Raw genomic sequence first — 72,089 nt, 5'->3', positions numbered from 1 at the left:
CATTTCACTTTTGTAAGAGTAACATTAATCTACTGGCATGGAAGAAAGGAAAATAAAATAAAGGATGAGCGATAATTTAGAACAGTTAAATATATCAAGAAACATGGGATGAGAAATGAAATGAAGGAATCCGATAACTGTGAAGCCAACCACCTTAGTTAAAAATGGTGGGAGAAGGTGTAGTCATCCTTTTACACCTTAGTCAAAAATGATGGGAAAAGGTATAGCCATCTTAGTCAAAAATTGTATGCACCAAATTGGTGTTATTTGCCTAACCCCTTGTCTTTTGCATGGATGCTTGCCTATAAATAGGCAATGCATCCAAGCATTATAAACACACCACAAGAGAGAAAGAAGAGAGGGTGAGAAGAGAGTAATCCCACAAAATTATGAGGTATTTGTGAGATAGTAAGTGAGGTGTTTTCTCCTAATAATAGAGAGATTTTTGTTGTTCTCCTATTATTAGAGAGAAGTTGTATTCCCACATTACTTAGTAAAATCCTTCTATACTTGCCCGTGGACGTAGCCCAATTGGGTGAACCACGTAAATTCTTGTGTGTCATTTCTCATTTTATTTTGTCCCTTACCTTTGTCTTGTCGGGTTTGCATGTCAGCATCCTAACAAGAACAATATCAAGTTCACATTGGTATGGCATGGGATGCATGCATCATAACATGTCTTAACTAAGTTTAATATCCGAAGAAGAGCTGATTTAATAGATATTTATTGAAAATAGATTGCTGAAATTGGACATGTATTGATTTATCATGAATAATGATTTTCAAACAATTGTGACAATTAATTTTGCATATTAAATCATGTAGAGTCGATCGTCGATGGGAGCAATGGAGATGTAGCAATTGATTTTATTAAATTCTATAAGGTAATTAAGGTATTGTTCATGCTCTTATGCTTCTCATAAATTACGCTCCCAGCTGCTATATGACCAACATATGCCCCGATAATAAGGCAGGAAGACGTTGCAAGAATGAAGCATATGGATGTGGATGCTTACAGATTTTCCGTATACTGGCCTAGATTGGTACCACGTATGTTCTTCTATTCAAAGTCCCATCGTATATATGCATTTGCAAAATTTAACTCGATTTGTTATCAATCTGCTAAAACATAGATGGAAAAGTACGAGCTGGAGTGAACCAAGAAGGAATCAAATATTACAATGATCTCATTAATCAAATTAAAGCAGGAGGTTAGTGTTATTTCCTTTCTCTAACTTGATTCAAAATGTAATGGTCAGGTCTCAAATTGCTCAATAAAAAGTTTAGTGATTCAAACCTCTCCTTTCAATCAATGTGGTTATGATTTTTCTTCAATTCCTATCGATTTTATTGCACCTTCACCTGCATGTCCTACCTACTGGGCCTAAGACAATAAAACAAAGGCAAATGCCTCTCTTGCTCAACATTCTAGTTGTCTGTAATCTTTGTTTCTACTACTACAAAGGACTCTCGGCTGCAGGCTTCTTCTATTTTTGAACCGAAAACTTTCAAGGAGGCTAATAGATTCTATTGTTAGAGATCAATCCAGATGGATACAAGATATTCTTGTTGCAAGTCAACAATATCATTAAATCGCACCAGCAGCCTTGGCCTCAACTTTGTCAACTTCATCATGCTAACTTTATCTTCACGACCTATTTTAGTTGGATTTGAAGCTGAGCACTAAATTTCAACTAATTTAGTCTTGATTTGTTATTTCATGATTTAGCAAGCTTTTAGACATTTGAAGTATGTATATGCTATGAAAGTATTGTTGATGGTTCAATAAAGATATACCATTATGGATGCATAGAGAGATGCAACGAGAATTATGATATAATTGTTGATGATACAGAGAACGCAAACATTTATTTTATAAAGCTAGATGTTTTATGAAACTCAGGAGGATACATGGGCAAGATTTTTGTTTTTTGAGAAGCTGTTAGCTACTACTACAATCCTTAAGGATACTACCAAAGTGATTTTTCTTGCATTGAAGAGACAATGGCATGGTTTTGGTTTTGGTTTTGGTTTTTTCAGCCTTCTTGTGTTTATTGGTTATAAGTCAGCTAGTTCTCTATCTTCTGCAGATCCTTGATCTCTGCATATTTATTATGGTTCTCTTGCATGGCTATTATTGAGTGTTTTCATCCATTTTACTGTCTATAAAAAAATTACACAGACGATTAAAATATCTGGTCTTTTAAAATTAATTTCTAATATTATACAAGTATGAATTTGTTTTCTTGTTTTAACATATAGGTTTGTAACCCTTTGTGACTCTATTTCATGGGGATATTTATAAGTACAAAATATATTTTTTTTTTTTTTCATTATATTTTTTATATATTTTTGAGCTTATTGGAAGTTATTTTTATGAGTTTGACATATTTCAAAAACTTTGTTAATTGATTGCTAAAAGATAAGAATTTTTGTATTTTATATTTCAAACCTTACTTCTTATGACAAGTTTTTCACCAAGTTATAATTTCAGAATGTGAATGTGGGCTAAATAAAAATTAAAGTATACATATCAAACTTTTAAAAATCAAAGTTAGACCTGTAAAACCAAGCTAAAATTTTACTTACAACAGGATTCATTGCTTTTAAACTATAAATTCAAATGAACATATCTTGATCCTCAAATATTAAAATCATGTGATTCAAAAGCCCAAAATCATTGACACATACAAGATTATAACTTTTATAAAAATGTCAAGTCAGATAAAATCATTTTTTAAGATAAAAGGTTGGATGTAAAATGAAGGACGAGATTAGTCTCTTGATTTAATGAGAAAATTAACAATGTCGAGCATCCCACTACAACTAAGAGTTTGACATATAAATGGTGAATCTTAGAACCCAAGAAAGATGCAAATCAAGCCTAAACATTCCATGAATGAAACAATACAGCTGGAATGACTAGATATTATAGAAAACCAAGTCAGAAACAAAGTCTAAGTTACAACAAGTTGTAACAACAACAACATCAGTTTTCAACATAAATTTTAAGGGATTTAACCAACCTTAATGACTAAATAATGAAGAAAGAATTAAGTAACATAAGGAATTTTAATTAAGAGAAGAATCATAATAAAAAACAGCAGCCGAGAGAGGAAATAAAGGAAGCAAATCATAACAAAAACAACTCTATTCTTCTTTTCTACAACATTTTTTTCTATCTATTTTTGTTAGTTTTCCAGCATTTATGAACTAAACTTTGACTTTTGGTTAAAGGACAATAGACACCATCTCCATTATTAAGTTGTGAGAAATAATATTATCATTGTAGTTCTTTCATATTCAAATACTTATTTATTCTTATTTCAGAATTATGCTATTAATTTCTATTCATACTTATTGAATTGTTTTAAGATAATATAAATGTGCTTTCTTTGTTTTTTCAATCTGTAATTATTGTTAGAGACTATAATAAGAAGTAAAGAAATTAACTTGATTATTACAACTATCATTTTAATTTATTATGGAGGAATAAGCTAAGATAAATTGCTCAAGCTTTTAAATGGTTACTTAAAATAAATTCTACATACTTTGCTTCTAAAGCCATTGTCGAGTGAATTAAAATTGATTTTCAATATTAAATTCACTTGATGGTAAAAAATTAATCAGATAATTTAATCTAATTAATTTACTCATAATATTCTCGATTTCTTTTAGGTTTAAGGAACATTGAATTTATTTGTTTGAATTGAAATGATATTTATTTTACTTTAATAATCAACATATTTATTGAAATGGATATGTAGACCTTTAAATTGAGACAATGACATCTGAATTTATTATTTTTATTTTTAAAATTTTATTTTTTTAGTTTTGTTATTTAAATCTCCCGTTCTTTTTTAGTTCAATATATTATAGGAAGATTAAATAAATTTTCCACTAGGTTCAATCTTGTTTTTATTATCATACTATGAATTTATTTTGTTTATAATAATAAAGTCAGAATTATATTTTAAAAGTTTCGACAACGGACCAAATTTTAGTGTTGTTGCCAAAAAAGTTTTTATCTAATTTTCCTTCAATAGTAAACTTATTTATGTAAGATCTTCCCATACAGGTGCATTAGTATTTAATCCTGAGATTGACAGAACAACTAAGGCAAATAAGAAGACCAAAAGACAATAAAATAACCCGCTAAGCTCATCCAATCTGAGTGTGAATTTCAAAAATAAAAAACTAGAAAAGAAAATGCTAAAAACAAAAAAACATGGCAAACAAAGAACATTAAGGGAGCTATCAACTTCCAATATGAACTAGCAGTCTTTATGCATTAAATCTTTAAATATTGATAGAGCTTTTAAGTTAAAATCTGATTTGATTTATATACTATATGTTTTTTATGGTCTTGCACGTGAGAATCCGCACAAGCACTTTAAAGAATTTCATGTGGTATGCTCAATCATAATGCTACAAAGATACAAAAAGTAACAAATGAACAAATTACACTAAGGATTTTTCCTTCTTTTTTTTTACAGACAAGGCAAAGAATTAATTTTATTATCTTTCATCTGGAGTTATTATCAAATGGAATGACCTAAAAAAAAAGTTTATAAATCTAATGACTCAAATTTGGTAGATTAACTAGAATTTTATTTTTTTTTAACTATGTAAAGATGAGCGTTTGCTCCACCAGCAGCATAACCTGGATCACTTAACAAGCACTTAAAATCTAAAGACAATGAAACCGCATCACCACGTTAATGGTCCTTTTCATAAAAGAAAACGCCTAACTACACAAATGGTCCCTTTTTTTTTTAGCCCACAATTGATGGAATCAGGCCGCGAAAGCTATATCTCTCCCTATCTACTGGGCATTTTGGAAAATTTCAGAAACTTTGATAAGGAGTGGGCTTACCTCTAAGAGTTTCTTTATCTCTTCAATGGTTTGAACTTTAAATCAAGAAAGAAAGGACTTTGAATATTATATTAGGCCCATGGTTGAGCCTGAGGAAATCCTGGAGTTGTTGCGTGAGGTTTGTGTTTCTTTATCTCTTGAAGTTCTTGTCTTGGAAGCCAACGGGTGGGTTAATAATTGTTTGTTAAAGTATTTTTTATTATTTTTTTAAATTTATTTGTAACATTAATGTTTCATAATAATCTAAAATTTAATTTAAAATAAAAAAATATTTTAAAAAAAAAACATGATTCATCCGAATTAATAAACAGTATCGTAGCAGAGTTTAACCAGTTTAATTTTTATTTTAAATTATTTTTGTAAAGTGAAATAGATTGTTTTGGTTTTTTAATAAAAAAAGCATGCACTAAATTGATTCATTGTACCTAATAATCAATCCAATCAACTCATAAACCTGGTTTTAAATCAAGTTGGGTTATATATCTAAGATGCTAATGACTGAGGAAAAAGAACAGTAGCTATAGTTAGGATATCTTGTTTGTTTTTATATTTTAAAAATATTTTATTTTTTTATTTTAAATTAATATGTTTTTTTTATATTTTTAGATTTTTTTAATTTCTTGATGTTAAAAACAATTTTTAAAAAATAAAAAAATATTATTTTAATATATTTATAAATAAAAAATACTTTAAAAAAATCTCGAACCCCGCTTCAAAACAGTCTATTAAAATTGAGAATCTGTATGGTAGATTAATCAGTTCATTATGGCCGTCAGTTAGGGTATGGCTATTCCCTTAAGTTACTTTCAAAATGAATGCTTAAGGCCCAAAGGTTCAGCAGCTTGATCTTATTTTCACTATCATCATGCTATAATACCCGAAGACGCTTTTATTTAGTGCACTCGGAATGAAGATGATTTTGATGTGAAAATAACAAAACCATGTTTTTATCCTAACTGGTATCTTCTTTTTTAGCTTTTTTTCCCGTTAATTTATCCCCTATGCCTTTGTAAGACTGGCCTTATCCGCTTGTCTATCGGCGTTTTTTTGCAGTTAATCAATCAGAAAAACTGAACCGAATGTTTCGAGCCTCTCGTCTATCTTTTATCGAAGATAGGAATCCTCCACCTCTCTGTATGATCAACACATTACACTACTGCTCTCTAGCTTTCTTTCTAATTTCAACCATCTCTGACGATGTTTATTAGGGATTTATTGAACTAGGAGCTGATGGTATATTGTACTGGGAACGAGGCGGCTGGGACTTTTAATTAGGTAAGAAACCTAGGAACCTCAGTTTTATATGCTGGAACAACTCATAAACCTAAAAGCTGCAAATGATCTTTGAGGTGCAAATGGGATTTGTGAATTATGAAAATCTTTGCTAACAGAGATCAGAGCTAGTGATTTTCTATTTAGGGAGCTGGCGAATGACCAAAATTTAATTTTTTTTAGAATAAATATGGCCATAATTTAGTGGTCCTAAAGAAATATATCCCGAAGACCAGTAAAAGAACCCAGGACGAGAACAAGAGAAGCTGATTTATGACATGGGAGAGACAACACTCACATGAAAGTAAATAGGCCTTCATTTTCATTGCCTCCGCAGTTCATAACAATCTCTGTTGCTTCCTTATTTTCTAGTCATCTTAATCTACCCTACCTATCCACTTGGTCAGAATATTCATCACAATGTGAATACAATAAAAACAAGTTGCCAAAAAGTTCATGTGGGCTATTAAATGAGGGCCTCCGATGTGTTTGCGAGAATACAAGATGACTTGGTTCGAAAAAGAAAAAGAAAACAGAAAGAATAAACCTCAAGAATACTGCCCGCCTATTGAATTGGTAAAAATTTTGTGTCCAGACAAGTTTTTGTACCAATTTCACCCATAAACAATTGTTATTTTCAATTAGGACCCTTTGTTAGAATCCCTTAATCATAAAAAAAAAATGATAGAAGGTTCCCTTGCCAAAAAGGATGCGATTTGGATGAAACCCATGATCAAATTTCGAAACTTAGTTAAGAATTCTTAAGACTTTGAGGGATAAAATTGATATAGAAATTTCTTTAGGGACATTGTTGAGACTGTCTATCTAGGGTTCATTTTCTAGGTTTGCCAAAAACTTGAATACAAGATGACAAACTTCATTACTGGTCAAAATTGCCCTAATGATGCATTATTTAGGTCTTTTCCTGTGCATGGTGGCGCCTTACGCGCTCAAAAGTGCCAAACAAATGACCCACAGTATGTTTTCTTCTTTATCCAATCAGAAAAATGGTGTCCGCTCGATGATTGGCATTAATCAGAGACAAGCATGCATCTCGAAAATTCATGCTACAACTTGTGGTTCATTGCATGCCCACAGGAGGACTCAAGTGGGGTTTAATTACTAATTTCTATTGAATTATTTACTATTACAATCAACGTGGATAAATTATATAGTTTTTGCATCATTTGACTAAGCTTAAATTATTACTATGGCATAGTTTTCCCTAAAGATTTATATATCATTGAGTTAATTTATCTTATGGAGATCTTCAAATCTGTGGATGGACTCTTGATTTCCCTTTATCACATGGTTAACGACTCCAATTAACACTTTAGCATTGATTGTGAAAGAAGCCAACTGAAATTCTGAACTCCAGTGAAATTATTGATACTTAATAATTATTATTTTTTGGGTAAAACAATGATGAGATAAATCTTGCATTTTAAGTCTAGCCGTTGTCATCTCAGAAATTAGAAAAAATAAAAGGACAATTGTGCTTTGGTTGACATTAATTGTTGTTGTTCAGGAGAATGCCAAAACAGAATACATGAAAATTGTTTATGATCTCACTTATTAAATATTTTAAAAGGTTTTATTTATAATTTTAAACTTATTTTGAGAGTTTTTTTTTGTTTTTTTAAATAATTTTTATTGTTAAAATATATATTAATAATATTTTTTATTTTTTAAAAATTGTTTTTTATATCAACACATTAAAATAATTTAAAATCATTAAAACTATATTAATTTGAAATAAAAAAAAATTACTCTTTTTTAAAATATTTTTAAAACATATAAAGAAACAGTAATTTACACAATGCTGTACCTGGCGGCTCTACGACAAAATTAAGGTAGCTCCATGCTGTTTGTCTTTCTTCATTTGTTCTCTTCCCCGCATTTACTCTCACAACATACTCTACGAACACAAACTGGTTTCCTCACGTATACTCAAAATTGAGATGATGCTGTGTTCCCCAAGAAAATATCATCATCATCATCGTGGTGCTGGTGGCTCTTGGATAATTGTCCTCTCTCTTTAATTAGCAATGAGTTTTTTTTAAGGAACAAACACACATGCACTTCTGAAGACAAGGACACGAAAGATTTACTATGACGAGTGAGACGTTTGTATTTTTTTTTAACTTGTGCTATCTTCATTCTTCAAAGAAATTAATTAAAGTAGTTTTAAAATTTTTAACAAGCAAGATGTTTACGAAATGGCTGAAAATCGAAAACAATTCTTCATGACTAAAGCACCCTCCAAAAACTGCAGATTCCACCTCGATTCTTGGGAGACCTTGTCCTGGATCAGCACATGTTACTGGAAAGGGTTTTAGGAAGAATAATGGCGGACTGCATAATTGATTTCCTTCACTAATTCCAACATGAAACGATGACATAGAAAGAATAGCAGTGGTGATTTTTCTTCTTCGTCCAATAATATTGTCTTCATCATCTCTCTGTTCATGTATATGACTTGCGTGCCGGGCAAGATAGTATTGAGGCATCACATTATTATCCAGGTGGGGACCTAGATTATGTGGTGCCATTGTTTACTGTTAAAACAAGCATCCAAAGCTGTAAACACAAATCATTTTCTTCTTATGTACGTCAGGAGAAAAACTCGTATAACTTTATACTATTCGTTTCAATTATACCGTTGGATATTGAAGGTAAGTGGGATGCTAGGCCGCACTTGAAAATAAATGTATTTGGTTCGTTAACCAAAGATACCGTCACAAAGGTTATAGAAATTTAGATCCAAACTACCATTCCCCGCCTTTATAACTCAAATTACCCAAAAGGCAAGATTATAAAATTTAGTGTAAGCTAGCTAATATGGTATGATTCAGTTGTGGCAAAAAATAATATCTTAATATAAAAATTTAAGGTAATAGATGAGGTTATAAAAACAATTTTATAGCATTTTTTTAAATATTTTTTTAAATAAAAAATTTTTAAATTTGATATAATTTATATTTAATTTTATTAATTTAATTAAAAATGATAAGGCGACGTGATTCATGTACATGATCATATTATTTTGGGATTAATTATATTAATTTAATTAGAGAGAATGGAAGGGTGAAATTCAAGTTATTAACAATTTAGTTATTAACTCTGTAATATTATATTAAAAAACAATTTCAATTTTAAATTTTAAATTATTAAATGAATTTATGCCTCTTAGGATATTCTAAAAATATCTTTTTAATGCCATCCTTATCCATTTATAAATATTTGACACAAACTTTAGTATAAAGATTCAAATGTCTGTCAGATCAAGTTGTGAAAAACAAAATTCTATTAAATTCTTTAATTTTTATTTGGAGTCAATCTATGATAGGATTAGAAAAGATATATAGTCAATGTTCAAAACATTTCTCGATAACATTATCCATATTTATTTTATCATAAAAATAAATAAATAAACCAGCATCATTAGCTAGAACCAAGAAAATAAGAAGAAGTGCTTATTTGAAAGGATAAACCAAAATTCAGAGATCATAAATGCACATGGGAGGGAGACAATACCCACATGATAGAAATAAGCACTCCACTGTTTTCAGACAACTAACTATCAATCAGTTAACTATGATAGGAAGACAGAGTTGAGGCTGCAACATAACAAAAAACTTTACTAGGGCACTTCACCAGAACAATTTTGGAGGCTTCTCAAGGAAAAAGAAAGAAAGAAGAGACTTTTGGGAATTGATAATGAACTTGCGTTGATTTGTGCATGATGTTAAGTAAAAAGAAAACGAAGAACAAAGATTATTATAACCTTCTTTTAATAAAATCATGCATCAGATAAATAATATCATTGTTAATGTTCATTTCTTAGATTTCCTAAAGTGGTGGGTGGGATAAGAGTTTAAAAGGTATAAGAGAGTAATTTTGTTTTTATTTTTATTTTTTATGTTAATTTTAATCCTTATTCTTTTAATTTTTTGGATCCTTTTGTTAAATTAATTTTTCTTTTCAATTTCACCCTTCAATCAAATATAAAATTTATTTTTATGTCAATTTTAATTATCATTTTTTTAATTATTTTTTTCTTTTGTATAATTAAAAAATTTTTATTCAATTTCATCATTCAATATTTGATTGGTTGAGAATTGAATTCATGAGTTTTTTTAGATATGGTATCTTAGGTTTAACAACCTGGATCACAAGTTTACAAAGTTAACACAAGTTTTGTTTAAAAAAAATCTTTATAATTATCTTTTTTATCAGGTTATTCCAATCTTATTATTTGAACCATGAATTTGGTGGGATATCTCGAGTTAGTGTGGCCCCAATTATTGAGGTTATAGATTTATCATGTTAACTTGGATTGATTAAGACTGGTTTTTTATGTTCTTTTTCACATTATTTTTTTTCATATTTAATAGATTGTGAACTGAGAGACATTATTTGTTATATTTAAAAAAAAATACTTTTTCCCAAGTTTTCATAATCATTTTTATTTTTAAATTTGATCCATTTATTATTATTTTTTATTTTTTCATCTAATTAAAATAAAAATTATTTTATTTGACCTAGTCGAATATATAACCCAAGTTATATATTTAAAGAGAAAAATATATTTGCAACACTTGAATATCATTTTTACAAAAAAAAAAAAATAATAATTCATGTCAGGATAAAATGCAAACACCGAAGCTTGTAACATTTCTAAACAAATAATAATGTTTTTGAAGTTTTTCCCTTAATTAGAAAATGAGGATGCATATCGATGATATTTATAAAGACAAGAATTAAACATGGATCGTGGTCGCGTGCGCGTGTATAGTGTAGCTATAAAAAATTGTCCCAAAGTTAAAATTTAAATATGCAAATTTTCGTGGAGAATGTTATAAAAATCAATCCAGAGTTATAATGTATGTTTTTATTGAAAGAATGTCAAAATGCGTCCTGGAAAGTGTGCTTTCTTAACTTCAACCGTTGGTGTGACTTAGAGATGTTTTTCTTTGGTTAGACTTCAAATTAGCCCCAAATAATAATCATATTCACATGGTCTTAAAACATTACCTAAATCTCAATTTAGTTTCTAATTACAAAATATCAATGGAGTGTTTTTTCTAATTTTTTAAAAAATAATAATAATAAATATTGAATATTTTCCTATAAAAAAATTAAAATTATTTTAAAAGACTCCGATAATAAAAATCACTTAAAAAACATTTCAGGTAATGATGATTAAATTGAGATAATAGTAATTGCTTTCAAGTCAATAAAAAACCCTTGGAGGATTTTTTGGGGTTTATGCTTTTTTTTTTTAAGTGGAATTACAGGTTTAGCTCTTTGGTAACGTGATTTTTCACAATATTTTATTATTGTTATTGTTATTATTTCTACAATACTAGTTTTATCACCCACTCTACACTATAACTAAAATTTTAAGTTAATTTCAAATAGAATATATTAATAGTGTAGATGTATTTTAGAATATTATGATTTTTTTAAATTTAAAAATATATACACATTGTTTCTGCATATATGTTGCTTACATTGTGAATAAGATTTCAAACTAATTTTTAACATGATAAAAAAATATATTGATGTTATAAATATGTTTTAATAGGTTAGACCCGATCAGGGCTCGCATGGTAACTGACTCAACCCAATAACCATGAAATTAATTATTATGGCAATTGCATATAGAATGCAGTAGTCGAGAGGGTTAAAGAAGAAAAAAAAAAACTCGTCTGACTAAAAGATAAGAGAGGCTGGAGATGTTTTTGGTGTTGTAGGGAAGACTAACGCATGGGTTGTGGCCGAGAAGGAGGAAGAGAAACTAGATAGAGAAATAGTTTTTTTCTCAACTTTGGCTTCTAAATTTTCCTCCCTCAAGACATGGAATTCATCTTTATCAATAAGAGTTGAAAGAGAGATGTTGTCTTTTATAATATCAAATCTTAATCTTTGATTTAAACTGAAAAGATCTTAATTGTTGGTTTAAAGTTGTTATTATAATCTAAAAAAGTTGTTGCATAAAAGCTAGTTGGGTTGGTCATTTTGAGGCTCTCATTTTTTATTTTTTATTTTTTTTATAATTTATAATTTTATATCATAAAATTAAATAATAAAATGATTAAATTAAAAAAATATGAGGATAAAAAAACAGAAAGAATAAGAGAGGTGACTCACAAGTCATATGAATAAATAAATAGTGAATCATCTAGGAAAATACCCCCATTTTATTTAGCATATTTATTAGTGATAATGTTAGTAGCCCTACCATTTTGTTCATATGCATGCATCCATGGCGCCAAGGCCCCGATCTCGAAAAGTGCTGTGCACGAGCGCTGAGGCCCATATAAAATAATTAATATCCATTTTACTCCTTTTTTTTCCCAATGAAAGGGGAAAAAATATCATTTTAAGCTATGATGAAGCACTGCATTGTAATTGTCTCATACACTTCATCTTTTTATCTTATTTTTGTTTTTAATGGTTTTTTTTTTCCTCTCTTATAAAAATATATCTACAAATATACTTATTACAGTCAACCAAAAACATGATGTTATTAATATGTTTGGAGGTCGATGTTCTTACATATCGAAAGCTGAAGCTGAAAGACATTGCTCTTGATGGGATGGGTTTCTTCTCATGCCGGGGTGAGGCATTTCTTTTTCTTTTATTATGTAAGGGTATCATTGAACTACAAGTATACAAGTATTAATATATTATTTTGAGAGTTCCCTTTAGAAAATTGACCCAACATCTAGCCACTGCTCTATCACCATTAATAAGAGTGTCAAGGACCCCAAGTCATGGCAGATAGTAAAGAGCCTCTATGAGCCAGATAATACAGGTTGCTGATTAGGAAGGGAAAACTGCAAGACATAAATGCACATGGGAAGGGAACACCGCTCACATGAAAGGAACATGGGCCTTTCTCTCCCTCGCATCCTCGATGCATTACAACCCTTTCTCCGAGGGACAATGCTTGCTCCATATTAGGTCTGGATTTGAGGGCCAATTCGATTTGACGAAGACATGCAACTGAGAAACAAATTAATCATTTTCCCTTGGGAATGAAAAATTTGGTATTCAGCTTAAGATGATGATAATTGGTAGGTCTCTCCTAAAGAAGGGATGCCTTTATGCCTCAAAAGTGTCAACTAGGTGACCCATGATTGGGATTTGTGGGCATTGCATGTCCACCAAACAGGACACAACTGGGTCTCAAAAGTCACTCTTAATGTGATTGCCCTTAACATAGATTATTGAAACTTCTTAATTTTTCAGTTTCTTGCCTTAGTATATTATATATTTCATAGGGATTCTCTAAACGTAATATATATTTATTAAGAAGACTTTTAAAGGATGAAAGGAAAAGAAACTGAGATGAGGAAGGAAAATGCTACAAAGTAACATTTTATCACAGAGAAAAGGGGGGAATGGAGAAAGGGAGAAAATGAATGAATAGATCAAAATAAAAAAATTTAAATCCAATTTTATTCTCGTTCACCAAAATTCAAGTAAATACAGCTAGAAATATGCAATATATATATACAGAAATCATTATGGAAATTCTTTTTGGTATTTTTTTGCTAGCTGGAATTTTAGACTTTAATATAGCCAAGCTGACAGATTTTATCAAAGCTATTGAAATCTCTGTTTCTGATTGTCTCCCACACCATAAGCATATTATTATTAAATATGACTTTGCTAATCTCATTAGCAGGATGAATAACCCTTGTAACAAACCTTAATTGCACCATAAGCTCTTCTTCTCAATCAAGAGATTGGTTTCACGTTTTGGTTCAATTACTTTCATCCATTCTTATCATGAAAGTAATAACATGGCAGATCACTTGGCTAATCAGGAGTGCGCATAACAAGTGAATTTGTTGCTGGGATCTGAATCAACCATATGATTTGTGGGTCTTCTTTTGTTTTAGTTCTGCTTATGGCTCTTGGTGGAGATGGTTTGTTGTTTAGTAGGTTTGCTTGTTTTGCATTCTATAGAGGCAATGACTGGTTTAGCAGGTGCTTGGTCTAAAGACCTCCCCTGTTCTTTTAAAATAGTCGGAGATAGTCTGATTGTTTAGTTTGCTGGTTTAGTTTTGGCAGCTCTGTTTCTGTGTGTAGGCATTTTAGGGCTGTTGCTCTGTTTTTGCTTGTGGTTTGTTGGCCTCTTCTTTTTTATATCTGCGTGCCTTTGCAGATGTGTATCTCCTTGTTCCCGCCATAATTTGGTGTTTCTTTTAATACATTCCTCTAGCTATCAAGAATTCAAGGTCACTGTAAATCATAGGACAAAGCTCAAAAAAGTCGAGGTGATTTTAATTAGGTGCTCGAAAAAGTCATGTGATTTCTCATGTTGATTAGATTGCCAACTTGTCAATCAATTTTCAAATATATTAGGATAGTTTAAAATGTTTTTGAAAATATTTAAAATCTTTTTTTATTTATTATAAATTAATATATTTTTAGTGTTTTCAAATTATTTTAATGTACTTATATTAAAAATAATTTTTTAAAAATAAAAAAAATATTATTAGCAAGTATTTTAATATAAAAATTATTTAAAAAATAATTGTAATCACTATACTAAGCTAAATTAATAAAATGATTAAATATTTATATAAAATTCATGTAATTTCTGCTAGAAAATAATATAAATCATATTCTGAGACCCTCATCTAACAATTTAAGTTATTGGGTTGAGATAGTTTTTTGATATGGTATCAAAGCCTTGATGATCAAGTGGTCACGAGTTCAAATCTTATCTTCTCCATTTATTTAATAAAAATTATGCACAAGAAAATATGAGTCTATGCAAATTCTAAATCTAAAAAATTTTCACTTGAAGGGATATATTAGATAATAATATAAATTATATTTTAGGATTCTCACCTAACAACTTGAACTATTTAGTTGAGATAATTTTTTAATAAATTTTTTATCATGAATTTACTAAAATCATTCATATTACCTTGTAGAAATGACTATGAAAAGAAACATTAGAGCTTTGTATTATATATATATAGAGAGAGAGAGAGGTTGGTGCATGAGTTTCATGTTATCCAAAGAAACATAAGATATTAAAGAATTTATTTGTTTTTTTTTTAATGAGAAAGGAAATATCACGTGAGATTCGTGTGACTATTTAACAGTTTTGTCGACTGAAAACAATAGAAGAACATAGTAAAGAATTTTTCGATCCGTTGAGAACCTAATTAAGATGAAAGATAGATTAGCGTTTTATTGAGACTAACTTCAAAGGTTGGAGACTTTTACGAGGTTTTTCATCAATTATATATTTAAGAACATTGTTTCAATATCACTTTTAACAATGCTTCTATAAATTAATTTTATTGTATTGTTTTTTCTTCTTTTTTTTCTACTTGGTAAATTATGAAGGTGTACTTTTTATTTATTTTTTATATTTAATTTGGTTATTATTTTTTTATTGCTATTTATTTTTTTATCAATTTTTTTCAATTTTATTTTTTATTTTTTGGTTTCATTTAATTTTTACATCAAATTTGATCTTTATTTTTATAAAATAAATTTTATTTTTAATTTTATCCCTCAACATTTAATTTCAAATTATTTTTATAGTAGATTTAGTACCCATGCTTTTTATTTCAATTCTTTTATTTTGGATTTTTTTATTATATTTTTTTAATTTTATTTTTCAATATTTTATTAATTTAAAATTTTGTTATGTTATTTTTTAAGGTTTACCTTATATGAAATTGGTCATAGGCTCATGACTACTAAAGTTATGGGCTTTGAATGTTAACAAAAATTGACTTTAATTTTTTTTAAATTTTCAACTTCAACATATGATTTTTTAAAAATTAATTTTTATACTTATATTTTTTATTTTTTTTTCTATAAGTTATCTTGATCTTATACTTAGGGTCATAGGGTTTGTAGGATGAGCTGGATTGTGTTGGATTTCTTTTTATTTTTTTTTATTTTACTTTTTAATATTAAATTGTTTGATATTTAAGTTTCATAATTTTATTCAGTTTATTTTTAACAAGATTTATAATTTTTTTTATTGTCAATTTTCTTATTAATATATTTATTATCATTTTATTTTTTATTTATATTATTTAAATTTATTAAACTCAGTTGATTTCATATCCAAAGTCTTATATATTTTTTTATTTTTTTTTAAAATATTTATGTTATCTTAGCATCGTTATTCTAAGTTGAAAAAAATTTATGCTAGCACAGACGTGCATGGCTTCTTATTTAATTATAGGTAGGCCTCGCATCCAAGTCATCTTTATACATTCAGTATTAAAATAGAAAAATGGAAGTAATTAGGATAAGAATTTTATTTAATAGGAGAAACAGGACAAATAAGGAATAGAAATAAAATATTAAAGGAACCAAATAAGGTCCTTATTTTGGTGTTTTTCAATTTTTTTTTTTTTAAATAGATTATTAGAAGATCAGTTAGTAAACTCGTTTTCTTAAATTTTTGTATCTTAAAAAACTATAAAATGCTCCTTTAAAAAAATATATAATTTCAACTTCTATCAGTAATTTCAGATCTAGACCATTAATCATTTGATAGTTAAATTGGACCATTGTTAGAAGGAATGAGGAGAAAATTTAGGTCGAACAGAATACGTCTGTAAAATTGGCCGATGCTACATCAAACGAACGAAAGCTCTTGTTGCAAGGAATTCATAGACATCAAACTAAACACTTTTATTTTGATTCTTTATGTTGTTTCATTGGTTTAAAGCTTGTTATAAGGTTGGATTTGTATTTACGAGATCGAGGAGAGCATTTTTATATAATTGTTTTTTTAATAAAAATAAATATGAAATATGATATTAAAAATATTAGAGAATAATATAAATTATATATTAAAATATTATTTAAAAATTTAAGATATTAGATTGACATTATTCTATGACATGATATCAAAATTTTAATAATCAAATAGTTATGAATTTAAATATTATTATTTTTATTTATTTAATAAAAATTAAGTATAATATAGTGAAGTTATAAAAAAATTAAGTTTCAATAATTTATTAAAAAATAATATAAATTATATATTAAAATATTACTTAATAGCTCGCATGATTCTCTGATAAAATGTATATTTAGCATATTTTGAATCATAATTATTGCTATGCTAATTTTAAATTAAATTTTTAATATTTTTAAATTATTTTGATTTGTTGATATAAAAAATAAATTTTAAAAAATAAAAATAATTTTTAAAAACTATAAATATAATACTATTCCAATATAATTTAAAACAAAAATTACTTTAAAAATCCACATCATCTATAATCTCAAAACCCCCGTAAATATTGAAGGAAGATTTAATCATAGCCTGGCCAATCTTCCTCGAAACCTGTGAAACTTGCCAGAGAAATGGATGACATCTCACCCACATCATTTTTTTCTGCTTTGTTATCAACACGTCTGATTTTTTTCGTTTTTATATATAGTTAGATACATTTTATTTTATTGTTGGTTACAGTGGAAACAAAGAAAAAAAACTAAACAATTATAGGGAAGCTAATTCCCATGATATCTGCAAAAAGAAGCTGTTGCAAGCCTTGAGGAGGCTCATCCCAGATCATCAAACCATTGTCGCAGGAAGTTGCAAGCTTGGCCATGAAATCAGCACCAAAATTAGCCTCTAAATGTATATTTAATTCTCTAATCTCTAAACTAAGGGTCCTATACATGATTAGCAGATAGCAATCTAAGAGCATCCGTCGAGTCTGAGTGACAGATTATCTTGTGATATCCTCGATCCCAAGCCAACTTCAATCCTTTGGTAATAACAAGCAACTCTGGAAGCAAAGACAATAATATATGATTGTATAAAAAATGTTCTTTATATTCCATCGAATGAATATAGAAGAATATGTATTGCCAAAATAAATTATAATTTATTTAATAAATAATCTCTGAATAAATTTACATAAAAATTTAAAGGAATAAGATTTTTTTATTAACTAAATAAACTTTTAAATTGAAATAATTTCTTAATAAGAATCAAATTGCAAAATTGAGATTATATATATTGCGTAAATTACCCCTCCAATAATTTTTCCATAACTTCCATGTATCAATGTTTTACTATTTCTGAATACATACATACATACATATATATTCTTCATTAATCATATAGTTAATTAAAAGTTCTAAATTCATTGGAGGGGTAATTCCTTCCTAATTTTTTTATTTATTTTTTTAGGTTTAAATTGTGATTTATCAAGATTATTCTTGGAGGGTGGTTGGCTCCCAAAACCCCTTTTCCTCCTCCAGTCGTTTCTATCAATCATTTTACTGGCTCCTATTGTACCGAATGCACTTATCTTCAAATCCAACCTCCCTAATCCACATGATTAAGGCTTCCAATTTAAGTTCTCATAGGATTAGTTCATCTTTTATTTGCCTCTCGTCCTTTTCAAAGAAGCTTTAGTGGTTCAACTCCTCATTATCACAACCTCAACAAACTGTTTTTTTTTTTTTTTTGCATAATTTATTTACAAATCGTCAGAATTCCTCCAGCGACTAAGTCTTCATCATATATAATTAACAATATATAATAATAGATAGGTTACTGATATAAAAATATTTTTGTTTTTATATTTTTGCTTTCATTAACTGATTAATTAAGTTACATGATAACCGGTCGTCGATGCAATTTATAATTAAATTTGTTTTAAACACAATGTCTCCGGTTCAATATAGCTGGATTTCTAAATCAATTATATATGTAGCTGAAAATATTATTATTATTATTATTATTATTATTAGACGTGATCACGTTTATAGGTGGCATTAAGAATCACTTACGTTTACTTTTCTTGCTAATTAAGTCACTTGGCATTATTAATTAGACGATCGAGATTTATCTAATTCACAATGAAGGGACTAGAGAAAATCTATAGATTACTTTCACTCCAATAAATTGGCTAGCTAGAACATGAAGATGGGGAAGAACAGCCGAGTGACAAAAAGGACTCACCAACCGCCATCTAACAAAGGGTATATAATCAACAAGTAGTTAAGCAAACATATATAATACATTTAATTTCCTCTCAATAATCTCACCTAATTTAACATCTAAGCCATGAATATAATTAGAGTTGTTATGGAAAGATAGTGCCAAGTTCGGCATTAATTTGACAAATATATATATCAGAACATTAAAATAAAGTCATCTGACGTTGTAATTTACCTACGTTTTAATGTTCTAGAACTCATTTTTCTCTGCTTGTTAGTTTTTTATACTTCTAATTAATATGTAAATTATATATAAACCCCGAAGAAAAAGAAAAACTAAAATTATTTCTTTAATTTGCAGGAATTCCTATACATCTAGCCAATTTTATGTATGAAAAATTAATTAGTTTCTTAAAATCTCACGAATCAAAATAAACAAAACCTGTCAGGTATGAAAAATTAATTAGTTTCTTAAAATCTTTAAAATCTCACGGATCAAAATAAACAAAACCTGTCAAGAAAAAAAAAAACTATGATTTTATTATTTAGATATTTACCGATAAAATATCACATTATTGTTTCTGTTGATATTCATCAACAAAAAAAATTGTTAGGAAATACAAAGAGAATTAGCAGTGGAATTCAAATAATAATAAAAAATTTATCAGGTATTTCCTTGTTAATTCCATTGGTAAATTTAACGTATCAATATTACTGATAAAATTATCAATGAAAAATTATCATCACTAATTTCTATCAAGAAATTCATTAATTTTGAAATTATAACCTATCACATGACTTCTTTCTCTCCTCCTCTTCTTTTTTTTTTTTTTTTTCAGAAAACAACACCCCTCCCCCATCATTTTGTCATGAATCAAGCACCTATTATTACAAATTCAGTCACCCCCACTCAATCTCTCAATATCATTGTCATTATTCTTTTATTTTTTTTAAGATTTGCTACATCAAGTAAGCAAACTTGTACTTTTTTTTGTAACCTATTTTTTATGTTTTTTTTTTGTATTTTTGTGTTGTATATGTAAATTGTTTATGCGTTTACTTGTTTTATAACTTTTTTTCTTTAGAAATTTATTGTATAAATATATGATTTGTACAAGTTAGGATTTGTTTGAAATTTTAAAAAATTATATTTATTTGTCATTTTATAAAATTGAGTTTGATCTTGCAACTTAGGTATTTTATAATAAAAGCAATAATGGGTTATTTAATAGGTATGTTTTATATAAGTAAAGAATAATTATTCTTCAATATATCGAGTTTCACTTGAAAGGTTGTGAAAGATGAATTATTATAATGAAGTTAAGGATTTTATTAATTACGCACTATCTAATCAGAAGAATATTAGTGAAAATGGTATTAGATATTTATATAAGAGGTGTAAAAATAAAAATTTTCATGATTTAGATGTTGTTATGATGCATCTTTTATAAAAATAATTCAATGAAAAATACTTGAATTTGTTTGCAGATGAAGAACTCTATGTTCCTTACAAGCATATGGTAAAAAGAATGATTGACTCGACTTCTAATACTATTAACATGTATAGAGTTGTAAATGGTAATATTAATTCTTATTGGGAGTATGGTAACAAATATAATAAGAATGAATTGGGGTTATATACGTGAATGTTTAAGTGTAGATAAAGAACCAAATGTTTAATATTTTTTTAAGTTATTATTATTTTTATATTTGCTATTTTTTTTTCTAGGAAATCTATAAAACCGAAATGCGTGAGAGATACAAGGAAGATCATTTGATCCATTTAAAACTCGATCTAGATTTGTGGTTGGAGATTAAATCTACCAATGGACTCTATAGAAATTAGATTTACAATATCTCCAACACTACGGACAAGGATATGTAAGCGGGTCGTAGTGTCTTGGCTGTTGGAACCTCGCAATTCAGATCGAGCTAGTAATCAACGGTCGTCCAAGAGATTGTACAAGAATATGTTAAAACTGAGATGACATAACTCAAGGTTGAGACAACCCAACTAAGGGATAAATTGAATGTTATTAAGTAGTTGTTGACAACTTTCACCGGTACTTAAGCTCCACCTCATTGCCCTTTTGGTTTTGATGAAGATCCGCCTCTATTTCCTCCTCTAGCTTTTGTCCTTTAGATAGATAGATAATATTTAATAATATTTTTTATTTTAATTTATTTTTGTATAAATTTACTCTTTTATTTTATTTTAATTATGTTTTATTTAAAAAAAATACATATAATACTAAATACCAACAAAATTATTGATGGACGTAGTCCTTTAAAGAGTTTTTTAATTATGTTTTATTTAAAAAAAATTACATATAATACTAATAGAATTATCAATGAAATGTGAAATACCAACAAAATTATTAATGGACGTAGTCCTTTAAAGAGTACCAAAGAATTGGAAAAAGTTACAAGACTTACCATTATTTGATGTAATTCTCAATCGGATTAATTTTCGTTGGTAATTTGCATATAATCACCTATAAATTTATCAACGATTTATTCTATTGGTAATATATTATAATCAATGATGGATTTATCAAGATAATTATTACCATACATGTTTTTGTGTGGCACGATAATTCTATTAGTAAATTTATCGGTCATTATATTACTGATAGAATAAATGACTGAATAAAAATATCATGTATTGATTATAAACAAAAGCTTGGTATTAATTATAAAAAAAATCAAGCTTTAAACACCTTCTATATATTCGGTTATTTTCTGGTAGTGTATATTTTTAAATAAAGTAATTTGGGTATTAATTTAGTCTAAATATAATGTATTGATTACCATTAAAAAAAAAATCAATGCTAAATAACCTTCATAAACATACTTAAAGGCATATTTTCATATTTATTTTGCACATTTAAAATAATTTAATAAAAGTTCCTCGTACGATGGCTTCAAATTTTGAATTTAATAGATCAAATAAGAGAATATACTTTCTTAATAACCAAATTAATCTTTTAAAGTTATATTTACTTTATACTAGAAGAAAATCCAATTTTTTACTGGTTATCTATGACGTCGAATGACAACAAAATTAAGTTGTAATGATGACAATGATGATAATTTAAGAAAATACACACAATTAAAATATATTATTTTTTTATTTGTTTGAATTTCCTGATATAAAACAAAATTTGATGATTTTGATGTTCAACAACCATGAGAACAACATGCAATGCACGAACTTGTATCTGGCTACGTGTGTTTATGTTAGTGGTCCATTAATTATATAGTACTTTAAATAGAAAATAGTCGTTAATTCAGAAATTAAAGGTGACAGGCTAACTAACGAAACCATGATTATATTCTATCCCCTATGGATTAAATCATATTTCATTTCAGTCCTTATAATTTAAAACTCTTCAATATTAATTCTATAGCTTGTAAAATTAAAGTGCCAATGTGATCCGTTACCACCAAAAGCCTTTGGAGTATAATAAAAATTATTTTTTTAAGTTTTTTTATTTAAAAATATATTAAAAAGTTTTTTTTATATCAATACATTAAAATTATCAAAAAATATTAATTTGAAGCTTTTAAAAAAATTCAAAAATCTTTTAAAAAATGAATATTGAAACATGAATATTATATAATTAACAATTCCCAACGGCTCGTGTTTCCACTATATTTATATCTTTTTTTATTTTATAAATTACAAATTTAGATGTTCATATTAAATATCTATGTAATTATTCATTATTTAAGCACTACTTATTATTTAATATAAAATAAAATAGTGTGTGTGTCTATATATATATATCTTAACCAGCTAATTTTTTGAGTTCGAATAAAAATATTATTTCCTTAATTGAATTGGCTGGTTTGATTTGGTTTGAACAACTTCGAAGTGCTCTGCTAAGAAAGTGTAGAATATTATCGACCGTAAAAGGATTAAATTATATTTAATCCCAAAAATAAAGCAGAAAAAACCCGTGATGTTCACCCTTCAACAGCCTCTTGCATGCATGTGTTTGATGAAGCATCACCTCACCCTGACTTCCATAAACAAACCCATATATTTTATTTAACTATCAATTATGTAAATGGACTTCATCTGTTTTTCATAGTACTGGGAAATATGAGATGTAAGGTGACGATGGGGATGGGGATGACTATATAATTTAAGGTAAGGTGACGATGGGGATGAACCCAGACGCTGAAAACTAGATAATAAGACGTGCAAGGCATGTTGAATTGTTTACTCTATACATTTTCATGGTGGGTGCCTTTTCTAATTAAATCCCTCGTCTTGTTCTTGAACAAGACTCCATGCATGCAAGTTTAAAACATATGCAAGGTTTTTTAATTAATTAAATTATTCGATTTTCTTTTGCGAATAAGATCAAAATAAAAATTCCATGTATATTCATCCACACCATCTCAAGGAACAACCACAGACAAATAATACAAAATTAATTAGGGTTGCCTATAATTAATTCTATATATTTTCTTTATTCATATATATCCTTATTGTCAAGTACTTGTGTTTAGTGGTTCTTTTCCACATATTGATGATAACATTCAAACTACCTCTCTTCTTCATCAAGACTTAGCCCTCCAATGAACCAAAAGAATCGCCTTCAATACAATTATATATATTTATCTTTCACGGGTATTTTTCACTTAGAATATTATATTTAACCACTCTTTTATCAATAAGAAAAATCCAAGGAAATACAAGAGATCACTATACTGCCAATTATATATCAACAAACGTCTAATAGTGTACAAACGCAAAGAAGTTTCTTAAGGAACAAGCTCCCAATGCCATCATTATCAGGTGACATTTCTTTAATGGAAGATGTTAGAAAGGCAGTCACTTTCTTATTGTTATTATTATTATTTTGCTTTATGCATAATTATCAGTTGGCTCATTGTGTGTGGTTAAGGAATACTTGACTTCATAAACCAACCCACCATTGATTGATGATTAGTTGACAAGCACAAATCACTCAGGGCAGATATTACGAGAATCCAGAAAGAAGAAGCATTACTGGGTCCACAGCAGCCATGATTGTAAAGAAGTAGACTTTCTTCGAAGAATGACAGGCGATGAATGATGAGAATTTAATTATAGGTCTTCGATCATAAAGGACCAAGTTGTAGCTAAATTTAAAACCTGAGGACTAAAGAATAATTCACAATTGATTTGTCATATCTTAGGATTCTAATTTATTATGATGGACATATAATTGCCTGTATCTTTCCCATGTGCCATAGTTGAGATTTTAAGATAAATGTTAATTAGATCACGTAAGTGCCAAGAAAACCACGACTAATCACAAGGTTTATCTTCGCTTATCATCACTATAATGACTTGTCAAAACCATAATGAATACAAGTAGCGACTAATCACAAGGTTTATCTTCGCTTATTATCACTATAATGACTTGTCATAACCATAATGCGCACATGGAAAGGAGAGTGCAAGTAAAAGAGGGTGATCGTCCTAGTGCTTAATCTATGTGTGATTATTTAAGGATATTGAGGGGTTTGGTAATTATTATTTTTTAAAATATTTTTTATTTGAAATGTATTAAAATAATTTTTTATTTTTTAAAATTATTTTTAACATTGGTATATCAAAATAATTTAAAAATATATAAAAAATAATAATCTTAAACAAAAATAAATTTAAATTTTTTAGAAATATAATTGGGTAAAAAATAAAGAGTTTGTACTCAAATATAGCATTCTCAAACACTACCTTATACTTTTGTTATAAGATATAACAAGTTAAAATCCACTTTTTGGCAAATTGTAAAGAATACAATTTTATTACGATATGTATTCATTAAAAATACTTTTCAAACTACACAATCAAGTAATCAAAATAAACATGATATATGTCATTTGTTGACTAATGAACTCCACTAACCACACTATCTGAAATCCAATAATTAATCTAATGGAGAAGGATACAAAACTATGGTTAAAACATTGTGTGTGTGTGTGTGTTGATTGACTAAGCTGTGATTGGAGGTTTCCACTTCATTAAGAGTTATTTAATTATTCTTTTTATGAAATCCCAAGGTTCAATGATCAGGATAAAGTATTCTGAATAAGAAAAATGAAATTCTCAGGAAAGTAATATCAAATAAATATATCTTATTTGTTTGGAAGATGATAAAATTCCTTGTTAGTTATTTTTTAACTTCGAATAATATTGTAATACATAACTTTTCAACAACATTTTATTTTTACAAAAAAAAATTATAAAGCTGATAGGTAAATTTAAATTTCTTTAAGATATATTGTGCCAAAAACATACAAATTACATTTTAAAGCACTTTTAAAGCTTTTCTATAAACTGAACATGAGACAGAGTTATCCCCTAATTAAAAACTACAATTTCATAACTTGAATACGTAGCATACAAACGAGCACTTAAGCTCTGAACCAACCTTGGGCAAGGGCAAAGGAGAGCTAGGGTCATATGATATTCTTGGGCACAGGCAAAGGAGAGCTACGGTTATATGATTTACCTATTCATGAATAGTAATGCAGCAACCAAATGCCGAACGCTTGCTATTGTTTATACGTTCCATGATTTACTGTGTTTAAAATACAAGAAAAAAAAAAATAGCTAGAAGATGCTTGCTTTTTACAAACCACAACCACAACAGTTGCCGCAATACCAAATACATTATCAAGCAACAGGAGCTGTATTACCATAAAAGAAAAAATTGAAGGATTTAGTCTTTATTATTATATATCAAGACACATACTGACATGAATTCGAATAATAAAATTATTTTTTTGCTCTTCTAGAATAAAATTCGTTAATTGACTATTAGGGGTAATATGAATTTTTCAGTAAGATATATTGGTCATTAGTATATTGATTAAGAATAAATCAGTCTTGTTATATTTTTTAAAATATAATTAAATGATTTAATTACCCTTAAAAACAAGAAATATTAAACTGGCATCTAAAAGCTTTTTTTTCTTTCAACTTTTTAAAAAACTATAAAATAACTCAATTATCTTTACAAGAAAAATTACTAAATTGGTGTTCATGGTTTTTTTTTGTATTTTAATCATTTTTTTTTGTTATAATCAAATTGATTGAGATGAAATTTAGTAATTTGATAAATATAAATATTATTTTTAAAAAGTTGTTGACATGTGCATAGGTTATGGTCATATCATTCAAATGATATGTTAGCAAACAAACCTTTAGTTTAGTGTCAACAATTTTTTTTCCCTTTCTTTTTATCTTTTCTCCTGGATTTTCACATTTTACCTTTGAAATTTTCAAATCAGTCATTCTATTTATTTTCCCTTCAGAATTGATCTTTGTTTTTTTTTTTTTTAAATAATTTATAAAATTAAATTTTTTTATTTATTTCATCCTCCTTTAATTTTTTTGACCTAACAAGATTTGATCTTTATTTTTTTATTTGAGATAATTTTTAAAATTAATTTTTTTCATGATTTCATCACCCTTTAGTTTTTTTCCTATTAATATGATCTTTATTTTTTTTTTGTTATTTTTTTTCTTTATAAAACTCACTTCATAATATTTTGTTTGGTTTGCTTTTAGTCATTGCTATTACGATGAGTGTTTTGATGTTGTCGTGCAACTTTTCATAATGGTGTTAGAACCATCTCGACGAGCTCTATCTGGAGGGGCAGTGTCCATAACGGAGCAATAATGAGTCTCCAACATATTTGTATTTTTTCTTTTCTTTAGTATGATATTGATAACTTATTTGTTATAATTAATTATAGCTATAAAATTTTATTTTATTTATTATAGCTTTTTTTAATCATATTGTTAAATTAACTATAGACTTATCTAACATAGCAAAGTTAATAATTTAAGTTTTGATTTTTAATTTTTATTTTTTAAACAGTGTCATCACCCAAACCTTTTTCTAAGTTAAAAATATTAATATAGCACATAATATATCGCAAGACACGTCAAAGAAAATAAAAAAAAATGCCTGGGAGTAAATAGTTATTGTTTTTTAAAGTATTTTTTATTTAAAAATATATTAAATTTTTTTTTTATTTAAAAAAATTATTTTTAATATTAACACACCAAAATAATTTAAAAATAAAAATAAAATTCAAAAAATTTCAAACAGTTTTTAAAGCCTACTCTCAACTCCACCCTGTACCTAGTACTAAAGTAGTTTGAGGCAACCCCGAAACAAAGCATTGGACCCACGTGGCAGCAATGAGTGGTCCCAATCTGACAAGTATAAGAGGTGCCAGCATGGACAGGGAAGAGGATGCCAGCTGTCAATTGAAGAAAAAATAATTGGGCTCGAGACTAGCACGTAATTTTTAATAGCGAGGTGGACAAAACAAGGCAGAGCAAAAACATCACAGGCTGTAATAGTTGAGTGGCGGCACGTCACGTGCTTGCTCACCGCAAAAAATGTTTATTGGTACAGCTGGCTTTTGCACAACAAGACACGACCTCTACCCCTACTCGTTCTCGAGATGCAACACAGAGTCCTTTCTCTCTTCTTTTTCCCAGCTTTCCAGTAATTGCATTTCAAATTTTTAACCATTTATCCATTTTTTGGGTTCCAGTTGTTAACGTTTAGCATGTCCATGTCCCTATCCGCAGGGGAAAAAAACACGTTTTCTATTTTTAATTAATATTTTTTAATAAATTTTTAAAATAAAAATATTTTAAAAAACAATCATTCCTATAATTACAAACATAACCTAGGTAATACTTAATTTTTTTTTTTTTTTTAAATCAATGGATCAATTCATATAAGTTTTTTAATTCTTTATATTTATCAGATGGGGTTCAAAATTATTTATATTTATATATTTTTTAATTCTTTTAGATTTATTGAATTTCAGATGATAAATATCATAAATGATTTAATTGATGAAAGAAGGGAAGCGAAGTCTTCCATGATTTTATAAATGCAAAGTTCTTCATATTCAATGAAGGAGAGACTTGACCTGGTCAGAGAGCTATATCGGCACGAAATAGTGCCCACCGGGCCATGTGTTGATTAACAAAAAAAAAAAAAAACCCAGAAGCATGTAGTACACTGTTTTGTCAGCTAAATTAGTTAATTTTTGTATATTGGAAAATTTGTATAATTTCTTGAACCAAGTAAAAACCTCATCCCTAAAATTTAGTTGAAAAACCTCATCCCTAAAATATGTATTTTATAAGTTTAAATATACAAGTAAAATTTTAATTATTTTAAATTTTTATAAAAAATATATATTTTAAATTGAATTTAAAATTTACCATATAGATTTCAAGTTCTTTATCACCGCCCTTTATTTTACAGAAACTCTTGATCCAAACCACCTACCAATAATTTACATTTACCCTTGTAATTCTCTACTAAGAGGGATGGCATAATAGCTCATGCTGATTTTATTCATATTTTGATTTTATTATGAGCAATTATTATAATTTATTTTCTAAAAAATTATAAATATAAAGTTTTTTTTTTTTGGGTTTTTCATGACCTAACCCAGTTTTAATTGCTCGAGGAGGCAAATTCAACACACAATGTCACGAGAAATTACTGGAGGGTCCCAGTGGATCCGGCTTTTAATTTTTTATTTTATCACGAGAAAATTTTAAATATAATCTTTATTTTTTGGTGTTTATTACCAAATCCAAAATTTAGGAACTCTAATTTTCGAGGAGTTCAGTCCAGTACACATTGTTGTAAGAAATGATAGGATGGCCACAATTAGTCTCTCTCGAAATCACAATTATCACTACCTAAAGTACCTAACCATTATTTTGCAATCTGCTGTTGTTATGATTTCTTCACCAAATCCTGAAGTAGATTGTTTATTGCCCAAGTTTGGCTTCTGTTGTGTATTCCCCTACTTACTCTCAATAACTTCTGTTCTTTACCTAATCATAGAAAAAAAAGTTTGATAAACAAAAATAATTTCTGTATTTTACATTTTACATTGTGCTCAGGTTTAAATTAATATACTTTTTATTCATGGAGGTTTTTTTATTTATTTATCTTCCGTGTAAAAATAAATCTTACAATTATTTCAATCAAATATATATTTTTTAAAACTTATTTAAAAAAACATAACTAAAAATATTTTTTCACTTATATTTTTAAAAATTATAATCATAAAAGTTACCATAATATTAAACACACATCTCCTTTACATAAATTAATATCCATTTCTGTCTAAAAAAATAATAACAATTAGTATTATTAATATCATTCTGTTATGGTGGATCAACCTAATGATCTATTATATCAATTCCTATTTAATTCAGATTTTAAATTAAATGAAAAAATAGTTGATTTAATATGATCCAGTAAATTTAATAAATTAATTTATAATTTAATTAAATTTTTTTCAAAACCACACATACTTAATTTTTTTAAAAAATATAAAATCTCAAAACCGTTGTTTTTGTTTCATATTCAAATCTAATTTGAGTGAAATTATAAAATTGTAACTAGACCTTGGTATCTTAACCTAAATTTAATAACTTTATAGTAACTACAAGCTATTCATTATTCTATAAAAAATAAAAAATAAAAAATAAAAAGTTTTGATAATCACAATACTCATCCATAGATTTTAACCAGCAATCCCAGCACTGCATTATTAAACACATGCGCACCGTGTCTCTAACTAATGTGAAATTTGTAAGTGGATGGTGGTCAAAAAAAGTTTGTTTGAAAATATATTAACTCCGTTATCTTAAAGCACGTGCAGGAAATTAAAAATTATTTTTTTGTAAATAAAAAAATAGATTTATTTTTTTATCAATTAGATTAAAAAAACACCATTTAACCGTAATTTCACATTCAAATATATATAAAAATATAATATATATGTATTTGATAATGTATGGTAGGTAAGTTTTGCCCTGAAATACATATATTACGATCTATCCATATATATTGACGTAGAATTTATGAAGTTTCTCATTTTTATTTTATGTTATTTTTATTTTTTAATTTTTAAAAAAATATCAATTTTTTTGGCACAATCTGAACATCACTCCCTTGCATCTAAATCGTATTATGAGGATATTTTTATCTAAACCTCCTAGGCATTAATATTGAAATTGAAAATATATTAACTCCGTTATCTTAAAGCACGTGCAGGAAATTAAAAATTATTTTTTTGTAAATAAAAAAATAGATTTATTTTTTTATCAATTAGATTAAAAAAACACCATTTAACCGTAATTTCACATTCAAATATATATAAAAATATAATATATATGTATTTGATAATGTATGGTAGGTAAGTTTTGCCCTGAAATACATATATTACGATCTATCCATATATATTGACGTAGAATTTATGAAGTTTCTCATTTTTATTTTATGTTATTTTTATTTTTTAATTTTTAAAAAAATATCAATTTTTTTGGCACAATCTGAACATCACTCCCTTGCATCTAAATCGTATTATGAGGATATTTTTATCTAAACCTCCTAGGCATTAATATTGAAATCAATGATTTTTTTGAATAATTGTTTTATTACATGGATAATTATTTTATTCAATAAATAGTAAAAAATATACAAATATTTTCAAATTTAATAAATATATGTGCGTGTGTATATATTATTTTAGATCAAGTAGTAAATATTACTCTGATAATACTAATATAAATACTTAAAATTTAATAGATAAATTACGACTATAAATTTTTTATTTGTTGAGTAATAAACATGATATGATTATAGCATAAAAACGCTATTTATAGATACATTTTACCATCACTAATTGCATTTTTTTTTTAAAAAAAAATCTAACTTGACTTTCAATGAAGATCTTTAACCCTAACCGACTTCTTGTTTTCTGTCATCATCATTAAGCTTGAGTTTCAATATTAATGCTATTGAACACTTGTGTGAAACTCATAAAAATCTTGCTGATTTATTTTACTGAAAACAACACTACAATATTAGAACTCATGGAGCAAACTGCAAATATTAAAGTTATATTTATTTTTATATTTTAAAAATATTTTGACTTTTTTGATATTTTTAAATTATTTTAATATATTGATATTAAAAATAATTTTTTAAAATTAAAAAAATATTATTTTAATATATTTTAATTTTTTTTTAATAAAAAATAATAATTATTACAATTACACCAATCAAGATACAAAATGAGGTTAGGTTAGATGTAGTTTTTAAATTTTAATTTTCTTTTTAAAATTTAATTAATATTTTTTATTATTTGTTGATATTAAAAATTAAAAAAATATTATTTTAATATATTTTTAAATAAAAAATATTTCAAAAACCACATGCACAAAAACTAACTAAGGTGCCATTATAACAAAATAAAAAAAGTTAATCAAAATAAATAATCCTTTAATCTTCGACTTAAAAACATCATTAATCTTAACTAACGAAAATTAAATTAAACAAATTCTCACTTATATATATATATATATATATATATAACAACTACTAGTAGCAAATGAACCTCCACGAAACCGTCCTCGACACATTTTTCTTCTTCTTCCACTTCTGACAACTGCAACGCGTGGACAGACAGCCCTTTTTGCCCAGTCTTCGCGTTCCCGCCGCCCCATTCTCTCTCTAAGACAGAGCATTTCTTCTCACTCTTCAACCATTTCTTTAGAAAAAGAGGGCTCTCTGCCTCTCTCGTTATCAAGAGAAGCAAAAGTTCAGTTATTCTTTAATGGCAAAGTCAAAGAATAATGCAAAGAAAGTTTCTTACATTTCAGTTCCATCACAAATTATCAATTCCTTATCTTCTTCTTCTTTGCAATCTCTTCTTCTTTCCCCGAAGAAACCATCACGAAACAGGTTTTTTGGGTTGAACTTGTATAGGAGTCCAAGATTTTGGTTCTTGGCTTTGTTTCTTTTTTGTTTTCTTGGTATGTTAAAGTTATCGTACAATCTTGACCCTTTAGTACCATTTTCTCCTTACCCTTGTGTGACTAGTCAGCCACAGCTGCAATACTCTTTCTCTAAGAAGTTAACTACAAGATCACAACTTGGTTTTGTTTCAAATGGTGAAAAGAATGATAAAAAGGATCAAGAAGTTGGGTCTGTGGATGCTCGGGAGCTGAAATCTGAGGTAGGTTTTGGTTCAAATGAAGTAACAGATGAGTCCTTGAAAGGTGTGGTTGATTTTCAGGGTGGAAAGTCTGATGTGGTTGAAGAGGAGAGTGAGTTTTGGAAACAACCTGATGGGTTGGGTTATAAGCCTTGTTTAAAGTTTAGTAGGGAGTATAGCAGATGGAGTGAGCTGATTGTTAAGAATAGAAGAAAGTATCTGCTAGTTGTGGTTTCTGGTGGAATGAATCAGCAGAGGAATCAGATTGTGGATGCTGTGGGGGTTGCAAGGATTCTTGGGGCTGCTTTGGTTGTTCCCATTTTGCAAGTCAATGTCATATGGGGAGATGAAAGGTAAAACACTAACATGTTATAGAGCTTTTTTTTTTCTTTAATTTTTTTTCTAGTTTTGCTAAACCTAATGGCTGCAGCTGCATTTATGCTTATTGATAAAAAGAAATACTGTCTTGAGTTTTTGGTGTTACTGTTATGTCATTTGTTTAGCAAAGGGAAGAGTAACTGAGAAACAGAGCCTTTTCAGCTGCATTTTGTTTGGAAACAAGGAAGTCCTTTTTTCATATGTTTGGAATAGTTTTGAAAACAGAACTTTCCTGTGTCTTTAATGTTGTTTTTAATAGGTTTGTGAGTTTACTTGTACTTAATGAATATTGTGTTTACTCAAAGCCAAATTGCTCCATGATGAGGAATTCTTGGCTTTTTAATTCTGTGTTTGTTTGTTTTTCCTCCAATTTATTAATTTCTCTCATTTTGACTGAATTCTGCAATTCCCATTTTGTATCATAGGTTATGCAAACTAAATTTGTTGTCTATAAATGCTTTTTGTTTGGTTAATTAACTTTTGTAATTTTGATTTTATATGTTGAGTGCAGTGAGTTTTCTGATATATTTGATTTGGAGCACTTCAAGAGAGTTTTAGCAAATGATGTGAGAATAGTTTCGTCATTACCATCAACTCATATAACCACAAGGCCAGTGGTTGAGAGCCGAACTCCACTCCATGTCTCCCCTCAATGGATTCGTGCACGTTATCTTAAAAGGGTGAGAATTACTTCTCAGTATCTTTTGTCATAGAGCGATTACTTATCTTCTTTGTATTTGTTGTTGCTTTGCAATTTTGCTCAATTTGTTGTTTGGAGTAAAAGGATTTTTGTATTCGTTTGTTGTTCACTTTGGAATGCTGATTTGGTAATGAGGGGAAAAACAGAGGAAAATTTAGGCAAATAAGATAAGGCTGGCAGCTGATAGTTTGTAACTAGGCATAATGGCCCACAATTAGTTAAGGCATTATAGAGCATGTATGTCAGCTTTTTGCCTTTTTCCTTGCTTTATTTGGATTTGGAGTATTGTGTTCTGGTTGTTGGGAGAGAATTCTATTAATTGATAATCAGGATTACAATAGTGACTTACCAAATGGCTGCAACTCTAGGAGGAGGTTAAAAATAATAGAAGAGGAGATCTGTTGGAAAACTTCATAATTTTGTTGTCAGTAATTGCAGCCTGGCAGTCCCAGTTATATTAATTGGTTCTGGTCTCATAATTATTGGATGGTTCTGTTTGTTTGCTGGATGGCATTTTGGATGCTAGATTCTTTGCCTGTACATTTGATTCACTGGCTTCAAAGAGTGACCAATTCAAGGTGTAGCTGATTTTAATATCAAAACACTTTCTCCTTTTGCCTATAATTTTTTTAGCATGTTTAATGCATCAACATGGGAGTTGTCATTTCACATTTGATCAACATCATTGTGCTCCAGCAGATACCAATTGGCATAGTGGGTCTTACTAGGGGTTTCTTTTGGTTCTGCAGCTTAACAGGGAAGGTGTTTTACTTTTACGTGGTTTGGATTCAAGACTTTCTAAAGATCTTCCTTCCGATCTTCAGAAACTTCGATGCAAGGTATTGTCAGATGTATTTGGTATTTAGTTTTTATCATTAGATTCATGGTTTTCATGCTTTAGTTAACCAAAAAGCTTGATACTTGCCATGCATGATTCACTCAAAGTGCCTCTCCATCCAACCAAGTGAAGAAAAAAAATGTGTCTGGTTTTTAATTTTATTTTTTGAATCTGGCTCAAATAAGCAGTGACAATTGTGCCAAAAACAAAATCATTTTGTGAATTTAAATTCAGTCAAATGCTTTTATTCATTCAGATTCCCATTGTAGATGTTCTGATCTCATATTGTTTTGTCCAGGTGGCATTTAATGCATTAAGGTTTGCGCCACCAGTTTTGGAGCTTGGTAACAAGCTTGCAGAGAGGATGCGGAGCAAAGGACCTTATCTTGCTCTTCATCTACGGATGGAGTTGGATGTGTGGGTGAGGACTGGATGCCAGCCTGGTTTGAGCCATGAATACGATGAGATTATCAACAATGAGAGGCAACAACGACCTGAACTCCTTACTGCAAGGTCAAACATGACCTATCATGAAAGAAAGCTAGCTGGTCTCTGCCCCTTGAATGCAATGGAGGTTGCAAGGTGAGAATTTAATCCTATGCAAGCTGTTGTGTGAGGATTCAGGCAACTAAATAGTTTCATCTATATGAACAATTCCTGAAGTTAAATTTTTGTTTCATGTTAATATTTTAGGCTTCTTAAAGCTCTCGGAGCTCCAAAAGGTACAAGAATATATTGGGCAGGAGGGCAACCACTTGGTGGAAAAGAAGCTTTGCAACCATTAACCAGAGAATTTCCTCATTTCTACAACAAGGAAGATCTTGCCTTACCTGGTGAACTGAAGCCATTTGCAAATAGAGCTTCCTTGATGGCTGCCATTGATTATATAGTTTCAGAGAACAGTGATGTTTTTATGCCATCTCATGGTGGAAACATGGGTCATGCAATCCAGGTACAGTCTAGCATCACTTTTTTTCTCTCCCTTTCCCTCTTTTTTTTATTGATTGCAGAAGCAAGTATACATGCTTCTCTAGCCGACTTTAGCAAATGATTCATTTGTCTAATTTTTGGATTTTTAGAATCTGAAATGCGTTTATGCTGCTATTTTGGAAACTTAAGTTTTGTTTTTGTTACAGGGACATAGGGCATATGCAGGACACAAGAAGTATATAACCCCCAACAAAAGGCACATGCTCCCTTATTTCCTAAATTCCTCTCTCCCTGGAGCTGAGTTCAACAGGATCATAAAAGAGTTGCATCGTGACTCCTTAGGACAACCAGAACTCAGGACTATCAAAGCTGGAAGAGATGTTACGAAATACCCGGTTCCTGAGTGTATGTGCAGTGATTCACATGCTCGCTCCTCTTTGTGATCGCATCCAACAGCTGTCAAAATGGCGCTCTTCGAATGCAAAGATTTTTATGTATGTGCAGTGGCTTGCATACTCTTTCATGATTAAATCAGTGCCTACATGAAGATAAAATGCTACATGTAAATTTCTTGGGAAAAGTAAATTGATTGGCATGCCCCAACGCTCTCAAGTCCTTTCGAGAGGCAAGTAAATCACGGTCCAGGCAATGATGGCTCTTTGGAGCTCCATTTTCAAAAGCACAGCTGGAGAAGGCAAGCTTTTGCGTGGTTCCTGATCAATGTCCCTTTGAATTGTGTGAGAACCGAGCTTTTGGATCCTCTAGCCATCTTTTGATAATTGCTGTGCTGTTCAGTGAATTTTAATAAGATAGATAAAACATACATGAGAAAGCTGTCTTTTCTGCATCTAAATGACTAGAAAATGAATGAACCAAAATGGTTACGTATGAGGTTCCAAAATTTTGCTCAAAACATTTGTTCAATGACAGTCCATGGAACTGAAGCAAATTTCATATCTGGTCAGCTTCAAATTCCTGAAATAATCGGAAACCTTTCTAAAGGACTCCAAGTGTTTTTGAAGTTTTATGGGTTCTGTTAAGAGTTAGAATTAATCAATTCATGTGATCAGTCCAACGTAAAATGGATTGAAAATTATTTGGATTTCTTTATTTTTGGAGCTTATTTTCATGAGATAGATCTGAACATGTTCAGCTATAGCTACTCTTATTACAATCTTGTTAAATGGAGATGCTATAAGGAACTCCCTTTCCCGTGACCTCAGCTTCAGAGAAAGGGTTCAAGAGCTAATAGGAAACAACTCCAGCTCCAGTTCTATTTTTCAGGTTAAAATCTTTGTTCCTTTTTATCAATAATTTCTCCAAGCTCCTTCAGTCTTGCATTAAACCTTTCAAAGGCAGCCGTAATGATTGGATTCTCTTCCCACGATGGCTCCTTTTGCTCACCAATGTATTCTCCAAGCTCCTTCAGTCTTGCATTAAATCTTTCAAAGGCAGCCCTAATGATTGGATTCTCTTCCCACGATGACTCCTTTTGCTCACCAATGTACTCCTCATCTGGTGAATGGCTAGATATAACATCCAAAACAGTCATCTCTTTCCTTGCTTGAATCTGTGATGGGAAGTATTTTAACAGGCAAATCCTGGTTTCATCAGGAAGAGCTTCAACTCCTCATCTGATGGCGCCGCCTCGGTTGGCATGGGTTCGAGCTACTGTTGGGGAAGCACCCACCATACATGTACTGACCAAAGTTTACAGCTGCATGATGGCCTGCAGTCACCCAAATTATTGTACTAAGACATGACACTAGTCTTCGGGGTTTTCAGGACAGGCCACCGTGGTTCATCCTTGTCTTCTTGGCCTTTAGTCCTAGCCTCGGTCCACCGTGATTGAAGTTCCTTGTCGGACTCCACCATGCTTGTTTCGGGGTAGTACTGGTCCACACAGTCGGAAACCCATTGCTTAATTGCATCCCGAAGGATAAGACCATCATTGGCGAATGGATATTCTTTGATTGCCAGCTTCAGGCCATGCTTAGCTGTCGGATCCTCAACTACCATTCCCCTGATTATAACTCTACATCTTAATCTTAATCAAATTTTGCAATATAATAAAAAACTAAGAAAAAAAAATTGGCCGAGTTAAGCATCTTTAACATATAAAATCCATGACAAGTTTACCTTATAAAAAAATAAAGTTAAAAAAATTTATTGTTAAAAAACCTCAAAAATATAAGACTCTACATCTTAATCTTAATCAAATTTTGTAATATAATAAAAAACTAAGAAAAAAAATTTGGCCGAGTTAAGCACCTTTAACATATAAAATCCATGACTTGATTTTACAAAATTCATGACTTGATTTTACAAGATAATTTTATAAAAAAGTAAAATTAAAAAAATTTATTATTAAAAAACCTCAAAAATATAAAAGAACTTGGTCCAATTTTTTAAACTCGTAACTCTAAAAAGATAATAAAATCAAAATAAATAACATAATGAGAGATAAAATTAAAAAATAAAATTTAAAACAAAACAAATAATAAAAAATAAAAACTAAATCTGATATAAAATAACACAAACTAAAAAATTAAAGAATGTAATTAGAAAAATAATTTAATAAAAAAATAATATATAATATTAAGGAATGCAATTAAAAAGATAATTTAATTAAGAGAATAATTAAAAAAATTAATGATAAAAAGAATAATGACTAAATTTAAAAAATAAAAAAATCAAAAGAAGGCTAAATGGAAAGAAAATACTAATTTTATATGTTATTATTTTTTTAAAAAATAAAAATAAAAACTAAAAAAATAAATTAAAAAAGCTATTTTGAAAACGTGCAAGGAAATGCTCTAGAACCAAGGAGAAGGGAAATGAAGAATGGCCATTAGAAAAAAAACCCAACATGTTTTTTGGTACAAGCGCCGCCTATTAATGGAGGCAGTGTCATGAGGAATACAATGCCATCATGGAAGCAAGATTTTAGTTGCAGAACGACATCGTGTGAGTGTCTCTGGGAATGTCCCATGCAATTGACTTTTTTAAAATTAATTAATATTTTATATATGCTTAGATACTAAATTACTCCTGATTAAACTTTATAATCACAAAAAGAAAAAAGAAAAGGAAAAGACATAAAAACCCCTGACAGACAATCTTAATAATCTTTCCAGCCATGGAGGAGGCAGAGAGAGTATTTCCTAAGGAGAATCACGAGCGCAATTGCATGCCATGACTGATCAAAGTTAGAATTACAAAGCATCCAATTAATCAGCCACCATTGTCCCTTCTCATAGAAAGGAAGATTTGAAGATAGAGAGCAAGAACCACTTCATCGAAAGGATTTATTCTACACGGTCACCAATTCATCCAAAGAAATACAGCATCGGAGCTTTGATTACTTGTATTAGAAAATCAAAGCTTGTGTTGCAAAATTTGTTAATCAACATAATGGCGGATCATGGATGACGTCCCCATCAGAGCAATCAAATTACAATGAAGGCAAGAGTCCAAAAAAGCTTTGCTCTGTCGAGATGCATGTGAGCAAACGATCTGAGAGACTTTCGTCACATCCATGCATCATGATGCTCTGCTCTGAATTTGAAGCCGAGCTAGTCAGACAAAGCACAGTGCAAGAACCTTTAGAACCTCTTATGAATCAAAACCATCAAAAGAAGCAACCGATTCAGAAGTGGTTTCAAATACAGCAGAAACTCCATCGCATGGATTAAATTGATTGAATTAATTCTCGGAATTGCCAAAAAGTTCCTTGGACAGCATTCCATCGCTATCCATGCAATGCAAACACTCTTACACAGCTTCCATCAAACAGGATACTTCTTTAGAAGAAAGTGGCCACAATGGTGAAAGTGCAACCACCTTCCCAATGATTATCAGTGTTGGGGAAACTAACTCTTCCCGCGCAACTTTATCAGCAAGATCATTTAATTCTGCAAAAACCTGTGTGATGATTGTGAACGGCTATTGTCAGTTCATAACAACATCATCACTTCAAACAGGCAAACTTCTAGTGAATAAGCTTTTTAGTTATCATAAAATGTCGCCTCTTAATTTTAAGGATCAGAAGTAAAACAGATATGAAATGGAAACAAGCCTCTACAATAACAACAGTAATTTGCGAAGAGATACAATTACTCAGTATCAGCTGTAAGCCTTAAGCCTAACCCAAAACTATACACAAGGAAGAAACATCAAAACTAATTCATTTCTGTTCTATTCTTTTCTGCATAGAATTTCTGTGAATTTGAATGAGGTGAACACTACAAGGCACAACCCTTTAAATGGACTCTCCCATTTTTGGCATGCATCTAGTACACGTCCTAATAACTTAAATTAACATTTTATTTTAGGTGAAACCTTTCATTTTCAGAATGAAAGGAATTTCCATAAATTTGAACTAAAAAGATATCATTGCTTAACCATTTCACAAATTTTGCTATCAATAGTGTGCCAAGGTAGAATTATTTCCATGCAAATCTTTCTAGAAAATCACTGTTTTCCTAATATTAACTAAATAATTTATACCTATGCTTCACATATTCCTTTGTCGATGCAACTACATTTCTCAATATGAAAAATTTTTAAAGGAGAACCATAGCACACCTCGAAATACACAAGCACTTATTTAATAACCTCATAAAGTAAAATCATATTGGTATTTCAATTCTATTTATAATTTCCAGTGAGGTGCTTGTCATATATGATAATAATCATACTCACCATGCGCTGCTGGGGTGTGGTCCCTCTCTCAACTGCAGCAGCTGGAGTATTTGCTGGCAGACCATGCTGCATCAACTTCAATGCAAGGGCAGGAAGAGTTGACAAGCCCATATACACAACTAAGGTTGAATCAGGGTCAGCTGAACTTTCTGCTACAAACAAGGGATCCGTTCCTCCGTTCCTTGAATGGCCAGTTAGAAATCTAACACTATTTGCAACACCCCGATGAGTCAAAGGAATCCCAAGCTCTGCTGCTATACCTGAAGCAGAAGTAATACCTGCACAGCAATGAATAGAGAAATCACAATGCCATCCATACTATGAGTTTGTTTCACTTCCCAAACCAGAAAAGCATCAGGCTTGAAAAAATAGAAGAAAGTAAGTTTGCCTACTGAAGCAGAACAGTTATGCAAGACCAATTAAAAAGTTTTAGTAGCAGAAAAGGAATACAAAAACCTGCAACACCCTGATCTATTAATGGCATGCCTAGTTTTTCCACGTAATGGGTTGATGTTCAAAGCCAGAAAAGACATAGTATTATTCAGACCAGAATTAATTGAAAGATGAATGCTAAACTATATGCATTCAATTTCTTCAAACGATGTAATTCCAAATTTCTATCATGACTCTTGGAGATGGCTGTCATCTTCCACATTCCGAGAAAACCAGATGTGCTCTCGTTGTGAATCTATACTTGGTAATAGGATAAAGGAGATGTGCAGAATCATACCTGGGATAACTTTAACTTGGATTCCCTGCTGTTGCAAAAAATCCATCTCTTCTCCACCCCTCCCAAATACCTTTGAAACACAATGATATATGTCACCTAAAGCTCGACTATAAAGCTCATTACATTGCAATCACTGGCTAAATCTAGCAGCATCTTAAATCAGAAACTTACCAGTGGATCACCTCCTTTAAGTCTCACAACAGTAGCACCTGCTTCAGCAAAACTTAAAAGCAACTCATGTATTTCCTCCTGAAAAAAAAACGTTAAAAAATGACTCCTTTGATCTCATTTCATTAAAAACCCAATTCCAGAAACTCTATAATCAGTATACTACCTCCTAAAACCATGCAAACCAACAAGCAATTCTATACTTAAATGGTTAACCAAACATATAAATCCTGCTAAAAACCAACAGAATCCTATACACCAATTAACAAAAAGAATTCAAAATCTTCAAATATATAGGACCTGAAATTGACCCCCAATCCTATACAACTATTTTGAAGTTCAAGCTAAATTCAAAAAGTTTAAAAACCCAAATACCCAATTCTCAAACATCATACAAAATTGAATTTGAACAGATAACTAAAAGCCTCAGAACCCCAATCAAAAAAGAAAATCTTTTCGAAAAACGAAGAGAAAAGGAGCCATCTTTTCTTGCTTACCTGAGTTCTGCTATGGTACCCAGCAGTCTTGCCAACATAAAGCAATCTAGCATCAGGACCAACCAACTCCAAAACATCATTAGAAACCAACCTATCATACAACAAAATATCAGCTTTCTGAACCACTTTCACAGCCTTCAATGTCAACAACTCAGGATCTCCTGGTCCGGTCCCCACCAAAAACACATTCCCAGGCCCACATTTCTCCCCATCACCATCATTACCACAACAACTCTCTCTCTTTCTTTTAAGCACTTCAAGCAACTTCTTCAACTCAGGTAGCTGCAAAGCTATGTCATCTTCCCTTATAGACTCTGAGTCAGATGGCAAAGAGCATGGGGACGATTGATGCTGACTTAACTCCACCTGGTTCTGGTAAAGCCACCGGTCCCTTTGGTATCTCTCAATTGAATGTTTCTCTGTAAAAGGCGAGCTCTTGTAGTGTAATGAACAAATGGTGTTTGTAATCAAAGAAGTAACCTTGTTATAATTCTGAGCTGACACAGAAACGGATGAGAAAGCTTGGAGCTTGTACACAAGAGCCATGTTTATCTGTCAGTCTCTATGATTCTGAATCGAAGAGAACCCAGCAGCTAGAGAGAGAGAAAGAGAGAGAGAGAGAGGGGCTACTGTTTTGGAGTTAATAGAGACTCTTCAAGTGTATATAATATACATGCATCGAGAAAGAGAGAGAGAGAGAAATTGGGTTAGAGGAGGAGTTGTGTTTGTGTTTTGGTACTTTGGTAGGCTTGGGAAGGCAAACTGGCCTTTTGGCCACAGAGAGAGACATGTTTTTCTGCTGGGCAAAGCTTCAAAGATATCCCTTAATTATTGGACTAGAACAATTTTAATCTCAAACAAATATTTTTACCAATTTTATTCCTCCTTGATTTTGATTTCTTAATTGGGTTTTCTGTTAGAATTCATTGATAAAATATTTTATGTCCTTTTTTTAGAAAAAGGTATAATTTAACGTATTCATGATCAATTTGGGATCGAAGAACTTGAATTGAAAACTTTTATGAGACATAGAGGATAAAATTAAAAAAAGGATTTGTTTAGAGACAAAATTAAAACTAAATATATACTTAAAGAATAGTTTTGAGGATTGCTCTGTGCTTTTTTCGTTTTTCCCTTTTTAGAGAACTGGAGACTAGAGAGTAGAGAGAGAAGGGCCCTTTTGGACTTATGAAAGGACAGGTCAGGTTCTGGTTTCTTTCTATGAGCTAAAACCTTTGTATTTATTAGCATGTGGAGTTCCATTAGGACAAAATTTGAAAAGAGGTTAGAGGGCCTGGGTTTAAAGCAATTCCAACTGAATTTGAAAAGCCCAACTTATTCCTACTAGCATTAGTACCGGATATTTATATTTTATCACGGGTTATAAATTTATTTTTAACAAATTACTAGGTATGGGGATTTTTTTTTCATGTTATTTTTTTACATAAAAAATTAAAATGTAAATTGAAAAATTTATGGAAAAAATAAAAATATTCCATAACATAATATCATATACATTATATTTATGAAATTTATTTATTTAAATAAATAAAAGATAAATCTACATCTTAAAAATTTCATGACTTAAAAGATAAAAAAAATAAAACTAACTAAATAAACTTATGCCATAAAAATTATTATGCTAGGCTGAACACAATAAAAAAAATAATTCTAAAATGAATATTTTTTTATTTTAAAAATAAACTTTATTTGTAAAAGAAAAACATAGATGAATAAGAATAATATATTGAAAAATGAAATAGAAATAGAACAACTAAAAAAAACTATTTTAAAAAAAGACATGCAAAAGTTGTAAACTAGATCATGATACCGGGATAAACAAATAAAAAAACTTAAAGATGATCACAAAAGCAATATTAAAAAAACTAATATGAAATAATAAGACTATATAAAGTTGAATTCCTAACAAATTAAACATTGAAAGATAAAAGCAAGAAAAAAATTAATTATATAAAAGGATAGAAAAAAATAAGGGTGAGAAAAAAAATTAATTAGAGGGATAAAAAATTTCAATTTGAGGGTTTAATTAAAGCGAAAATTAGCTTTCATAAAATGAAAAATAAAAAAATAAGTGTCAAACTAAAAGAATAATAATAATAACAGAAAATTTGATTGGAGGATGAAATTGAAAAAAAAACTTCAACAAAAGTGCCAAGGATAAAATTAGAAATATTAAAAAAAAGGACCAAAATGAAAAATCAAACATATGAGAAATTACAATTAAAGGACTAAATTGAAAAAAATAAAAAACTTGTATAAATAGACATGGAATGAAATAAGAAATTAATAAAATAAGAACTGAAATTGAAAATTGAAAAATAAAGAAGACAATGGTATACATATTAATAAAATAAGGACTGAAATTGAAAAGCTAAAAATAAAGAAGACAATGGTACCTATAAAAAGAGAGAAAAGAAGAAAAAAAAAAATCAAATGATCACTGGAAATAATTTAACCACTATGATCTATTATACATCACTCTAAATGGAAGGACAAGTAGCGCATTTAGGAAGACAACAGGAGGCTAGTTGCATTCACCGGGTGACATCATACACATGTTAGGGCATGTCAAGCATGCTATAACAACTTTAAGCATCAAAAGATTAGAAAAAAATATATGAAAAATACCAAAATACTCTCACAAACCCGACAATTACACAAAATATCCATATAAAGTATAAAAATACTCTTGTCTTGTCTCAACAACTTTAAGCATCAAAAGATTAGAAAACAATATATGAAAAATACCAAAATATTCCCACAAACCCGATAATTACACAAAATATCTATATAAAAGTATAAAAATACTCTTGTCTTGTCTTTTCCAAGGTTAAAGATGTAATTGCATTGTACATTAAAATTCAAAAACCTCAAAACACTTTTATCCAGTAATACAATAATTTTTTGACTCTAGGGGCAAATGTGTATTTTTACTATTAAGACACTTATGTAGAGTCAAGAAAGTTTTTGGTCAACAAGTCTATATTTTATTAACTTTGAGGCAAAATTGTATTTTTATTGTGAAAAAAAAAAAGACATCAATACCCCATCCAAGAGGCTTAATGTTTTTTACTGAAAGGCATAAATGTAATTTTACAATAGCCCAAGATGCATTTTAATATGGACTAGGCTACATAAAGCATCTAAATCATTTAGTTTTGTAGGTAACAATTTAAAGTATAAAAGACCAGGCTATTAAAAAATTAATAAATCAATATCAATAGTTTTTCAATTGCTATTTTAGATTGCATTAGATGAATGGTCCACGCTACACCGTAGGTCAAGTTAATTTTTTATGAATATAAAAAGGATGTCCATGTGATATCAACGTTTTAGAAGAATAAAAAAAATCAAATAATTTTTAATAACTAAAAGAAGTCGCATGTGCTGTTAGAGTAGTGACCCAGAAAGCAAAAAAAAACAAAACACCATGAATTGACCATCTCATGCTTACTTTTATATAATTAATTTAATTTAATCAAAAAATAAAATTCCTTTTAAAAAAGCTAGATTCAACAAAGGTAGAAAAACAGTTGAGTTAACCTTTATTGCTTTCACAACCATAGAAAAATCCTATAGAAAACAAATAAAAATAACAAAATATAGGTGGATGAAATTAAAAAAAAACTTTATAAAGAAAAAAAACCAAGCAAACTTGAGTAGACTTTATAAACCAAAATTAATCTCTCAAACCCATAATTAGTTAAATTATAGACTTGAGCTAAATTAAATAGCTAAACAAATGCCAAATTAAATGCAAATGATGAAATCAATATATTTAATTTAATTAAAAAACAAAATTCTTTTTAAAGAAGCTAAATTTAACAAAGACTAAAAAATAGTTGGAGGCAACACTTGTTATTAAAAAAAAAGAGAACATAAATCCCATAGAAAGAGAATAAAAAAAATATTAGAGGATGAAATTTGCAAAAAAAACTAAAGTTTAAAAAAATAAAATAAAATAAGGTAAATTTGAGTGAATCTTGTAAATCTGAGTTAAACTCTCAAACACATAATCCATTGAATTCTTGATTTGGATTTAACCCAGGAGTTCGACACCTAAAAAATTTGATATTGGAGAATGAAATCAATTAATTTAATTCAATTAAAAAAATTCTTTCAAAAAAGCTAAATACAAAGACAAATAAAAAAATCAAGGTAATTCGTATTATTTTCAAAGCAACTAAAAAATATCGTAAAAAATAAATTAAAAAATAACAAAATGTTAGAGGATGAAATTTATTTTTAAAAAACCAAGAAAACCATAAATATATTATATATTCTTATTTAAATCATTTAAGCATAAAATACATTATGATATTAATAATGTGATATGCATATATCAAAACCATATAAAAACAATGTTTTATTATATCTAATATTTATGTTATCATCAAAACATATAATTAAATCATTATTATAACCATAAAGCTAACACTTATACAGTAAAAAGAAAATTGTGAGGAGAAGCTTTTATTTTGTCAAACATTAAAGGAAGGGAGTTCCTGAAGTATGTAAATTTAGATATTGTAAAGAAATATTATGCTTGAATTTAATGCTATAAAAAGTTAAATTTTAGCCATATGGTTTTCAAAAAGATTTTTTTTTAATTCTTTGTTTCTCTTAATATTTTTCCTTGATTCTTTGTCATATCTCCTTAAAAATAGTCTTGTTTCTGGTCCACCACATAACTAATACTGATATTAATTAAATAAACCTGATGAACAAAAACAACATTAAATAAAAAATAAAAAAGTGAGTTTATTTAAATTCAAAATGCATTTGAATCATCTCAATGGAATGAGATTGCTAGAAAATATTAAAAGGAGTCATGATGAAAGAAGATAAAAGAAAACAAAAGGGTGGAAATGCGTGTTAAAGGGTGATCCAAGGGGCAAATGAAGCCTTGATATAAAATTATCAAGAAATAACAAAGTCAAGAAAAAGAAAATATCTAAAAGGTTCATAACCACATTAGTTATTCAAAACAGAATTAAAATAAAAAATGAGCCTACTATCATAATTATATTTACAATTTAATATAAGGGTTTGAATGACGCAAGAAAATTCGTAACTTCCAAGTATTATTATATGCTTTGATCATAGTTTAAGATTTTAAATTGTTTATCAAATATTCTAAAAAGAACATATTTGAAAAGATCCCTAGACAATCATATTTTAAAAGATTCTTAATTGATCATATTTTAAAAATATTATAACTCAAATTTTTATCTTAGATTTTATTTTTTTAATAAAAAGAAGATGAAACAAAAAAATAAAATAAAATTAGGGTTAAGACAACACAAATTAAAAATGTTGAGGTTTAATTAAGGTGGAATTATGATTTTAAAAGTTAATTTTGGTAGAAATTAAAAACATTAACAAGTCCGGAGACTCAATTTAAATTTGATTTGGTTTAATTAATGATACCATGAGTTTAATTGAAGCAATGCTATGTTCAGGGACTTAATTAAACTTAGAATTAGTTTAATTAACTAAACAAAGGGCTTAATTGAAGAAGTATTAAAATCCAGGGCTGCTTGAGGTTTAAATTGCAAGCAATTAAAGTCCAAGAACCTTTGTGTAAAAGGTATCGCAATGCAGGGGTCTAATTACTATTTCTCCCAGGGGTCCTTTTAAACAAATGTTAAAAATTAGAGGACTAAATTGAAAAACGGCCTCCCAGTCTAGAAACGGCGCCGTTTTTCATTTCCATTCATCGTCTTCATCCTCCGGAAACAGAGGAGACCCCCTGCAAAGGAAAACATCAATCGCCGCAAACAGGCCAAATTCAAGGCCGCATTGTCTACCCACAGAACCCATAGGGTATGGTTTGGTCTCCCTCACCCTCATAACTCTCCCCTGACGCAAGGATAAGCACCACCAACAGTCCAACAATGGCAGGAATGTTGGTGTTTCCATTCTACCCAAACACGGAGCCAATTCACTCTATACAAGATGATGATCCGAGGGAAGATAAGGATAAGGATCCCTCTCAAGGTCTGGCTCTGTAAAAGGGGGAGAGGGGGAGAACCAGTGAAAAAAAAAAAAGACAGAGCAAAAAGGAGAGAAAACCAAAGAAATAATACAGAAGAGACGAACAAAGAAGAAAGAATTGATTGGAGAAGCAGACATCGAGAGAAAAAAAGAAAAAAATGGGGCCGAAGGCAGAAAGGAAACCAAAAACAGAGGCTTCGCCAGCAACAAGCACCTGCAGATTTTCGTCCAAAACGCCTGCAAACCAAATAAGTTGTTTTCGTTCCCTCCTTTCACTTTAGTAACCCTCCTCTTGTAGCTAGCGTGCGTGAACAATTCACGCACGCTTGCAGATAAAAGCCAGCCGGGTTACTGGTTTGGACCAGTAATCAGGTTGGGTTGCTGGGTCTAGCCCAGCTTGTACTGCTGGGCTAGAACCAGCCCCATGTGAAAAAAAAAAGAGCCAGCTTGGGCTAGAACCAGCCCCATGTGAAAAAAAAGAGCTGGGTCTAGGCTTTTACCTCACCCGATTCAAATTAGATCGGTTAAAAATATATTTCACAAAACATATCTTTATGTCTTATTCATATATTTTATTTTTATTTTATTTTAATATTTAGTTGAATAAACCTTATTTTGATATCAATTTTTTTTGAAATATTTGGTATCATTGTGGATTTATTTATAAATCTTCATATGAAAGAGAAAAGGAGTAAATAATTTATTTATGCTTTCTCCTTACGCTTTGTTTTATTTTTTTTTCCTTGATTTTTTTTTGCTATATGGTAAAAATGTGGATTATTATTATTAAATGAATATTTATTGTGCAATGATTTTTTATTCTAATATAAAAAGAGTAATTAATAAAAAGGTAAACAAAAAAAAACATAGAACAATTGTTTATTTTTCATTAAAAACTCAAACAATTTACCAATTTATTTATTTATATCAGAGTTGAAAATATTATATTTTTTTAGGTTTGTGCAATATTTATCAATATTAAAGTTGAAAAATATTCATTGGCATTGTTCAATGCTGCTAAAATCAATAATATGATTAGGAAGAACAAAAAAAATGATAAATTCTTAATAATTTTAGATAAAATTAGTAAAACAGTAGGATACTTAAAAAGTAATAGTATTTTTTTTATATAACCGGTTTCGGACCATAGAATATCTTTTGACCAGTTAGGATTTTTAGTGATCATAATACTAAGTGACTACTTCTTAAATAATATTTTTTCAAAAAATAAAATGCTAAATATCTATTATTTTTACATGAAATTTTTTTAATTAATTACCGTGATATCCGAATATTATAAAAAGATTACATATCAATTATTTACCCAAAAAAGGGTTTCTAGTTGATAATTTTTTAAAGATCCCAAGTCAATTATTTTTCAAAAGATAACTAGTTATTCACTTTTTAAGGATCACAAGATGATCATATATTTTTCAAAAATCCCAGGTGATTATTTTTCAAAAGATCCCAAGATGATCATTTTTTGAAGATCCCAAAATTATTATTTTTTCAAAAGATCCTAAGTAGACTATTGTTTTTTTATTAAATCTCAAAGTCAATCGTTTTTCAAAGATGCCAAGATGATCATCTTCTCAAGAGATCTCAGGTTGATCTTTTTTTCAAATGATTGCTAGTTGATCATTTTTAAATATTACCAAGCCAATTCTTATTCCTTTCCATCTCTTTAAAAAAAAAATATATATTTTGAGGTGTTATTTTCCTTACAAACCTAAAAGTTTCATGTCTTTGGACTGTAAAATATTATAAAAAGAGAGTAATTATCATAATGACTTATTTTTTTTTTAATTTGATTTTTAAGGAGTTGAAAATTAATAATTAAAATATCAAATAATGATTTAGATTAAGGGTATGATTTGACAATCTATGAAAAAACTAGGGACTTTAGTGTATGTTTCTTTTCTTGATATTTAGTTGAAATAAACTATAAGGATAAATTTAGTTACTCCTTTTAAATATTAATTTGAATTTTTTTAAAAGGAATAATTTTATCTTGTACTAGACTTTAAATTATCTATACTTTAGTATTCTTGTATTATAAATATTAATACGAGGGTATCGCCAAATAATGTGCTAAATGGAAAGCAAGAAACAATAATAAAAATGTTATTTTGGCTTTTCAATACTTGTTGTACATGATTCAAGGGGAATTCTAAACAAAATATTAAAATACCATTTTTCTTATAAAAATATTATTAATATTTTGCAGAAATGTCAAAATCTTACAAAAATATTATTCATTAAAAATATTTTTTTTAAATGTTTTTTTTCCTTTGATTTTTTAAATATATTTTTTGTTTATTTTTTATGAAATTATCCTAATCTCATAACTTATATTATAGATTTAGTTAGTTCATCCAAGTTATTTTTTTTAATGTTTTTTTTAGTTATTTTTTTTAATTTTATCTTTTAATAATTAATTAATTGATTGAGAATTGTTCAAGTTATATTTAGATTTACATAATCAACAGAGATATATGAAATTGTTAAAATAGTTGTGTGTTAAATATATTAAAATATAATTTACATTTCTAAAAGGTTTTTTACCATTGGAGTGATTATTTTTGTATCTTATTTAATTATGATGGATAAAATATAATAAAATATAAATAACTATATTTTATTATTGTCAAACTAACTTATTTTAAAAAATAATTAGAAATATTTTTTTCTTTAATTTTATATTAAATAATAAAATTAATAATATTATAATAAATCTAGTTATAAAATTTATATCATTTTGGTAAGAATTTCTCATTTTCAACTATCTGTTACGATATTATGTTTGGTTTAGTACTTAAGAACTTAAATCACATAAAATCTAACTTATAATATTTATTTATAATTTATGCATCATGCTTGATAATTGTTTAATAATGATGGAAATCAAATTATGAGATAGGAGATAAAGTCCGGAGTAGTTGGATTATAATCATGATAAAAAACATCCACCTAAGATTCGGGTAGTAATATAGCCAAGTCCAGAAGCTTTGTGCTATTTTGAAGGTTAATAGCTGGACAAAGGTTCAATAGCAAAAAGGGTATGGTTCTGGAAAAACCGGTCGGCCAACTATATTTACAAACTTGTTACTATTATTTGGTGAATTGAACAATTATTTTCATTATTATTTTAATAAATTGATCGACTGATGAACCACCTGATAAAGAAAATATTAGACTATGGAATGAATTGGTCCAACAAAATTTTAGACAAATTTAACCGGTAGACTGTTACTATTGACAGCAGCCTATCACAAAAAAAATATTGTACTTTAAATCAAGATTCGAATATGTATACATGAATATTGTGAATATAATGCGGGGTCATTATATTTTTCCCTCAAAGATGTTTCGAATAAAGAATACTGAGGATTATTTATGATACAAAAAGAAAATGTATTTATAAAGAAGTAATTATTTTTTATTAATATAAATATTCAAACCAATTTATATATATTTAAATTAATTTTATAAATTTTAAAATTAATAATAATATAAACTTATTAGTTAACTTAATATCAATTAACAATACTGTACGGGAATATCAATGGTGTGCGGGAATTACTATTTCCACACACATAATGTACTGTGAATTATAACAGTAATTCATAATATATTTTTTTTTAAAAATTATTTTTGTTGATTTTATTTTTTAAATATTGATCTGGTTAAAAATTTATTTTATAATTTTTTTTTAAAATACTATGAATTACTGCGGAGTTTTTACACATAATTTTTCTATTTTATTTTTTAAAATTATATTTATTAATTTTTTTGTAATCATTATACCCCAACAAATAATATACCGTGGATTACAATAGTAATCCATGGTGCATTTCTCCCTTTTATTTTTGCCTTGTTTTTTCAATGTTTCATTTTTTTTTGCATTTATTTTTTTTCAAAATTATTTTTATTGATTTTACTTTTTAACTATTGACCTGGTTAAAAAATTTTCTTTGTAATTTTTTTTAAAATACTGTGGATTACTGTAGTGTTTTTCCACATAGTTTTTCTATTTTTTTTATTTTAAAAAAATATATTCTTGATTTTTTTAAATATTGAACTAATTGAAAATTAGTTTTGTAATTTTTTTTAAAAACATTGTTGATTGCTATAGTATTTTTCTGCATAGTTAAAACATTGTTGATTGCTACAATATTTTTCTGCATAGTTTTTTTTTATGATTTTCTATGAAATTATTATTTTATTTTATTTTTTAATATTAAGCTAGTTAAAAATTATAGTTACAATATGTGAGGAAAACACTGTAACTTTTCTTAAAAATTACCGTGGATTGCTATAGTGTTTTTGCCCATATGGTTTTTTCTGTTTTTGTTATGTTTTTTTCTAAAATTATCTTTGTTAATTTTATTTTTTAAATATTAAGTTGGTTAATAATTGCAATTACAAGTAAATACAAGTTTTTCCTCACAAAACACTATGGATTGATATAGTTTTTCCTCACATGGTTTTTTTTCCAGTTTTTTTGTATTTTCTTTTTTTTTGTAATATTTTATTCCAAAATTATCTTTGTTGATTTTTTTTAATATTGAGTTGGTTATCATTTAACTTTGTAATAAAGCTTAATCATCTGGAAAAATTATTGTAGCTTTCCTCACAAAACATTGTGAATTCCTACGGTGTTTCTCTGCATGATTTTTTTCTTATAATTTTTTTCAAATTATCTTTGTCTATTTTATTTTTTTAATATTGAGTTGTTTGAAAATTACAATTACAAGTTATTACAAATAAGATTAAATCATGTGGGAAAGCACTGTAGCTTTCATCACAAAACACTACAAATTGCTACAATATTTTCAACTTGATTTTTTTTGTAGCTTTCATCACAAAACACTACAAATTGTTACAATGTTTCCAACTTGATTTTTTTTTTTTGGTGTTTGTTTTGTTATTTTTTTTTAAAAATTGTCTCCAATTTTTTTTTTTAATATTAAGCTGATTAAGAATGTAGATTTGTAAGTTTTTTCTAAAACACTATAAATTGTTATAGTGTTTTTTCATATGATTTTTTTTTTAAATTATCTTTGTCAATTTTTTTTGAATATCGAGTTGGTTAAGAATTATAATTATAATAAAGCTAAATCATATAAGAAAAACGTTGTAGTTTTTCTTACAAAATATTGTGGATTGCTACAATATTTTTCTAAATAGTTTTTTATTTTTACTTTATTTGGGAAAGAACTATAATTTTCCTCACAAAACATTGTCATTTGTTATAATGTTTTTCCTCATAGGTTTTTTTTCTTCCAAAATTATCTTTGTTGATTTTGTTTAATATTAAGTCGGTAGAGAATTTAACTTTATAATTTTTTTTGCCTTTTATTAACAGAAAAACTAAATTATGTGACAAAAACACTGTATCTTTCCTTACAAAACACTGTAGATTGTTATAAATTATTTATTTAGTCTCTAAATTTTTAATCACCAACATAATTTTTTTTTATCATAAAATATTTGCTCTATTGTATCTTTAGCCTTACAAAACACTGTAGATTGTTATAAATCTTTTATTCAGTCTCTAAATTTTTGATCACCAACACAATTTTTTTTTTATCATAAAATATTTATTCCATTGTACCTTTATTTTCTATTATTTATTTAGCGCTAGGTATTAATTATAAAACTATTAAATATATTTATTTTAAAAGCTCAGGTACCATACAAACATGTCATCTTGTGTTAGCTATGACAAGCAGCTTAGGTAAGATTGCCAACCAGCCCAATGTTTTTCAGCCTCCCTAAAGCACACCACATGTTTTCCAGCTACTCATTGATAGCGAATATAGTTGAATTTCTTTTTTTTTTAATTTTAAATTTATACTTTATATTTTTAAATTGTTTTGATAAATTGATGTTAAAAATAAATTTTTAAAATATAAAAATATTATTTTAATATATTTTTAAATAAATAATACTTTAAATTATAATGTTATTATAATCTCAAATATTAGTTATATTCTTTTTTTCCCCTCATCTCTCCATTTTCCTGGCATCTCTCTCTTTTTTTTTTTTTTCTGGCTATCCACATGTTTTTCAGCCTACCTAGTGCACACCACACCATCTTATCTCACCGATAAACAACTTATCTGTAACTTCCTAGGGTAACCTTTCCACCAAAAGCCATCCTTAAGCCAGACTTAAGTATCTCTACCGTCAATGAAATGTTCTCAAGCACCAACCTATCTTTCAATGGCAAGCATGGCATGCCAATCAATACTCAACTTCTAGGAAACTAGATATTCCCCATTATTTTTTCTCTTTTATCAGGCAAGCTTACATGACGGCAGACACAGGAATGCCTAATTGTATGTTCCGGCGATAAAGCTTTCTGCATTGCTGATTATGTTCTACCACCAGACACCTGCATGCTGGATAAAAAAAATATCACAAGAGAAACCGGTAAAAATTAACAGGAAAGTAAGAAACTACAATGGGAGCTCTAGATGATCTTGATTTTCGCTCGTATTTCTTAGGACTATGTTCGACATTTTCAACATTAGAGATCCAAGAAGGTGATGACGATGAGAAACCAAAAGCATCTGAAAATGGCTGAGAAATAAACCATCACGTGGCTTCCTCTTTCTCCTTCGATTCTGTAGAGTACTGTTTCTTTAGCTTCGTATCAATAAAAGAGCAGAATTTCCTGATGAGTTTTAAGAATATGAGGAATTCTCCATTTATAATAAGATTTTTTTTTAGGATGTATTTTAATTGGTTGGATTCTAGATTTACATTCTAAAAATCATTAGTTTAATTGTTACAAATCCTAGAATTACTTTATAATCAGAAAACAATTTTTAGGATATATTTTAATTGATTAGATTATGGACTTCTTCTCTAAAAATCATTAGTTTAATTGTCATAAATTTCAAAATTATTAAAATATTACATAATCATTAATTTCAAAATCTTATAATATTAATCAAAGCATGCATAAACAAGTCTAAATATTTATTATTAAAAAAAAATTAACAAGTTTTGGTTTTTTATTAGACTCAACAACAAGAACAATTAATACCTCATTTATTTGACGGAAAATGATTTTCTGGAAATTACTTTCTAAACTTTCTTATATTTATTTGTCACTAGAAAAATTAGTCAACGAAAAACACTTTCTAGTCAAATAAAATTTTTGCTTAGTTTCCAAGAAAATATTTTCCTTTTATTTTAGGTGAAAAATATTTTTTAGAAATGATGAAAAATTTAAAAATATTATATTATTTGTTAATTTTATCAAATTTGATCTTCAAACTTTTAATATATATATATATATATATTATATTTTGAATATTTTATTTTTATTTTATCCCTTACAATTTAATTTTTATATTAACTTCAGTTTTTATTTTTATAATTATTATTTGTTTTTTTCTTATCATTTTTTAATTAAAATTTTTTATCTATTAAATTTTTATAACATAATTAAATATTAAATTTTTTAATATATTTTTTTATTATACTTCTAAATATTAAAAAATAATTTTTTTTTAAAAAAAATTTACTCAAATTTTACTTTAAAAAATGAAATTATCTTTTAGGAAATAAATCGGCTAAGTTTCTTGATTTGACAAATGACAAGACGTTAAATCACTCACATGTTTACGAGGTCTTCAAGGTCAAAGCAGGAGGATAGAAAACTTCAACACTCGATCGATTAGAAAAATGTGAAGATACACGTGTAATAGTTACATACGTTGGACTTGATGGGCCAGGAGATAAAGGAGTGCTATCAGAGAAGTGTCCAAAGTCTTGATTAATTTCATGGTTGACAAATTAAGGGCTGATTTCCACTCTGTTTGCTCTGGAAAGAAATCTGATAACTGCTTTTGGTTTTTTTTTTTAAATAAAAAATAAGTTTAATATTTTTATTTTTAAAAACAAGAAACAAAAGTGCATCAAATAACAACTCCAAAATTTAAATTAATCATGAATCTATCTCTTATTTTGGGCTATTTTGGCTCGTAATTGGAGAGCCATCATTTGTTTTCCCTTTTTTTTCTACATTTTATTTATTTATTTATTTAAGACATTAAAGAGTATTAAGATAAATAAATTATAAGGTATCCGTTATTCATTGCTCAGATAAATACAATAAATATACGTATTTTGCTTTGACCAAGACAAAATATATCACTCTCAATTTTCATAGACCCTCTATTAGAAAAATATGACAAAAAAAAAAAAACGTTTAAACATTATTTAGTTCTTGTCTGGCAGAGGAAGGAGCACCAGAAAAGTGTTAGACACGTGTCCAGTTTGCATTAATTCCATGTATAATAATAAGTCTAAGATGGCGTGAATCAGGTCCTGTCGGCTATGGCTGAACTTGGTCATGTAATAATCGTACTTGACAAAGTTAAATTAATCTTGCATCCTCGTGACCTGGCCATGTAATCATGCTTGACAAAGCCTTGAGTCCGGTCTAACCTCGGTCTTACGTGGACAAGACAATAAACACATAAATATTTAAAAAATAAATAAAATAACATGGCAAAAAAAAAATAAATATTTAAAAAATAAATAAAATAACACGGCAAAAATTTTTTTGGCCAAATAATATATTTTTATTTATAACAACTTAAAACATAATATATATTAAATTTTGTGTTTTTAAACCTTAATAATCAATTAATATCACCATTTAAAATTATCCCATCAAATAAAAATAGATTAAGCACTTAAAAGTCTAATTAAAAATAAATTAAGTATAATACTAAGGTGTTAACTTAATTGTTCAGGTTATATGTTTATTTTTTAGAAATTATTTGTTTGAATTCTACTAATTTTAAAATTATTAAAGATTTATATAATTATTAAATTTAATATTTATAAAGTTAATTGGGATATATAAAATTTAATTTGAATATTTATATTAAAAAAAATAAATAAAGACTGAGCACTCGAGGGTCTCCTTGTATGAGCTCACCTCATCCTTGTATTGCACACTTACCAAAAGTTGCTGCATGCTTTTTGAGGCATTCCCTGTATCTCACCACTTTCTTGTGGAGCCTTTTGGCCCGCCTGCTACCTTGAAAGGGAACGTACATTGGTGGGGACTTGAGCTTGTGCTGCCGAAGAGATTGTGTGTCTATGGCTAAATTTTTCTCTCTATTTTATTTCTCAAGAAAATGGACGTTGTTATTCCATTTTTGACCTCATTTTTTAAAAATTTTCAAAAAAAAAAAATAATAAAAAACCTAAAAAATATATTCTTAAAATATTTAAATTTAAAATATATTTATTATTTTAATGATCTATTTGTAACTGTGGCAATTATAAAAGGGAGAAGAACAATTCTGAAATTGAAATCACTCTTATCAAGCAATTCAATTTCTATTCGGATGGTCCATAATCTTTTTTATTTAATCTAAAAGTTTGTTTTTCTTTACTTTGCCTCCAAGTTATTAAATCGTGTGGTAAGGATTAATTCTTAAAATTCAATAATTAGTATTGGTTTAGTTTGCCTTCAAGCAAGGTAGATTTTTATATATAAATAGGTGGTTAATTTAAAGAGAAAATTAGTTAGAAAAAAAACCCCACTGACATACACACCTAAACACTCTCCCTAACTCAGCACACGCTAGACTCCCAAAAAAACAATTGAAAACAACAAAAAAAGCGCAACACTGAGAACCTCCTAGTCTTCTCTCCTTCCATCGTCATAAGAGCACAAAAAATAGGCCCCCATTCCTCTCGAACCACATGAGCTCCTCTCCACCATCCACCATTGTGAGTGGCACGGCAACCTCTAACAACCTTTTTTACCAGCTTCACTCCTCTCTTTTGGTCTTCCTCAACAATGACCTTTCCCTTTTCCACTCACCACCATTGACTAAGCAACGACAACACATCTATAAATGTTGCATCTATAAATAAGTTGGTATTTAAATATTAGAAATGGACTAATTTTTTTTTTATTATAAATAAGTTGGTATTTAAATATTAGAATTGGACTAAATTTTTTTTATAATTATTTTGAATATTTATCAATTTTAATTAAGAATAGGTTTTACTATAACACGATTTTTAAAAAAACCCTTTCCGTCTTCGAGTGAACCCTATCAGGGCACCTATATAGATCATTTTCATAAGAATTTATTTAGGCACACTAACTCATAATAAATTCAAAATATTAGATTTATTCGCATGAGCAAATCTTTATCCTAAGTTATAGACTTCACTGGTTAGGAACCTATTAAAACCTTTAAACTATATTCAAACCACATAATATAACTTATCTTAGATAGGGTGCATTAGAGATACTAATAATTTTTCTAGCCACAACCAATCTTTTACTCTTGAAATTTTTGATAAAATAAATACACCTGAGTCTTCTAGCGATCTTAAACCAAACAACTAAGGGATGACCCCTAACATCATGTGTCCATTTGCGACAATAATTAAAACAAATGATTCATTTGGAAAGGTCAGTTATAGATAGAAGATAAGAGACAAAAGTGAGTTAATGCCTATGCCATGCATGCAAAATTGACATGATAGAGCTGTGTTTTTATTATGGAATGTGTTGTAAAATAGAAAAATATTATGTTTCCTTTTGTATAGCTTTATCATGTGTAATAGGTTACACCATATAATATATACAATGCCCTACTTATATAAATAGTAGATGAGCTATCCTCATTAAGGCACTCACCAAATGATTAACTTGGCATAAGAGTGATACCCGAAACAAAGTATAAGGCCTTAGATGATGTTGTGAACAAATTATTACAAATTGTTTGTGCTCTTCAGTAACTCACCTTCACTAGACTAGACATCTGCTATGCTATGAATAAGGTATGCCATTTTATGCATTCTCCTACTGAAAATCATAGGGTTGCCGTTAAATGTATATTGGGATACTTGAAAGGTACGTTCTCTTTTGGTCTCCACCTTGCTTGCGACTTTTCCTTATCTATATATGGTTTTACTAATGCTGATTAGGCCAGAAGTATTGATGATTGAAAATTCATGGGTGGATACATTGTCTTTCTTGGCAACATTCTCATTTCATGAAAATCTGGCAAGCAACGCACTGTTGCTCGCTCCTCCACTTAAGCAGAGTATAAGACATTAGCTGATGGTATTGCTAAGGTTCTTTGGCTTTGCTATCTTTTGTCAAATTTGTGTTTCCCTCCTAGTTCTACTACTATTATTTGGTATGATAGTTTGGATTCTACTTATTTGTCTGTTAATATGATTTTTCATGCTCGTACAAAGTATGTTAAGGTTGATTATCACTTTGTTCATAATTTAGTGACTAAAAAAAAGATTTAGTTTTACTTCATCCCATCCAGAGATCAATTAGTCGATGTGCTTACAAAACCCCTTACTTCCTTGATTTTTGCTTCTCAACATTCTAAGTTTTATGTGGATAACTAACTCTTAGTTTAAGGAGATGTGTTATGGAATATGTTGTAAAATGAAAAAAATATTATGTTTTCTTTTATATAACTTTATCATGTGTAATAAGTTACACCACCATATCATATGCACAATACCCCTGCTTATATAAATATGCAAATATAAATAGTAGACATATATAAATAGTAGAGAAGCTACCTGATTAAGACACTTACCAAATTCTTTAGCTGAAGAGAAAAGATGGGCGTTGTGCATAAATTTAATTACACGTGGTGCTTGTGAAGGGTGATATGTTAAGTTGATTAAGCACGGCATGTTAAGTTTATGCAATTTTTAAATATGATATTTACTAAATGTTGCTTTTTTATTATGCAACAAACTAAAAATATGTTATTTCATCAATTTTTTTAAATAGTATTATTCTGTCATCTTTTTTTAATTATTGTGCTATTTTTTTTTTTTAAATCCGCCTTATGTTCAGCTTTCAGCCTTGCCCCTCTACTCTCCAGCCAGGACATTAACCCAGCTATCTAATAATTTCATGGTGGGGTCTTTTGGTGTGCTCTAAACACACCTGATGAACTGCTGGTTTAATAGCAAATGATGGTAAATAGAAGGTTTGAGAGGAAAACTTGGAAACTACTCTCATATGATATTACTTGAAATATGTGATTAACAAAAATAGTTTAGTTTTCAATGATATTTGACAAAATCTAAGTCTTGTTCTTGTTTAACCCTCCATCGGTTATCTGCATGGCAATACAATTGTGAAGAACTTTCTCTTACACGAGTAATGATCTTTAAGTGCTGATTACATTCATAGATGAACAAATGACAAAATACCATGCTGATTATTAGTACGGTGTTTTTGTGGCAAGTTGTAGGCATTTTTGTTTTATCCATCTTCCTTTTCTTTTCTTTTAGTATGACTTTTCATGATAAAGCTATAAATTTTCATGATTGCCATCCTCTAAATGGCTAGCATGATATTAATAATTATTATATATAAAAAAAAACTTGATGTAAGCGTGCAAGTTCCTAGGGGTGTGCAGGATTTGTAGGATTAAGATTTTGCAAATAAATTTAACGGGTGAATGATTTGAGAGGTGGACTCCAAAAATTATACTTTTACTTCGGGACAAAATAATATATGATTTTGTATTCATCCTTTTTTTTCTTTACAGGATAAGCAATTCTTGCAATACCTAGCTATTGCAACAAATAAGATAACATATCCATAAAAAAAATTAAAAAAATAAATCAGAACCGCACAGGCTACCGCCATATGCTGAGTTGCATAAACAATCACATGGCCCTTCTTCATCTTCCTGGAATGGAATTTGCTACAAGCGAGAGAGATACGAGTTCATGGGGAAGTAAGAAACTACGACTGGAGCACCTGATGATTTTGATTTGCTTTTAGGAATCTCTGCCTTATTATGGGCTTCATCTATAACCCTTGAAGAAGCCGAAGGAACAAAGCAACTAAAAATGGCTGAGAAACGACCCATTTCTTGCTTTCTCTTGTTATCTAAAACGGTTTTCGATGAAGTAGTATTGGTGAAGACACAGTAGGCCAACTAGTTAACTTTCTTTTTGCTGAAAAATGTTAAGTGGGAGTTTCTTGATGATTTTCAAGGGAATGCTATCAATTTATAGTGAGCAAATATTTGGAAGTTGCTTGGATAGTGCTGTGCAAGGAAATACGAAGTTTCTTGGTTTGTGGCTGCTTTGACTAATAGCCAAAACACAGGTGACCCCTCGTCTCGAGTAATATCTCTTTTTTGTGATTGCTTTGAACGCCAGCACATACGTAGAAAGTTCATCACAACTTCTGTTTACCTTCTGCAATCTCCATCGAGTAAAATTTAAGACATGAAAGTCTTTAACTCGTCACTTCCTACTGAAAATTAAGCCTCTGCTAGACAGTTAGACCGTTGCAGCAAACCCTGGATCATACTCGTTTTCAATATTCAACGTAAGAGAGCTTAATTTAATATAAACAAATATAAAATAAAATGAAATAAGAAGGTGCTAGATTAGGTTAGACGAGAAATTATTACACATGCTAAATCTACCATATCTTTTCTCAATAGATAAAATAGTCTTTTCTTCAGCATCCATATGTTATTTTTAATTTGTCCGAGGGCACCCCAGTCTTTTCCCTCTTTTTTATGAACAGTAAAATACATATATTATTTTTAAAAGCAAAATTTAAATATTTGGTTGATAACGACTTTTAGAATTTCAAAATTTTTTTCATGATAAATTTAATAAATAACTCTTTAAATTAAATTTATTTAAGTTTTTTTTCAGGATTTGTTTGGTATTTTCATGGAGGTATTTTTTCATTATAGTAAAATTGATTGAGGGTTTATTTGGTATTTTATATTAAAAAATATATTTTTAAAAAGTGGTTCATGCATGCAAAGCTTGTGCCAACAAGTAGAAAGATGTCGTGTCGCTTCCTTAGACGATGAAAAAGGTTTTTTTGTCATGTTATTGGATTCCTGATGGTATCCTTTTTCTTTATAGGTGCCACATGTTTATTGGTTCTTGATGGATTCTTGCTGTTATAACCCATTTTGAATCCCCTTCACTTTACCTTTTTTTTTTAATAATAATAATAATAATAATAACAACAAAAAGACTGATAATTTAGCAGAACAAGGCCAATTAGGGTTTTTAATGTATAGAGGAATCAAGTTAGACCCCTTCACTTTACCTTTTTTTTTTAATAATAATAATAATAATAATAACAACAAAAAGACTGATAATTTAGCAGAACAAGGCCAATTAGGGTTTTTAATGTACAGAGGAATCAAGTTAGAGTCTTGAACAAAATTGAGAGCTTAATCATACCCATTTGTACTTAAAATTGAAAAGACAAAGCATATTAAGGTCAAATGAAATAATTATTCGATAAATCTGCATAAAAATTAATTCAAGGAATTAATTAGATTTTTAATAGGCTGATTTGATTTAATTATAAGCCAAATTAATTTTTTTAATTATATTTAAGAATTAATTTGGATCAAATTAAAAGATTTAATTAGGTGCAAGGACCTAATTATACTTTAATGGGTTAAATTAATTTTATTAGGGACTTAATTGGTAAAAAATTAAGTTTGGAAGTCCAATTTAGGGTTAATCAAGAATATTAGAATTTTAGAGGACCAAACTTAATTTTATGAAGTCAATTGATTGAAATCAGGGATGAAATTGTATAAAAATAAAAGTTTATGATCAATTAAGGATTAAATTGAATAAATTCACAACCACAGATTTTTTTGAGAAATGTGTTAAACTTTGAGGACTCAATTTGGTTGAAAATAAGGGTGAAATTGAAACAAATTGAAAGTTAAATGATCAATTAAGGATCAATTTGCATAAATCCAAAACCAATGATCAAAATGAAAAGATACTAAACTTCAGAGTTGATATTTGAAGTTTGACAGGGGAAAATTGTATAAAATTAAAAGTTTGAAATCAATTAAATATATAATTAAAATATATTAAAAGACAAAGGACTAAATTGAATTGTAATCAAATCCCTAATTAAAATCCTATAGATATTAAATCGGTGTCATTTCATTTAAATAAAATAATGTATTTTAAACAATGCAAAAAAGAAAAGAAAAGAGGTGTTAGATGACTTACCGTCTAGCCTTTGTTCGTCATTTTTAATCTTTTATATCAGAAAGATTGCTAGGGTAGCTACTTTTTTAGGGCATTTAATGCCTCATCTTTCCATCAAACAAGACAAACAAGACACGACGTTGATGGCCTGACACCATACTATTCCACAAAGTAATTCTTACCGGCTGGTCACCTTTATAGCTATCGTGGCACCACCCTAAAAGAACTAACCCAATTAGCCTTTTGCAGCTAAATTTCACAACTTATGATGATAATGTTTGACTAATGGTTGAGATCTTTCCTGTTTAAATAAAGAGTCAAGACTTACTCTTAATAAACACCAGATATTCTTCATTCATCTCATATAACTAGAAGTGTATTTTGTGCATTAGAAGAAAAAAAATTTGAAGAGAAAGTAGGCTAAACAATGAGCCTTTTAATTGACCAACCACCTTTCTTCTTCTCTAGCCTAACCATAGGAACACCCGTTCCAGCCAAAAGAACAACATTTTCCTTCTCTCCATCATGAGAAACTACCTCCCTCGATCAACTTCAACTTCTCCATCTTCCAGCAACGCAAGCTCTTCAAATCAACCTCGCCAACTTCTAGTTTTCAACCAACATCTCCACAATCCCCATGCTAGACCTCCCAGCAATGGCAGCCAAATACCTATTCTCTCTTTCTTCTTCCCACGTAAACCTTCTCTTTGCTCTCAAACTTACATTCAGAACATGAATTCATGTTCTGTAGCAGGAATAATTAACATGGCCACTAGGTCATGCTAGTGACCCATTTAGCCCAACTTACATGGTTGGGCCAGGTCTAGCCCATCTTTATAAAAAAAGAGAAGGAATTGTTGGGCCTTTAGTCGGCCAAACTCAACCAAATTGGGCTTGGGGTTTGGGCCTAACCATCCCATTTCTTAGATTGAGGGTGTGTTTACTTAACACACCTTAATATTTTTCCCTTATTTTTTAATATATTTTTATTTTAATATTTAGCTAAATAAGCCTAATAAAAAGCAAATAAAATAAAATTTGAAGGACCATTTTGAAATTATTTGTGGGTTCGTTGCTTGTTTTGTCAACAAATCTTAAAGGTTTTTTATACATATTTTCTAATAACTTCTCCTTTTTCCAGCAACGCAACCTCTTCAGATCAACCTTGCCAACTTCTAGTTTTTCAACCAACATCTCCACAATCCCTATGTTGGACCTCCCAGCAATGACAGCCAAATACCTATTCTCTCTTTCTTTTTCCAATGTAAACCTTTTCTTTGCTCTCAAACCTACATGAAGAACATGAATTCACATTCTGTAGTAGGAATAATTAACATGGCCACTAGATCAAGCCAGTGATCCATTTTAGCCCAACTCACATGGTTGGGTCAGGTCTAGCCCATCTTTATAAAAAAAAAGAAGGAATTGTTGGGCTTTTAGTCGGCCAAACTCAACTAGATTGGGCTTAGGCTTTGGGCCTGACCATCCCATTTCTTAGACTAAGGGTGTGTTTACCTAACACACCTTAATATCTTTCTCTTATTTTTTAATATATCTTTATTTTAATATTTAGCCAAACAAGCCTAATAAAAAGCAAATAAAATAAAATTTGAAGGACCATTTTGAAATTATTTGTGGTTCCGTTGCTTGTTTTGTCAACAATTTTGTCTAATATTGAGGTATAAACTTAAACTATAAGATACGAACTTGGTATTGAAAATATCTTATTTCTCTCTAAAGTTTTGAAAAAATAAAAAAAATACTAAAAAAACCCTCTTATTTCAAAAAACAAATTCTTTTTTTTTGCGTACAACCAAATCTCAAAGGTTTTTATACATATTTTCTAAAAAGTATAAAATTATATTTTAATCATGTTTTAAAAATTCAAAACGGATATCATAACTAGTTTATGATTATTCATTAGGGGTTTGACCAAAATACCAAAAATCCTATAACAATTAGTTTTTTTTTTATTCTGAGTGTTAGGATTTTGCTATAAGACTTTAATATTTGAGAGTATAAAATTACATTGTAAAGTATATCCTATAGTATTAAAGATATAAAATAGAAAATAAAAACAATGCTAAAGCGAGGTTTTTGAACGGTTACGATTTAACCTTATAAGATATAAACTTTTTCACGAAGAGAGCTCTACCTTGAGCCTTACATGAGATCAACATATATAAACATGACATAGAAAAACAATCAATCAACATTGCAGTTTATTTTAGATACTAGAGGTGATGCATTTTCTCCTTATACAAAATAATCTCCTTAACTAGACTCTCGTAGACCATTAGGTTTCATAGTGATTATAATACTAAGTGGTGATTTTTGAATCATATAATCAAAACTTTATGATTAAAGCCAAAACCCCCATTTAATTATAGGAGGTAACTCTACCACATGATGTCATGCACGTCATGACATTCACTGTTAGCGTTTTGTTTTTTCCTTTCTTTTTTCTCAACTCCCTTGAAATTCATGTTGGCCATTTAAATTATTAAGGTAGTCCTATTAGTGGCCCATATTTTAGTATGAATCCTCTTTATTTTGATTTGTAATTTTGATTATTAGATCTTTTATAAGTTTTCAATTTTTTTTCCATTTCATCATTCAATTTAAATTTGTTGTTTTAAATTCAGTCTATTCTTTCTATTTCTTAATTTTTTTCTTACCCCTTTCCATTTCTTTCAATTTTATCATGGAATCAAAATTTTGATATGTTATTTTTTTTATTTCTCATTCTTATGGTGGTTTGTTTTCTTAATTCTTTTATGAAGTTGATTTTTATTTTCAACTTACCCTTCAATCTCAAATATTTATCCTCTAATTTTTTTTTCATTTCAAATTTAATTTTTATTATTTTGATTGCTATTTTTTTCTTTTGAATCTTTTATATAATTGATTTTTTTCAATTTTATCATTTAACATTTAATTTATTAAAAATTGAGTTTCAAGAATTTTTTGTTTGATAAAAAAAATGGTGCTTCTAATTAAATAACATGGGTCATGAGTTTTAGAAGTTAACACAGGTTGATATTGTTTTTATTTTACTTATTTTCCAATCTTATCGTTTGACAATTTTTTTGCTTCTAAAAAATAGGCTTCATGATTTTCTTTATTTTTCTTTGTATTAAATAATTATAATCTCATGACCTAACTCGTGGTTTGATGAGTTAATTTTGGTGGGCTAGTGCCTTTTTTTTAGCTTTTAATTCGTATTTTTTAAAATTTTTATCATTTGATATTTAATTTGTTAAAAATTAAATATTAAATGATAAAATTTTAAAACATAGCAATTAAACTTTGTAATGTTTTCATATTTGGTGTTATTCGTCAAATAGCCCGGGTCTTGGCCTTTATAAGTAAACAAAAGCTACCAAAATTGTTTTTAGACTTATTTTTTTTTAAATTAGCATTGTGATTTTCTTTATTTTTTTTTCAATCAGGTTATTCCAATCTCATGACCTGACTTATGGTTTTGACGAGTTAAGTTTGGTGGTCTTGAGCCTTTTGTGATTGCTATGTTTTTTTTAAATTAGCATTGTGATTTTCTTTATTTAATTCTCATTATTTTGATTGCTATTTTTTTCTTTTGAATCTTTTATATAATTGATTTTTTTTTAATTTTATCATTTAACATTTGATTTATTAAAAATTGAGTTTCGAGAATTTTTTGTTTGGTAAAACAAATGGTGCTTTTCATTAAATAGCATGGGTCATGGGTTTTAGAAGTTAACATAGGTAGATATTGTTTTTATTTTACTTATTTTCCAATCTTATCATTTGACAATTTTTTTGCTTCTAAAAAATAGATTTCATGATTTTCTTTGTTTTTATTTATATTAAATAATTATAATCTCATGGCCTGACTCGTGGTTTGATGAGTTAATTTTGGTGGGCTAGTGCCTTTTTTTAGCTTTTAATTGCTATTTTTTTTTAAAATTTTTATCATTTAATATTTAATTTGTTAAAAATTAAACTTTGTAATTTTTTTTATATTTGGTGTTATTGGTCAAATAGCCTGGGTCTTGGCCTTTATAAGTAAACGAAAGCTACCATAATTTTTTTTAGACTTATTGTTTTTTAAATTAGCATTGTGATTTTCTTTATTTTCCTTTCAATTAGATTATTCCAATCTCATGACCTGACTTATGAGTTTGACGGGTTAATTTTGGTGGTCTTTTAAGCCATTTTTTGGCATAAAACTACTATTTTTTTTATCCTTTTATATGGTTATTTTTTTTATCTTTTAATATTTGATTAGTTGAAAATTAAGTTTCATGGTTTTTTCAAATGTGATGCTGCTATTCAAATGATTTGGGTCACGAGTTTTGTAGGTTAACATGTTTTGATATTGCTTCTTTTTTAGGCTTATTTTATTTTTTAATTTTATTATTCGATATTTATTTTTCATCTTCTTTAAATTGCACTCGCATAAAATAAACATCATTTTTTAGCTAATTGTTTTATTATCAACATGGGCAATATCTAGTTGAAGTTCTATTCCTAAAGGACATACATTCCTAAACCCTAAATATAGTGATATTTGTATATGAATAGATGTTAAAACAAAACAATGATGATGTTTTAACACTCTTATATACTCTAAATTTTATGAAATTTTAATTTTAAATCTGATTTAAGTTTGTCAAATCTGATTAAGTTTGTCGACTTTGTGTTGTCGATTCTTAAATCAATTTTGATTTAAATTTTACTAATAATAATTAGAAAAACAAATTGGAATAGTTTCTGTTAGGAGATCCAAACATTCAAACACACACAAATTTACGTGGTTCGGCAACTTGCCTACTCCACGGAGCTACTGGTTTGTATTAATCAAGCTCAAAAGCAATACAAACAACAAAACAAGGAGGAGGAGAAAACTTCTCAACTCAACTCAACTCTCACCCTTAGCTCTCTCTCTGTGTTTCTCTCTATCTCGTGGTCTATCTCAGCTATCAATACACCTTCTATTTATAGCTGAGGAGGGAGATGATTGTTCAACAATGGTGGGCAAGTTAGGCACCTACCATTTGACTATGACTTCAACCATGGCTGCCACCAAACATGACTGCCACCGATCATGGCTGCCACCGACCATTTGTGTCCACACACATAACAGTTTCTTCTTGCACGATCTTCCATAGTTCTGCTAGCAGATATACTTTGGGGTACTATTAGCTTTTTTAGTGTAACAATTAGGAATAGTAAGAGGAAGGTACTAATTGAAGATTAGATAATGAGTTCAAGGAGACTGTGTTGGGCATTTGTCTATTTATAAGGAGATAAGAATGAAGTGTACGAGAGAAGCTTATGCCTTGCTCGGAAAGAAAAGGAAAATCAATTTTCACATGTTGTGGCTGTTTTGACCACACACCACGGGAGATTTTTATATTCTGAGCTTCCAAAGCAAGGAAGATCTGATATAATACTATATACTAATCATCCATATGTACACGTGTGCTAAGTCTTAGTTGAATATTATATTAGCGAGCGACAGTCCCAAATTAGTTGATTGTATGGTGGTTGTGGGCACGTGGCTCTTAAAGCAATATTGCTAGATTATTTATTTACTATGATTTTTGTAATCTTGACTCTTGATCATATATATTTTACTTTCAATTGGCTTTTCTTGAAAATGTCCAAATAATGATCTACCTTAATTCTCTTAGTAAAGGTTTTGCACTCATCGTAGACCATAGATTAAAAAGATTTAATCTTTGTGATGCTAACATTCTCTTCTTCTTACGATGTATTTTTTTTTTGTGAAAAAAAAATTTACAAGTGTACTGAACTTCATAAGTTTCACTCATCCCTTGAACAAGACTATATACTGTTTTTTTCTCATTCATTTTTTTTTTTTTGAAAATAGTCGAGATTTTCTTCATCAAAATTATAGTTAATTGAAAGATGACTAATCAAGGTATAAAAGAGAATATATATATATATATAGAAGAAGAGAGAGAACTTGAAAGTTTTAATATAAATAAACACTATATATCAATGATTGCGAACATTGTGTGTCCATCTTCGAATTCCACTGATTAAAGTATATATAAGCAAAATTTAAGAAATTTTACCCATAAAATAAAAAATAAATCAGAACAGTACCAGCTACAGCCATATGATGAGTTGCATAAACATCACGCTTGAAATAGTCATGAGATAGAATTTCCGCAACTCATAATTGCTACAAATACTTCAAAGCCTAACGTAGCAGCATTGCCACACTGTCATACAGTTGGTTCTTGTGAAAACGGCCGAAGAAGGTCCACGATTATCGGCATAGAAAGTACCACATGGAAAATGTGATATAAATTGTTCAGTATAAGATTTAACAATTTTATCGATAAATTTTTTTCATCAGTGTAAGACATATATTTTATCAGTAATTATATTACGGATGGAATCATTGACAAAAATGATCCGTTGATGAATTGTTCAATAACAATTTTTTTTCGTTAGTAAATTCGTTGGTATATTATTACCGACGGATTTACTAACGGAACAAATGCGTCAGTAATAATATTTTTTATTACCAATGAAATTACCGAGAGATATACCGACGAATTACCGATGGAAATTCCGTCGGTAATTATACAAAAACATTTTAAAAAAATTCATTATATAAAATTATAAAATAATTAAATTAACATAAATCAACACTCTATAATATATACTCAGAATGCATGGAAAAAAGAATAAGAAAATCAACTCAAATAAATTTACAACAAATAAATAAAATTAAAAAATAAATTCAACTAAAAAAATTCATATGAAAAAAATGAAATTGCAATTGCTAAAAATTTAAAAATCCCTATAGATAAATCAACTAAAAATTGATCTCATATGAAAAAAAAATCTCAAAACAACATTTATACAATCATTAAGAACAAAAAAAAAAAAAAAAAAAACAAATATAGTGAAAAAAACCATGAAAAAAAAAACTTAACTTAATATAGTTGCAAGTGAAGCTAAGGAGAGAGAAAAAAAATTGTAAAGCATATTAATTAAAAAAAAACTAAGAAGATAAAAGAAGAAAGAAGAAAAAGACATACCCGAGCATGGGGGAAAGAGAAGGAGATGAGGAGCAAAAAGAAGAGAAAGAAATAGATATTGATATTTTTTACATATAGTGAAGAAAAAGAAGAAGAAGAAGAAGTAGAAATGAGTCTATCTTATATGAAATAAAGGGATCTAGACTTTTTATTGGGGCGTGTTAGCGATAGATTTACCGACGGATAATTGAATATTAATATTTTTTAATTATTTCATCAGTAATTCTATTGGTAATATTTAATTTAAATTTTAAATTTTATAATTTTTTTTCAGAAACTACCAACAATTATCGATGATTTTTCAATCCATCGGTGATTCCGTCTGTAATATTTAAATGAAAATTTTAAATTAATTGAATTTTTTTAGAAAACTACCAAATAACACCGATGACTTTTTAATCTGTCAGTAATTTTGTCTGTAAAGAACAACAATTAATAGTGCAATTGGAAAGTGAACAATTCTGGAGCTCTCTAAAAAATAGTGATGGAAAACTCCGTCGGTAATTCTGTTGGTAAATCATTAATTTTTTTCCACTGTAATTCTCTCGGTATATATTCTGTCGGTAAAATCCTTCAAAAATTTATCAATGAAAATATTCCCCTGGTATTTCTATTTGTATTTATCGATTTTGTAGTAGTGGTTTTTAAAGTGTTTTTTTTTTAATTTGAAAATAGATCAAAATAATATTTTTTTAAGAAAAAATTATTTTTAACATTAGCATTTTAAAGCGATCTAAAAATGTTAAAACAATTAATTTAAAGCAAAATAAATTCAAAATTTATTAAAAAATTGGTTCAACATGTGCTCCAAACATGATCTTATTCTATATAATAATCCCAAATAACCATAGCCTAACAGGAGTGCAGGGGGGCAATTTTATTTTTTCTAGAGCATATATGTTCTATAGTAAAGGACTTATGGTTGTCGATTAACAAAAAACATAAATATATGGATGTCATATAGTAATATATTTACATAAATAGATGTTGAAACAAAACAGAATAGATGTTGAAACAAAACAGGGATAATATTTTTGCATATTTAAGCCAGAGCTAAAGATCCAGGCAGACAAAAGGATTTTGTTACCATAGTTATTTTATAAAGACGGTTGAAGCAACTTCTTACGCCTATATTACTTAGAAGGTTGTCTGAATATTTCTTTAAAAAAGACATTATTTTTTTATATGAATTATCATGAGCAATAGTTATTGATAATTTCCCGAATTTTAATAAAAAAGTAATTTAAGATTTATGTCAAGAGTGAAAAATCAAGTATCTTAATTCTCCAAAATTGCGTTATTTTTAGTGGGAATATTGTGACCCATATAATTAAGTCGTGGGCTGCTAGTAACTAGATAGAAATAATATGATCAATTTAAATAAATTATTTGATCAATTTCACAATTACAAAAATAAAATTTTCTGAGAATTACCAAACCCTGTTCATCAAATATCAGATCATGCAACTAGCAATCAAAGAACATTAATAAAGGAATTGTTGTCATCTTTATCCTTTCCACTTCACAATGACGCATCATCAACCTAAGTGAGTGAATGATATAGTTTCCCAGGGCTGGCTAAATATGAGTAATTACATCTGATTTTGTTAACAAAATTACTACAAGCGAGATGGATATGAATTAACAGGGAAGTAAGAAACTACAATGGGAGCTCCTGATGATTTTGATTTGCCCTTCGACTTCTCTGATTTGGGCGCTTTTACTACTGAAACTGAAGCATTGTCATTGGAGACTCGTGAGGAAAAAGAGGGAACAAAGCAGCTGAAAATTGCTGAGAATTGAGCCATTGTGGCTTTGTATTGCTAGCTTGACGTTTCTTTCTCCGTGAAGAGAGGCACTCGGTGTTATTTTTTAGCTTAACAATTAGGAATTGCTAGTAAGAGGGCAACGAGAGGGAAAAAAACAAGCTTAGAGAAGGCACGTTGGAATCTAAGTTGCTGAATTATAACGCAAAAGAATTGGCTATTTATAATGAGATCAAAATGAAGCGTGTGAGAGAAGTTTATGCTTTACTTGCAAAGAAAGGAAAACCAATTTTCAGTGGCTGCTTTGACCACAATGACTAGTGACACTTATAAGGGGAAGATTATTATATTTCGAGCTTGCAGAGCAAGGAAGATCTTGATAAATATTTACTAATGACTTAATGTGTCCAAGTCTTAGTTGCGTATATATTATAAAAGCCAGGGAACAGTCCGAACTTATTTTATACTATGGTTGTTGTGTCCCTTTGGCTTTTCAAACAATGGTAGATAATCGTTACCTATGCCTTTTTTGAACGTTGACTCTTGAGCATATATTTGCTTTCAAATTGCGTGTCAGAAAGAGATGTTTATTTGCTTGGAACATTGTCTGTTATCCAGCCGCGTCTAGTTTTCTTGACAAAGTCCAATTGATCTAGCTTAATTCTCTTATAAAAGTTTTTGAACGATTTTTATGATGCACTTGTCATTTTCTAATTCCCAGATGTAAGCACTTACATAAGAGACCTCTGTACATCTGAATTAGAGACATCAGATCATGTATTAATACAATTCCAATTTGCATGAAAAGAATGGACGAAATTAATTTCATGGTGGGGTCTTTTGGTGTGCTCTAAACACACCTGATGAACTGCTGGTTTAATAGCAAATGATGGTAAATAGAAGGTTTGAGAGGAAAACTTGGAAACTACTCTCATATGATATTACTTGAAATATGTGATTAACAAAAATAATTTAGTTTTCAATGATATTTGACAAAATCCAAGTCTTGTTCTTCTTTAACCCTCCATCGGTTATCTGCATGGTTATACAATTGTGAAGAAATTTCTCTTACACGAGT

General features: G+C 28.8%; 2 protein-coding genes and 1 pseudogene across 2 annotated transcripts; 1 reads left to right on the top strand and 2 right to left on the bottom strand.

Annotated features, from left to right (window-relative positions):
• Positions 1–31,574: 31,574 nt before the first annotated feature.
• Positions 31,575–35,726, top strand: LOC105112897 (uncharacterized protein At1g04910-like). Its single transcript, XM_011008791.1, has 6 exons — positions 31,575–32,529; positions 33,066–33,234; positions 34,004–34,093; positions 34,391–34,674; positions 34,786–35,044; positions 35,229–35,726. Exons 1-6 carry the CDS (start codon positions 31,796–31,798, stop codon positions 35,463–35,465), a joined length of 1,773 nt encoding a protein of 590 aa, XP_011007093.1. The 5' UTR covers positions 31,575–31,795; the 3' UTR covers positions 35,466–35,726.
• Positions 35,727–36,146: 420 nt separating this feature from the next.
• LOC105112896 (linoleate 13S-lipoxygenase 2-1, chloroplastic-like) lies at positions 36,147–37,132 on the bottom strand (annotated as a pseudogene).
• Positions 37,133–38,299: 1,167 nt separating this feature from the next.
• UPM1 (urophorphyrin methylase 1) lies at positions 38,300–41,882 on the bottom strand. Its single transcript, XM_011008790.1, has 5 exons — positions 41,122–41,882; positions 40,628–40,705; positions 40,457–40,526; positions 39,727–40,004; positions 38,300–38,946 (listed from the first exon to the last, which is right to left on the bottom strand). The coding sequence occupies exons 1-5, from the start codon at positions 41,665–41,667 to the stop codon at positions 38,797–38,799; spliced, it is 1,122 nt and encodes a 373-aa protein (XP_011007092.1). The 5' UTR covers positions 41,668–41,882; the 3' UTR covers positions 38,300–38,796.
• Between the last annotated feature and the right edge of the window lie 30,207 nt (positions 41,883–72,089).

This window comes from Populus euphratica, unplaced genomic scaffold (genome assembly GCF_000495115.2).
Source record: "Populus euphratica unplaced genomic scaffold, PopEup_1.0 scaffold373.1, whole genome shotgun sequence".
Taxonomy (NCBI): Eukaryota; Viridiplantae; Streptophyta; class Magnoliopsida; order Malpighiales; family Salicaceae; genus Populus; species Populus euphratica.
This window is presented reverse-complemented; position numbering and strand designations above follow the sequence as displayed.

Coding starts and splice junctions, on each gene's coding strand:
- LOC105112897 (XM_011008791.1), top strand. CDS start 31,796: ATGGCAAAGTCAAAGAATAATGCAAAGAAAGTTTCTTACATTTCAGTT. Junction 33,235..34,003: donor GTGCACGTTATCTTAAAAGG/GTGAGAATTACT, acceptor TTGGTTCTGCAG/CTTAACAGGGAAGGTGTTTT. Junction 35,045..35,228: donor ACATGGGTCATGCAATCCAG/GTACAGTCTAGC, acceptor TTTTTGTTACAG/GGACATAGGGCATATGCAGG.
- UPM1 (XM_011008790.1), bottom strand. CDS start 41,667: ATGGCTCTTGTGTACAAGCTCCAAGCTTTCTCATCCGTTTCTGTGTCA. Junction 40,527..40,627: donor TTAAAGGAGGTGATCCACTG/GTAAGTTTCTGA, acceptor TGTGTTTCAAAG/GTATTTGGGAGGGGTGGAGA. Junction 40,005..40,456: donor CCAAGTTAAAGTTATCCCAG/GTATGATTCTGC, acceptor ATTGCTGTGCAG/GTATTACTTCTGCTTCAGGT.